Below are 72,089 nucleotides of genomic sequence, written 5' to 3'. Positions count from 1 at the left end.
CACTAGAAGTGTTTTAAATAAAATATATATTCTACCGCAATATATAAAATACATTGTGATAGAATTGAACACTCATCACATCTAGCAATTACAATCACATTTTTACACAAATACACAAAGCAACTTTTATAGCCTCTTATTACCAGTATCATTCAGCCTTTCAAGTGCTTCAGGCTGCAGCTGCTAAATTATAGTGGTACCTAAGGCTATGGTATCACTCAGTTGCTAAATCGCTGTAAAATTATGCTGACTCAGAGAGAAAAAACATAGTTGTTGAACACAGTATTATGTCTATAATCACAAAAGGTTTCGTCTCTTTAGGAGCTGCCAGCTGATTCAGAAACCATTAATAGACATACGATGCCATGCAGCCTAAAATAACAAGAATTAAACAAAGAAAAACGACATTTTGGCCGAGCAAATGGATGCTAAGTAACTGCAGCTTGTTGGATTATTGATCAAGCTACTGATGGCAAGCATCAAGGGTTAGCAATTAGGACACTTTGGAAAATTGTGTAACTCTTACTGTTATCGCAACAAAGAAAGGTTCTAGCCATAAGCCTCCCACAGTTTCTCACTTTGTTAAGAATTTCAGCTATACACCACATGATTGGTTTAATAAAATAGAAAATCAGCATTTGAAACCTGTATATGACGAACTGCTAGTCATTGGTTTTGTGATATAAATTGCTGCTATAATGCAGATAACTTTATACTATAACATAATATGCATAATATTATAGTATAATGTATATAATACATACAATCTTTACTATAATAAGAGCTGTGTCTGCCCATCTGTGTAAAGCCATGCAGAAATCGAATCCAGATATTTGAGTTCCCAGCTGAGCATACCAGCATCTACAACACTCGACCACCTTACCACATCTAAGAATAATTGTGTACATAGTTATTACACCTGACAATCTCTCATAGCTCACGGGACTGCCAGCATACTGATATAATATAACAGGTAATATATACAGTATATACTATATAATATAACATATCATTTATAATATACATGTACATGTATATACTGAAACTAGGTGAAGGCCCAGGGTTGTCCGAGTAATAAAAGTCTTTGCACAGACAATTTCTTTTTATTTAACATATAACAACAGTTACTGTAGCTGCGCTTAGTTAGAAGTAGAACTTGGCACGGTTGTTTGTTTGTTTTACTGATGACTGTGCTGTTGTAGTTCATTGCACTGGGTGGGCGGGCTGCTCTGATCTGGTTTTGTGTTTTGATGAACTGGTGGGTGACCGTCCTATCCGGATGTTCTTTTTGTTGATGTCACAGCACAAATGCTGTCAGCACAAAGAAATGTATGATGTCACGAGTTGCATTAGCCGAAAATTGTTGATTTTCAAGTATTTTAAGTAACAAAAGATGAATCAACTTTCCTGTTGCTTACCAATTGCAAAAGTATTTAGGTGCTACAATTTCTAATTTTATACCTGTTTACAAGATGCCATAGTATATAAGCAGGCAGACTTTCACAAGTGGACAGTAGCGCTTTGAGAATTCTCTCTCACCTACATATTATTTTTCTGAAGTATTACAGTCATATCACATGTATTAGGAATTATTCTGAAGATCAAACTAATCACAGTATTAAACCAGTCAGATCTGTTATGGAGAGAGCACAAGGTATGTTGTGTTTTTTATTGCTACATTTAGTTTTGTATTTACTGCTACAATTGTATTTAATCAAGGCTTTGAATTCCACAAGGTTGGCAACTTATTACTGCTTATTTTTGGCTGTATTAGCAGTCATCTGAAATGTCACATAGGATGAACAATATGCTGACATTGAAGAATTAGTAGTGTTGAACTGCTGCCTGGCTTATTTTATCATGCTTGTATTTTTACTTATATTCACTTGTAGTTTTACTTGCTTATGTTTTAAAGAAATCGACTGATGTGAAACTCAATGCATATATAGTATTGTATAAACTGCATTTTACCATTTTGTAGTTTTTACGGTGTGAACTACGTCAATAAAGTTCATATCAGTCATAAACCACTCTTCCTTATAACGGATCGTGACTACAGTTACCATTCTAACTTTCAAACTTCAAATCATGTAAAAAGTGTTTTGTGGAGTTCAAATAAACTAAGAGAAAAAATAAAACAACTGTGAAGCTTTTCAAACTCAAACTTTGTCAAACAACTGCAACTTCAATCTTCATATCATAAGAAAAATGTTTGGTGCAGGTCAAATAAATTAAGAAACAAAACAAAACAAATATAAAAGTGTTTAAATGTAAATGTGAAATAATTGACGAATATTGTGTTCGTTAAACACGCGTTTCACAAAAGTTCTTATCAGTGCTCTCTTTAAATAATATAATATATATTTAGATTTACACTCTCTTATCACATTCATAAACCTCTTATAACTTTTGAAGTTTATAATACAAGTTTCTAAAGTTTGTTTCATTGTCGTTATTATTTCAACTTGCATTTTTTAAACATAATTTGAGTATCATGTTTGAAGTTTAAACATTATTCATTTTCCTACCACTGTTATTATTACTTAGTTAATTTCCAATTTTTATTATTAATATTAATTTTTCATTCAACCATTTTCGGCAGACATTATTTTAATAGATATTAATACCAATAATAATAATACCATATTCTGTCATATTTTTTCTTAATCTGTTAAATACATGTATTCTCAGAAGTTACACATTGTCTAATGTCTCCAAAGAAAGGAGCCTGTCCTGCACAAAATCATTTTCTCAAGATATGAAGTTTGAAAGGTACAGTTGTTTGACAAAGTTTTAAAACCTTTACAGTTGTTTTTATTTTTTTCTTAATTCATTTCAACTACACAAAACACTTCTCTCATGATATATAGTTTGAAAGTTGGAATGGCAAATGTTGTTATATGTTAAATACAATTAAATTTTTTGTGCAAATACTTTTTTATTATCCGGGCAACGTCGGGTAGCACAGCTGCTAGTATCTATATCTATACGGTATCTATCTGTGTGTATGTATATTTGTTCCTGTCAGAGAGCCTATTCTTAAAGCTTCAAATGATATGCAGCAGGATAGGATTATTTGCCTATGTCTAAGAGTGATTACCAATTGAAAACCTCAAACAAACTCAAACAGTGACAGATAATTTAAAGAACCAATTGAAATTGCTTTATAAATAGAAAAGTATGGCGAGCAGACAAGTCATGACTCTTTCAAAAATAGACAAGAGGAATTTATTTTCCACAACAACTCTCTGGAACTGAGATTAACTATATTCAGGTCTTTCTCTGTGATTCTAAAGAGCATTTCTTTAATTTTGTTTTAACTTTTCACACAATTTTCCTTTTGGAGTTGTCAATATTGCACCATTAGAGTTGTCTACCCTGCGTTTCCACTCAAAAAGGACCTCTAGGCGACTAAGCTATACAAAAATTTTCTACAAGAATCCCTACATATCATTTTATTTATTTATTTATTTTCAAACAATAGTGCGTATTTTTCTATCCTGTGTACGTGCATGTCATAATTATCAATTGATTGATTATTGTTTAAAGTACGTCAGCTGTGATCACTTTGATTAGTCTGAGGGCTGCACTCTGGTCACGGAACCTTCAAAACAGCATTGAAGGAAAATAATCATTTACTCCAGGGAATGTATGATGAGGGCCATATCATTTACAATTAGGCAACCTGTTGTTCAATACAGCTTGTCCTATTCAGTGACCTTGCAAAATATAAAACATGGAGTTGTTCTCCCTTTGTCTGCATAAGTAGTAGAATATTCCGAGTACGGCAACAAAAATTCTTAGGTATCTCCTTGCACATGTCACCTATATAAAACATAGAGTTACCACTTTCTTGTGTACTTTAGTAGAATGATAGCATTCATAGAGTAAATCATAGAGTAAATCCCTTGTGTACGTTAGTAGAATGATAGCATTCACAGAGTAAATCAACTAAAATAACTCTTAGCTATTTTCCTTTACACTTGTATTCATATTTAGTTTTAATATAGTTGGTTGTTGCACAGTATACTAAACGAACTGTCTAATGACTTTTTGCTGTTACTGCGTGTCAAGGTCAAATTATGGCTAAGTATCTGATGCTAGTATAAGCAATTATCATAAGATATTTTAGCATCATGCACCTACTTTTCTAATACAAATTAAGAATTCATTCTTTTCTGCTTTGTGTCTTTCTCCACCCTGCTTATTGCTCATTTACACGCTTCTACGCTTTGAAAATGCTCTTCGTAGAAGTTATCTTTCGTTTGATGATGCGATTGTAGGCCAGTTTTCATACAGCCAGCAAAGATTTCATTAAACAAAATTTCATAAATTTTAGTGGATTTTTGTGCTAAAACCTACCATGTAGGTTCATAATGTAAAATATACAATCAACAGTTTTTATGGCTTTTGTATGAATTGAAAATACAATTAATTTAATTTCTTGTTAGTATAGTTACTAGTACTCTAGTACTCGCGCACTATAGTACTGTAGTACTCTGGTACTACAGTACGGTACCAGAGTACTACAGTACTATAGTACTCTAGCAGTCTAGAGTGCAACGAGAGATCATCAGTTCTGTCAGCAAAAATTTGCACAGCCACTTTGATGTGCTGACATTAGCACAAGTATAAGAATATAATTTGTTTAAATTCCATGATGCAATCTGTTTTCCCAACCTTCTACCTTGTTACTGGACTTCATACAGATGGATGCACACGGCTCTGATTATAAATATTAAAAATTACAACAGGCCATTCTAAACACATTCGAAATCTAGAAAGATTTCATTTTGGTTCATCATAGTGAATTCAGATAGTAAAAAAGCCTTTTTTCGAAGATTAAATCTTCATAATTTTGCTGGTTCATACAAACAGCCCCTTTAGCGGTTCAGAGAGAGAATTCAAAAACATCCGCTAAAGGTTTGGGAGTCACACGGATAGGACGGACTGAGGCCAAAAAGAAGTCATTTGCTGTTTAATTCATGTTCTCTATGCCAGTCTTGTCTTGCCCTTAGTAGCTGTAGCTTCAAGGAACCTCCGACTCTTTACATGTAAGAGGCGTTTAATTGTGGTACACATTCCAATCCTCGTACCCTCATAATTGCAGGAAAAATGCCAGTTTTTGTTTTGATTGAGCGAAGATACACATTGATTTAGGTAAGATTCATTGATAGTGAATAAGCGCATGCGTGTAGATGCAGCATTAAAAGCCTTCGACTGAAACCTTTATAAATAGACTATGTGAATGCCCAGTGTTCAAATTAATTTTCAATCAACATATGTATCTTTTTAACTTTTAAATGAAGTTGTTTTGTTTATTTCTACGTACTGCGGTTATTTCTGTGTAATTCATACGGTAGCGCCTATAATAGTGCCTACTAGAGCTCTATACTGATTGCAATAGTTTGTTGGGCATGTGAGTTTAAGCATTTTTTTCACGTGTGGGCACACAATTTTCTTGTGGTAAGGCTTCATGCATAATGCTAGCTGGAGTGTTGAGCGCGAAGCCATACAAGATTGGCATGTGTAACAAGTATGTGTCTAATTTATTCCATAGTTTAGCCAGTTGGACAGCGTTAAATTAAGGTAGTGTAGTAGATAAATGCCTGTCAGTAGAACTTAAGGTTCTGAGTTCAAATCCAGTGCGCTGCGGATGTTCCATTTCTGAAAATTTATCGCTATGACCATAACTAGACATGCAGACAGACAAACAGAATACAGAGATTGAGATTTATATATATATATAGATTAATTAATTAATGATCACATGCTACAATAACCAAACACTTGCCTTGTAAACAGATGGTGTTAGTTTACAGATACATAAATGTAGATAAATACTAATAATATAAAATATATAAAAAATATAAATATATATAAATTTATATATTATACAGTATCCATCGTTTTTTGACGTCATCAAACCGTTTGCACATGCGCTCGTTCACAAAAAAGCCGACATATTTGTAGAAAACGATCGTTTTTCTTTTATTTAATAGTACTTTTTGATGTTGTTTTGATACTGCAATAAAAAAATTGTAAACAAAAGCATCATTTTCAAAAGTTCATTGCAAAAGCTTCGTGTTTTTAACGATAAAATTGTTTATAAAAATGGCCGACAACAATGAAATGACGTCACGAAAAAATGAAGGGTATATATTATTTGGTATATATATTAAGTAGCATATATATTATACAGTATATGCATTATACAGTATATACATCATACAATATATATATTATACAGTATATATATCATACAATATATGTATTATACAGTACATATATTATATATATATAATATATACACCTGTTTATTGATTTCTCTATCTATCGATCTATCGATCTATCTATTTATCTCTCTATCTATCACTTGTTGTATTGTTATTACACTTGTGCGGTATTTCTTTGTATACCTATAATCTTAAATAATAATAAAATGATGACATCACTTGTCACTTATGAGTTGATTTGCACTTCCTTGGCCACAAGTTGTCAGGGTGAAACTAGTAGTTGACATCAATTAATTATCGACTCCCTTTGTCACGAAGTGCTCCTTGGATTGCTTGCGTCTGATTGATTAGTCATAAGAGTGTAAAGAACACTATTCCCTTTAGCAGTTTAGAACATTACGGAAACTTCTGATGCAGGCTTTGCAAAAGTCCTTTTCATGGCTAATAAAAAATATTATTTAAAGTTGGTTATAACTTAGTTATGACGCATAACTTCTTTGGTCAGTTAGGAGCCTAAGTCAGAGTTGAAGGTTAGCATAAAAGATAGCTTATAACGAGACTCGAACTCATGACATCCAGCTTGGTAGACCACAACACCAACACCTGCTCCAATCAACCATCTTTAGGTATTCCGGAATACTTGTGCAGCTACTTATTATCTGCGCTTTATTGGCACTCTGACAATATCTCAGGGCATGTTAGACTGCCAGGGTACTGGTAGTTGTAAGAGTCACCCTATACATCCTTTTTTCTTTTTCTTTCAAGTGTGACAAGAGAGAAAGCGATAGTTTTAAGGCTAATTATGAGACTCATTCAAATTGATTTTAAGATTTGCCCAACCACGGTTTAAATTATATGGAATTATTTAGATAATGCTAAGCAAAAATGTTACAGAAATTCTTTAGGTTATCTGGAATTTAAGTAAGAAGGGTTTATACTGTAGGAGCGTCTGCTGTACAGCTAGTTGGGAGATTATTTAAAATTTTTGAAAAGCTTTGTGACTAAGACATATGCAGCAAGGTCACAGGTTGCTAAAAATAGTGTGTGCGTACAAGCATTGAGGAAGGCATCACACTACTATAGTGAAGTTTAGTTACTGAAGCCCCTGTGAACTGTCCCTCGCCTTGAAAAATTGACCTGTACTGCAGCTGTTCCTTTGCTAGGGCATAGTGGAAGTGAATGAACTAAAGGTGTGCATTTTCTGGGTTAATGGACTTCACCTATTTTTATCAGTGCAGTGTAGTTATCTTTACTACCACAAATCAAATCCTTTGACCCTAATCATAAATGAAAAATGGTGTGAACAAATCTGTATTACAGTAGAAGCTCCGATAATGTAAGCTTCCTTATATGTAAATTCCACTTAACATAAATGATTTATGTAAAGTTTTTGCTTCGTATAAAGTAAGAAACTCCATAAAACAGAACGTGTCAGTCGGAATAATGAGAGTCCTGTAGCTAATCTTAAAAATATAGTAATCTTTCTTGATGCACTTCGGAGAGAAAACGGCGTATAGTGATATCTCTATGCAATAACATAGTAGGGCAGGATTGTGTACCCTCGTGTACTCAAACATGGTAAAAGCTAAAAATTTCTCTTATTATTGTGAGAGATATGCGATCAAAATTTTAATACCACAACTGAAAACCGCGTGTGGTTTTTAATGACCACAAGTAGACGGATGGGGGAGGAGGGGGGACTCCGAAAACCACCCGACATTTGTCACAACATCGGATCTGCAGCTATATAAACGGAAGCCCAGTGAGATAGATGCCCTGAAGGATTGCGTTCGGGTCAGTAAGTGACCTACTCACAGAATATACTGGAAATGAGCCAATTTTGATGTCTGCTGGTGTGGTAAACTTGAAAATCCGGTGGTACTGGCTGTCCTGAAGTATGCTGGCGTAATGGAGACCAGCTAAATTCCAAGCACCTGCTTTGCTGGCGTTATGGAATGTGCCTTTTTTGTAATGATTTATTTGTTGTTGCAGTAGACTGATGGACTTATATAAGTAAACAAAATCAGACAGTAGATAAAGCGATAAAAACTGATTCTTTTTATTAATCTGGTAGAGAATGATACTAGTACTTTGATGAATAGCCACATATGAATATATATATAAATCACCAAGTTTGTCTGTCATCTAATTAAAGGGATTTCGTTTTAGGAATGAAAATTTGATTTTAACTCGCACTTGAACTTTGTGATGTGAACTCATAAAGTTTGCAACACAGGCGCCAACTCAGAAGATCTTACCATATATTGTATATTTTTTTAATGATTGCACAAGTTAAATGGGCATTTTTTATTAATTAATTAATATTACCTTTTGCGTTTGTTATTTTTTGAAATAATATTTTAAAAAACTAATTTTTCCCCATTACCTATTTTTTATTTGTAACTTTTAAATGTGCCGTTTCAGTGCCAAATGTGCCGTTACTTTCATATTTCTGATATCAGTAAATCTGTAAAAGCTAAATGCTATTCACGTGAACAATTGTATTATCTGGAGTAGGAGTTGCCTCTACATTCTCTCTCCGTTCACGCAGACAAAGTATCAGAAAGTCCGATATCGGGAGGTACCAGTATCCTCCATCAAAACTGAATACTACGAGCTTCTGCTGCAACAGTAATCATTCTTATACACACACTTCCATGTACTCATTCTTTTTAAAAAATTTATGTGAGCTTCAACAAAACCCTATTTTTATACAAAGTTTAAAAGTTAAAATGTTAAATGTTGTATATGTTAAATAAAAATAAGTTTTCTGCTCAAAGACTTTTTTAATACCCGGGCAGTGTCAGGCATTCATCTATATACAGGCAAACACGGATAACTCGCCCATGGATAACTCGCCCACAGATATCTCGCCCACGATAGCTCGAACATATTGTAAACTCGAACGGATTTTTTCAGTCCGTTCCCACGCAATGATAAATTGCTTTAGATAACTTGAACTTGGCATGATTAACTCGAACAGTTTTTTTCCGATACTACCGAGACGGTTGTTATCACTTTTAGAATATCACTTTATTCCAAGCCATAGAGATAAACATCAACTTTTAGTAGCTTTTAGGCGTTGTTATTTCCACCATTGGCAAAATATTTTCGCTACGGTAACGAATTTTCTAAAGGTTTGGAAAGCGGATGTTTTACCAAACATCCGCTTTCCGAAGTCGCTTCGAAATCAAGGGAAAGTGTAGAAACCTTCGGATAAACCTAAAATAAAATAGGCAAAATTGATCTTGGTTAAAAAGCTCAGAAGAAAAAGACGTTTTTTTTCTGAGTGTTTTAACTGCGATCAAGTTTTGCCAAGTTTAATCTGAAAACGTCCTGGCAGTCACATTACCTAAAACAACAAACAAATCTCAAGTGATAGAAACATATCTATACTTTCTGGTTAAATTCTCCAAAACTTTACATGAGAGGCCCTTTAACTTGCAACAAGCAATCTATGCTTTTGATTTATATATAGTTTGTATATGTACATGTATCTCCTGAGAAATACATGCATTTGTGACAGTGCTCTGATAACTTGAACGCTCTGATAACTCGAACACTTTCGCTCAGCCCCGTAAAGTTTGAGTTACTTGTGTTTGACTGTATATAAATCTTAGAGTTTGTCGTCTGTCTGTCTGTCTGTCTGTTTAGTTATAGCGATGAAGCTTCATGAATGAAAAAAGCGCTTCATACTGAACTTGAACTCACAAAGATTACAACCGCATGGTAACACGCACATGGTAATATGTTAATATGCGCATGTCGCGTGGTAACTCAACGTGCACACGATTCCAAATTCGCATCATCCGCACATAGGAAATATAGGGATTATGCTCTAGCGTCTCCTTATTTCTATGTTTGGCGAGTACTAAACATATTTCTATGTTGAGCACTTGCCAAATACCTCTTATCCGTAGAAGTTTTTGGCAGGCAAGTGCTCAACATAGAAATATGATTTAGCATCAGTTCCGAAAACAAGCTTTATTTAATAAACTCACGTGGCATGTGGCTTGGTAAATACCAGCCACATCACTTGTTCTGGAGGCAATAAATATGACCTACAAATTTTGTAATCGCAGTCACAACCACTTCAGTGGTTATGTAACTAAAGTATGGTCCCCATCTACGCCTGCAAGCGCCTCTGGCAAGATCACAGAGCTATTGGCGACGAAATGGGAACCTACACGCCGAGTACCGCAAGAGTTCAACGCTGTTAACCTTTCCCAAGGAGCTGCAGACAAAACCTTTCTAAAATGTACTGTACAGTTGAAGGTCAACACTTTCGAAGCGGCATGGCGAATGGCCATTTTTATGTGGTCATCGACACAGCTTGATGTGAACATTAGCTGCAGAGATTATCACGATGCATGACTTGTTAGTTGATACACTCAGGGTTGTTGGTTGATGCATTGAATTGTTAGTTGATACACTGAGAGTTGTAAGTTGATGCATTGAATTGTTAGTTGATACACTCAGGGTTGTTAGTTGATGCATTGAATCGTTAGTTGATACACTCAGGGTTGTTAGTTGATGCATTGAATTGTTAGTTGATACACTCAGAGTTGTTAGTTGATACATTGAATTGTTAGTTGATACACTCAGGGTTGTTAGTTGATGCATTGAATTTTTATTTTGCTATTTTTAATCGCCGTTATATTGGGTAATTCCCTGCATTGACATTACGTCATTGAGCTATAGTAATGCATAACATAATCAATACCCTATTGTGCAATAACAAAGCACTGATTCACCAGTGCGCTATTGTGCACAACTAATGCTTAGTTGAACACAAGTGTTTATGCTACATATAACCAGTTGATTAGTGATACGTGAAGTTCAGCCGCTCTTTCAAAAAAGTTACTTATTAAAGAGTCCTAAGAAGTATGACTCTTTATAGTTTATGTACTGTAAATAGAATTACTATATATAATTTAAAACGGTACAAATAAACATTAAATTTTGCTAAAAGGTTCAGAAAAACCTGCATAGCAGTAATGTGGTCAAAAGGTGATCAAGGTATAAAGGTAGATATAAAGGTGGTCAAAAAATAATTAATAGAGATGTATAGATTATTAGCCTGTAGCCTAGTTGAACTGAGCCCAGAAAGTATGATTTATGCAGTTACCAAAACAGGTGGTATACTGGACTCTCTCGCATTCACAATAATTAAAACCATAAAAATGCTGTGGTGAGACAACCTAATGTTCAGACACATTCTTCTCGCCAACAGTTACTATCTGGAGATGGGCCAAGCACATTATACATGATTTATATAACGTAGGAATTATTCCGTGCAGTTGCGTATGATACCTTCCAAGAAGGCGGGGCTTATTAGGGTCATGCGTGATGTCACACTGAAACCGAGGATTGTGTGAGAGTAGAAATGTCGTGTGAATCAGAGTATTCCTGGTATCTTTATGTTAGCTAAGCTGAAGCTGACACACACGACCAAAGAGAGATGGGAGAGAAAGGCAAAGAACTACCTATAGACAAGGGCTGGGCCTGGGTAATAGTGGGAGGTGAGTATCTCCCTTGTTCGAATTTACAGCGGTTGAGGCGAAGTTACGTCTCAAAAACATTTTTTTGTGTATTGTGTAAAAATAGAACTATTAAACGAAATAAAAACACTAAAATTGGAATAGTTACAATTATTTGTTGCTCACAACTACTTCTTATTTTACTTTTTTGAAGTGTTCACCAAGAATTTTATTTAATTTTGTTGAACTAACTTCAAGCCTACAAAAAGTTTCCAAGGCAGACAACAACAGGTTCCAACAGGTGCAACAGCAGTTTTGTGTTAGTTCAATGCACTTCACAGAAAATATTCTATTTGATTTTTACTGTTATCTATTATAAAGGCATCTGATTGAGTCAGCCGATTTGAATTGCTCCTAAATTAACACCGCACAAGCTTCGCATAACGCAATGTAGGTCTCACTCTCACTGCTCTGGTAATTGCTCTTGTATAATTCACAGATTAGATTGCGACCTTGTAATGATATAAACAAAGGTATAACAACCATAGTTGGGTTGCTGCTATAAGTTACATAAGGCGTATAAAATATAGAGTGTAACTATCTTACATGCATAAAAGTGAAATTCCATGTTTGTTTGTGTGTGCATGTACCTGTGTGTGCGCACGCTTGTGTGTGTGCGTGTGTGTATATAGATATCCTATAAAAACCAACTTTCTGATAACAGAATGGTTTGAAATTTGGTATGTGGTTTTAGGCCAAAAAATTTGGGAATCGTCATCCATATGATTTGTTAAGGTCAAAAAAGATGGTTTTGTTAATGAAAATGATGCTTAATACAATTTGGTAATAATAGGGGCTGTTGAGAATTGATCGAAAATATAATGATACGTATATTCACGCAGCAAGAATTTGATTTGACAGAAGTTGACACCGAAATACTATCATACAATGCTGGATCATACACCCTTACCACACTTGTTTTAAATACAACAAAAATAAAATAATAAAAATTTTAAATTTAAATTATATTTTTCACCTAATTATGGGTTTGCCTGCTTTTAGTAAACACAATAGGTTACATTGTGTCCTCAGTTGTTCTCAATAACATAGATTATTCAACTCGAGACACACGGAAGTTGGATCGCTTTAAGAATGCCATGAATGTGATAAAGTGCCAAGTTGCCTCTGTCATTTTACTAAGGTTCAAATCTGCAGGTAGGACTGCACCTAATAACACTCGTGCATCAACAAGCGCAGTTGGCAAATAACCAACTCAATTCCACAAACATCATTGTTAGCCTGAGAAGGTAGAAAGCTTTTCCAATAATTATAGTTGTTAGAATTACGTTTGTGCTTTCTGATTGAGCCATCTGACAATGGACAATTACTTTGTAGAAAAGGTTGTTGATATTCAGATAGAACATACACCCCATTTAATGCTTCACAGATATTCTAAGTCGAAGTTGTCATTCCTTTGAGGCAAGTTTTCATCATAGCTAAAATTTGTACATTCTGACTGACGCTTGCCCCAAAACCAGGACAGCTTACCAAACTAATAAACTGTTAATATCATTTTACACAATGAATATCATATTCTGTTTGCTTATCCTTATTATTATGCAGTGTCAGAAACTCTATTTAAAGGTTATTTTATGTCAGAGACTATATTGCAGTACTAACTAGCTGAAAATAGTTTTTGGATTAAAATTAAAATTTTAACTATAGCAAGCTATAGGAGTAACCATGGTAACAATCCAAAACTGAATACGTCTCGTAACGGCCAAAAGCATCCAAAACGTTGTTTTAATTTGTCAAAAAATCTTTTGTAAGAGCCGTTCTGTAAAGAACATCGATTAAAGAAAAGAGGCTTTTTAGGAGTCAAGGTTGTACATCAGTTCACATTTTATGCATAAGAAGTGAGTCTTGAAGCACGAACCTTCAAAGCACAATGCAGTGATAGTAGCAGTGATAGTAGCAGTGATAGTAGCAGTGATAGTAGCAGTGATAGTAGCAGTGATAGTTGCAGTGATAGTAGCAGTGATAGTAGCAGTTATAGTAGCAGTGATAGTAGCAGTGATAGTAGCAGTGATAGTAGTAGTGATAGCAGCAGTAATAGTAGCAGTTATAGTAGCAGTTATAGTAGCAGCTATAGTAGCAGTGATAGTAGCAGTGATAGTAGCAGTGATAGTAGCAGTGATAGTAGCAGTTATAGTAGCAGTGATAGTAGCAGTAATAGTAGCAGTGATAGTAGCAGTGATAGTAACAGTGATAGTTGCAGTGATAGTAGCAGTGATAGTAGCAGTGATAGTAGCAGTTATAGTAGCAGTGATAGTAGCAGTGATAGTAACAGTGATAGTAACAGTGATAGTAGCGGTGATAGTAGCAGTTATAGTAGCAGCGATAGTAACAGTGATAGTAGCAGCTATAGTAGCAGTGATAGTAACAGTGATAGTTACAGTGATAGTAGCAGCGATAGTAGCAGCTATAGTGACAGTGATAGTAGCAGCAATAGTAGCAGCGATAGTAGCTGAGAACCTGTTATCAGTGTGTAAAATCCACGAAAGAATTTCTCAGAAAGGAACAATTTATTTTACAAAGATAATAACTTTTAATAAGCATGCATTTACTGTACTGACTTTATTGAATATTCTAAGGTTTCAGTCTAATTTGTGGGTGTCATAGCAAGACTGTGACTGTAGTCACACACGTGTTGCCACACACGTGTTGCCACACATGTGTAACAACAGACACACTAAACAACTAGTTGTTTCTATTATTGTGGCCCGAGTTTTAACGTTGCTTTAGCATGAGCAAAACTTTTACTTTGAAAGCTGAAGGATTTTTGTGGCAAATGAGCAAATAATTAATGAATATTTTTCCGCTGATTCATCAATTGTAATAGTTATTTGATAAATTTGAATTAAGCAATAATTTGTTGATTAGATGAGGTTTAAAACAATGATTTCTTTTGTTTCAAATAATTTTGTATCACTATTGAGAAGCTCCCAAGATATGAATATAAAAGTATTTGAATGCTTGCTTGCATTTCTATTTAGTTTTTTATATTTAAAACTTGAAGCTTTTGCTAGCATGATAGCGAGGTTATGGAGAGGGAAAAGAAAGTGAGGTGAGATTGATCAAGATAGAATGATTAAAGGTTGACTTGCAACAAAATTCACATTACAGCTATTTGGTGTCAAAAGATTCACCATGTCTTACTCTGTTGTGTTGTAGGCGCCAAATACGTGGGAATGTGATAAAAAGCTCTTAAAAACTAAAAAATGAATAGCCACCGTAGATTGGAATCTCTTTATTTCTCTGACGTAGGCATTACAGTTTGGTTATTGTTTTGTCACGTGATGTTCTCACGTGAATTGAAAGGCCAATAAAAAGCTCAATATAAAACTTATCGCAGCACGATTTTATGACAAACACTTCGGGTTTTACCAAATACCCCGTATCAAATATAGATGCTCGCTACTTTACGGTTTTGTTTCGGCTTGATCTAATCGTCAAGTCATAATCTGATCATGTGACCCAATACTTCGCAAATAATTTTTGCAGCACTTTTCGATTATCACAAGTGACCAACAGGCTCGTCTTGATTATCAGACAATGATATGTACTCCTTCGAGGTAAGGTTAAAAAATTAAATGAATTTTTACGGTAAGTTATAAGATATTCCTGCTAAAAGTAACAGCATTACAATGATGATAAAGCAGACTCGTAAGAACAATAGACATAGCTTTATCGAATGCATGAAGTACATTTGTGAAAATATTTCGACGAATAAGGTTGCATGAATGTGTAAACAGAAACCATCTTATACAACTACGTCACATTTGAGCCGTTTTGGAAAGAGAATCCAAACTACGGCGGTCTCACGTGGCTGCGATTAACTGTTGGTTTTTTAGCTTTTAAGAGCTTGTAATCACATTCCCACATATTTTTCACCTACAACGCAACAGAGTGAGACATGGTGAATCTTTTGATACCAAATAAATGTAATGTGAATTTTGTTGCAAGTCAACCTTTCAGTTTAATTATAAAAATGTAGTTAGAGTGTGTTATTGGCAGAGCAGCCGTGGCCTAGTGGTCTAAAACACCAGACCTGCAAACAACAGGTTGGGGTTCAATTCCTATAAAAAGCAATTATTAGTAACAGTTATGGCTCCCAACCTTAGCTTGCTCCTTGTTGCTTCAATATCATTTGAATGAGTTGACTGAACAATGCAGTGTGCTCAGAATCATAAGAAAAAGTTGTGAGAATTCTTAGATATGAAAGACCCCACAACTTACAGTGGTTATCACAGACATTTATCTTTAATAAATGCCACAGATTAAAAAATGGTTGGAGTCTATTGTAACAGTAAGAAAACAGCATATCATACTGTGAGTAAAATATACTCTATATAAGCAAACATTTTCATTCTGAAGCTAGCTGTTTGGGAGTTGACAAACACTGGCATTTGACAGGATGCATTGGCATATGACAGGATAGCATTGGTCTGTACAACATAGCTGATTATGTATCCAGCTGATTATAATCAGGATATATATGTATAATCAGGATATATATGTGGAATCCGGATATACGTATATGCAAGTAGAAATGAATGCTGGTAAAACCACACGTTCATGTGGCCAGGACTATACTATACACCTCTGTTTTCTCTCAAAGTATTTTACAATGTTGACCTGTTGGTGTTAATTAAAACAAGAGATGTAAATATCATTATAGTTGGCGTACCACCTTCTGGCCTAAACAAACCTGTAACAAAAATTTGATGATTTTAAACATGGTTAAATTAGCTTAAAATGTAACATTTTTATTATTTTTGTTAATATTATAATCTACTCATGAAAACAAAGATTTAATACTTTGCATGCTTGTTTGCATTAAAAAGTTGATATTTTCTAATTAATTATACGGTACTTTATGTGTAAAACAATAAAATTTTGTGCTGTTGGTTGACATAGCAGTTAGTGAAAATACTGAAGATTACCAAAGGATATCATAGAGGATTACCGAAGATTATCATAGAACATAATGTAATTTCAACTAGGCGATATTTTCTTATTATTGGCAGCGTTCAGCATTTAATCAATAGTTGCATTGTATGCAGTGACCTTTGCTTATCTGGTTCAACTGTCAATTGCTTTACCATGACTTTCTGTAATAGTCCCATTCCCTGACCCACATGTCTTCTATCTGACCGCCTGCCAACTATGGTCATAGAAAAATGCTAATTTTGCAATAACCTCTGAGTAAAAGAAAACATCTTGCCTTGGAATGTTCCTAAAAACAACCTTTTAGCCTGCACGCCATTTTCATAGCATAGGATTCTTATACAAGAGAAAACTTCTGATGATAGTTTATAAGAAAAAAAGCTTCAGCGACATGAAATCATGCTTTATAAAAAGCTTATCTAAACAGGCCAGTTGAAAATGAACTCATTCTACAATCTTTGTCATGGGCTTATGAGAGAATTTAGAATCATAAATGTTGAAATAGAGGCCTTTTCATTTAACATTGCTAAGTTTTTAAAAAACTGTTTCATCATTTTGAGGCATTTTGTAACGAGTACACCAGAAAACTATATGCATAGATCACAAGGTTAAATATATGAACATACACACGCACGCACGCATGCACTATGCATGCACACACGATGGCAGAAACATCATGATTATATGCACATTGTGACAGCCAACATATCATGGTAGTACATGCAGTGTTATCTATACATATTGTTATAGTATACATATTGTTATAGTATAGATATTGTTATCTATACATATTGTTATAGTACACATATTGTTATAGTATAATGTACATACCCTAATTGTATATACATGTATGTTCAAACTGCTCACCTAACTTTGTTGTATCATGATTCTATAGATGCCATAGTTTGACACATACCTTAGTTGAATTCCTATCACTACACCACAGTTGTACATACTTATAAATGCATATATATGTTAAATACAATGTTAAATACATATATATATTAAATAAATTGTTAAATACATATATATGTTAAATACAATGTTAAATACAATGTTAAATACATATATATATTATATAAAATGTTAAATACATTTACATGTTAAATACAATGTTAAATACATATATATATTAAATACAATGTTAAATACATATATATGTTAAATACAATGTTAAATACATATATATGTTAAATACAATGTTAAATACATATATATATATTAAATAAAATGTTAAATACATATATATGTTAAATACAATGTTAAATACATATATATGTTAAATACAATGTTAAATACATATATATATTAAATAAAATGTTAAATACATATATATGTTAAATACAATGTTAAATACATATATATGTTAAATACAATGGTAAATACATATATATGTTAAATACAATGTTAAATACATATATATGTTAAATACAATGTTAAATACATATATATATTAAATAAAATGTTAAATACATATATATGTTAAATAAAATGTTAAATACATATATATATTAAATACAATGTTAAATACATATATATGTTAAATACAATGTTAAATACATATATATATTAAATACAATGTTAAATACATATATATGTTAAATACAATGTTAAATACATATATATGTTAAATACAATGGTAAATACATATATATGTTAAATACAATGTTAAATACATATATATATTAAATAAAATGTTAAATACATATATATGTTAAATAAATTGTTAAATACATATATATGTTAAATAAAATGTTAAATACATATATATGTTAAATACAATGTTAAATACATATATATATTAAATACAATGTTAAATACATATATATGTTAAATACAATGTTAAATACATATATATGTTAAATACAATGTTAAATACATATATATGTTAAATACAATGTTAAATACATATATATGTTAAATACAATGTTAAATACATATATATGTTAAATACAATGTTAAATACATATATATGTTAAATACAATGTTAAATACATATATATCGTGAGTCTATATATAAGTAACTTGGCAAATCATTTATCTAATCAACAATCAAGATATTTAGACAAGAGAATGCTTGAGCAAGAAGAGACCTGGTTAATGTTTATACTTTGCAATGGTTGTCTGTTAAAATTAAAATGGCTTGTAGTGATGTCGTAGCAATGAACTGTGATGTGACAGTTTGCTGAGATGCAACCTTGTTTGTGGTACTCAAACCTCCTTTTTCCAAAGCAAAAAACTAGCTCCTCTCGAATTGCTCTTCTTGGCAATTAAATGTCCCTAAAAGTTGTTAGTGTGACACGCGCATCCTACATTTGAACTTCCTGTGCACCCAATACACCTATACATTCATTTACAATAGTTTTTGTCAAAAATATTATTCTTCAGCTGAAACCTGTTGCTATATGTCTAAAAATAGAATGTAATAGGCGGATTTTCCTGTTAAGTCAGTTGCTTTTTCTTATCAACCTGACCTCATTGTCATATCAGCAAGGAGGCAAGCGTTGCACCAACTTTTTTTGTTTGCAGAAACTTTTTTTCACTGGACAGGAAGTATGAAGCTATCAGGTGTATGTAAAAAGGTGACACATGTATGTTCACGTTTTAAAAAAGCAAGTCACATTGGACCAATAGGATACAGAGGGGTTTGCTCTGTAAAAACTACAAAGTTTAAAATAAATTTTTTATAATAATACATGTCAGAACTGTGTCTGTCCATCTGTCTAAAGCCATGCTTAGATATTGGGCAAAATATTGTGTCATATTGGGTTTGAACTCCCAACCATTGGCTTAGTAGAGCACCACACTGACCACTGCACTAATTGTTTATAAATATAATAACTCTTGAATACATTAGTTTTTGAATATGTAAGATACATAACTGTGCACATACTTATTCTCTTTGCTCTATTGGCACTCTTGATGGTCTCTCACAGCAAATCGGACTGTCGGGAGTCTAGTTTTAGAAAATTTAAAATAAATAATTTTTGCTTAAAATTTTCTTATAAAAAAATCAAACTTTGAATAACTAATTGTATCATGAAACTGGACCATCAGTTTCAAAAACTCTAAATATTGTGAGTTTTATTTTTATACATTTAGTAGTATCTAAAATGCTAGATTCTTTTAAAATTTGTTTTTAAAGATAATTTTCAATTCAGCTGCTTTTGCCTTAGGAATGTATAACATAAAAGTAACGCGAGTATGTAAGCTTGTTTTATTGTGAAACACTGATCGTAAAGAACCAGGCTAAAGGTTTTTAAATCACCAGCTTCAGCTGTAACAATGCATATCAATTGATAAAATTATGCGGTGGCACTTTCAAAGCCTTGAGAGAAAATGCTCATAGAATATATGTTCTCTAATAATGCAGTCAAACCCATCTTTCGACACCATTAAATTAACATTTTAAATTAAAAATGCATTAGCTAGTAGCATGCCTAAAAATTTTGTTTAATAAAATGTAGTATGTTTGAAATGGCATGATAGTTGAAGATGTTCTTATGGCAGTGTGCTGTGACAACTTATAAAGGTCATGACCTCTCCAGTTTTGGTTAACTAGCATAGGCTAGACAAACATTAACATATGTGCGAAGTAAAGTACATGTACTTTGTGAGATGGTATAGTATAATATGGGCCACACGGCCCCGCCCTTTTATATGGATTCATTTCTACTCGCATATACACCCTGATTGAGGCTGAGATATATGTTTTAATCCTTTGTCTATATATTTGCACCTTTTCACTCGCAGAAAGGCATTAATGCCGTCGGCATCAGCATTTTAAACAGTGTTTTATTTACAGTGAAGTTTTAGACAGAGTTAAACAAGGGGCTTCTCTAAGTAGAACGTGTTATACTTATATTAGGGCAATGCTATGAAAACTATGAAATTTAATTGATCCCCAAAAAGGTAATGTAACTCTATAGATTGACTTTTATGGCTGTCGTAGAAAAATTTAATTGCATAAACATATTGCTATGTAGTCATGTCTTTGTATGAGCACACCAAAAACCATTTCAGGGATGACAGCTTATTACAGGTGCCTTTTGTCTTTACGCGCTGCAAGCTGGAGGTTTCAAATGCCAAGGAATCATATTATTAGAAGTTATAGAACAGTACGAGGGGGTCTATACAACACCGCAGCTGATTTGGGTCTTCTCTCTCAAGTTCACTCTTGGCTGTATACTTGGTGAGTATCTCTGTTAATGGTAGACTAGGAACCAGGAGGAACAGCAGGTAGAGCGGAGTGTACAATAGAGTAGGATGGGCAGTGATCAATTCATGATGGACTGTTGTTGGTTTACATGTATGATGGGCGGAGGAGAAAGTATAATTCGCTGTGAACATAGCTGTAGGTGAACAACTTGTGATGTAAAGTATGACAGACAGGAAGCTGTTAGCTTTAAAAAGTTCCTGTCGAGCGATTTGGTTATGGATGATGAGTGTGAACATCGGACAGAGCAGTTATCAAAGCTCAACTTGCACAGATTTTTAGTGGATTTTATCAGAACAGTATTGATATTTTTCTATAATTTGTGATTTGTTTTTTTATGTTTGAGGTGATCTGACTGCCAGGATGTTTCACGGTTACAATTGCCAAAACTTGATCGCGGTTAAAATTCTCAGATCAAGTGAAAGTGTGATTATGTTGTCCATAGCTGCAAAGATATCAACAGAATAGAGACGCATAATGCTACAACTTAAGGCAATAATTGCAGCTGCAGCAACGATAGCAACTAGTGATGTCATTCCGGACATATTTTTCGTCTGAGAATTTTAACTGCAATTGAGTTTTGTCCATTTTAATCCTCAAACATCCTAGCAATCAGATCACCTCAATCATCAAAAACAATCGGAAATGATAGAGAGAAAATACTAATATTTTCTGATAAAATCTATTAAAATTTTGTGTAAGTTTTTCTTTTAGGGTTTACAAAATACTCGATTCAATTCAATCCTTTTTAAGAATTAACAACTCAATTTTTAATAATTTCTAATTCTTATGCATCATAGATCGTGTAAGAGTTGATTCAACTTGGTATTCAAGCGGCAAACACCACAATTCAATTCTCAATTCTTCAGCTATCCTAACTTCAATGAATTGCTTCAATTCACCCAAATAGACAAAATCGATCCTTTATCAATTCTTACCAAAAATTGACTTATGGTAATTTTGATAAATTACAATAAACCACAATCAATAACTTAACTACATATATTAGCCCAGCTCTTGACTGTTTGTATAGCAAATATTAACTCTTTCACTACTGAACTTTTTACTCGCTTGGCCGGAATTAGGCTTTGCCAAAAGTCTTTTGCTGACATACAGCCGGTGTTTTTGCTGTAAAAGCTACAGTTTTTATTGAAGAGCTTTAATTCAAAGTTTTTGAAAGCCAACAAAAGTTTTTGTACAGGAGTCAATGTTAGAATATCTCTAAACCTAATTATCATGGAATGAATCGGCTCTAGAGGTTGTTCGATACCGAGATAAGAAGCATGGTAGCGCAACTCCCATGATGAGCAGCTACAAAACCAAAACTATACCCTTCCTCAGTTCACCTCAGAACATCAGAATCTCAAGTGGCCAGTGCTCTTCACCTCCGAACATCTCACAACACAAACAATGAATTGAGGCTGTAGTGTGCCCAAAATGGTAATTACTAGTTTGGTGGCACAAGTTCTCGTGCACCATGAGGACCCGTGCACCAATGCGTAATAAATTCGTAAAGTGGTGTCCGGCTGAGTGGTGTAGTGGTTAGAGAACCAGATTTTAAAGCGCAGTGTTGAAGTTCAATCTGTGTGAGACACAGTTTTTTCCTCGCGTTCTTAGCATGATTTCGGACAGACAAACAGACAGATGGACGGACAGACACAGCTCTTATTATAGTAATGACTAGTATGCTGGCAGTCCCGTATCATATCTCAAGTGGAAAAGATTTCAATTTTTTTTAACTCAAGTAAACTTGGTACTAAATTTTGGACAGATGCCAAATTACATAATCTGGCTGAGAGTTAAAGTTATATCATTAAAATTTATTAAAGTTACTAAAATTTAAATTTTAACCTAAAAATGGAAAATCATCAAAAGAGTATTAAAAATAGTCAAAGTTCTTAATTTTTTTTATATTGAGATTTATTAAGTGATTTGGTCAAAATTATAACTTACTGGTACACTGGCAGTGCCGTGAGAGATCATCATGTGTAATAACTATGCGCATAATTATTCTTGACTGTGGTTTGATGGTCGAGGGGGGCAGACAGGTAGCACTTGGTTGGGCCCTTAGACTGACTTCGGATAGACGGACAGACACAACTCTTATCATAGTAAATATTTAATTTAATGGTATGACAGGTCTTTTCACAGTTTATTTTTAAAGATGCTTTTTTTAAATTTTATACCAGCAGCATGTTTTTATGTCTCCTGGAGTCACTACAAATAAATCGATGCTACTACCTGAGAGGTAGACAGTAGACAATGGTCAACAGTCATAAAATAAATAGTAAACAAATAAAGAACAATCTTTACTATAATAAGGTCGGCGTTCATCTGTCTGAAGCATGAGTATTGGGAAAAGTGATTGCATCATGCAGGATTCGAACTTTCAGAATGGTAGACTAACATTCCTTATTACACCTGACGATCTCTTAGATCTCTCATAGCGCACTCGACTGCCAGAGTACTTGAGATGAATAAAGTAAAAATGGGCATCCTACAGCAAGCATCAAATGTTTTAACCTGCGATGCTAACAACTAACCTTAGAAAAAGCTAAACTCTCTAAGTAGACTCTAATTAATAATCTAGCTTGCCCGTGTACCAGATATACCTCTCTTATCAACTAACTATATGCTGATCAAATAGCACACCACAAACATCCTCAATTATTTTTGATATGACCAAAACAGTTTGGCACGTTTTCAAAATCTGTAGGCAGTCGATTATTAGTTAACTGAGAGAAACAAACGGGTTGTAGAGCTTGTAGAAAACTGGAGAGAGCATGAGTAACATCTGATGAGTATGACAGCAGCTACAAGTCTTTTACAGATAGCTACTTCTCTGTGAACACAGACAAGGCTATTCACACCAATCACTGTTTCCATGGTGCGAGTAATGTGAAATTGGAGTTGTGTGCCCGTTGAGCTACTGTGTGATAAGTGTGTCAATGGACATTCGCGAGTTGTGGATTAACACGGATGTTTTGCTGAGAAAGATAAGGATTTCGATACCAAAGTTATAGTTGCACATTTACAACCGCTCAAACTAAAATAAGAATGACAGAAATTTGGTAAATGTTTAAAATGGAATAGCCTGCATGGCATTTTCATGCGCATTATTCACAAATGCCGTTTCCAACTTTTGCAAACATGAAACATTCAGTAAAAGATTGTAAGTAACAAAACTTGCTTGTCTTGCAGGTGTTTGCAATTTCCATCCTGCGAATGGTGAAAACTTGCGGATTAACTTTGTCATGGAAACATTGTACTTATGAGCACTTGGATGACAAAAAAGTATTAAATCTGTCAGAGAGAACCAACAATTAAACTTTATTATGACCAGATTGATATTGTAAAACTAGACAATTAGGTTAAAGTTTTAATGTGTTATGTTTTATGACTAAACAGCACAAAACACAGGTGGAGAAACCTTATGTACCAGCTTTGAAAAAGCATTACAAACCTAGTTGCTCAATACAAACTACTTGCACAATACAAACCTATTTGCTCGATACAAACCTACTTGCTCGATACAAACCTACTTACTCGATACAAACCTACTTGCACAATACAAACCTACTTGCTCAATACAAACCTACTTGCTCAATACAAACCTACTTGCTCAATACAAACCTACTTACTCAATATAAACCTACTTACTCAATACAAACCTACTTGCTCGATACAAACCTACTTGCTCAATACAAACCTAGTTGCTCAATACAAACCTAGTTGCTCAATACAAACCTACTTACTCAATACAAACCTACTTGCTCAATACGAACCTACTTGCTCAATACAAACCTACTTGCTCAATACAAACCTAGTTGCTCAATACAAACCTACTTGCTCAATACGAACCTACTTGCTCAATACAAACCTACTTGCTCAATACAAACCTAGTTGCTCAATACAAACCTACTTGCTCAATACAAACCTACTTGCTCAATACAAACCTACTTGCTCAATACAAACCTACTTACTCAATACAAACCTATTTGCTCAATACAAACCTACTTACTCAATACAAACCTACTTACTCAATACAAACCTAGTTGCTCAATACAAACCTACTTACTCAATACGAACCTACTTGCTCAATACAAACCTACTTGCTCAATACAAACCTACTTACTCAATACAAACCTACTTACTCAATACAAACCTACTTACTCAATACAAACCTACTTGCTCAATACAAACCTACTTGCTCGATACAAACCTACTTGCTCGATACAAACCTACTTGCTCAATACAAACTTACTTGCTCAATACAAACCTACTTGCTCAATACAAACCTACTTGCTCGATACAAACCTACTTGCTCAATACAAACCTACTTGCTCAATACAAACCTAGTTGCTCAATACAAACCTAGTTGCTCAATACAAACCTAGTTGCTCAATACAAACCTAGTTGCTCAATACAAACCTACTTGCTCAATACAAACCTATTTGCTCAATACAAACCTATTTGCTCAATACAAACCTAGTTGCTCAATACAAACCTAGTTGCTCAATACAAACCTAGTTGCTCAATACAAACCTAGTTGCTCAATACAAACCTACTTGCTCAATACAAACCTACTTGCTCGATACAGACCTACTTACTCAATACAAACCTACTTGCTCAATACAAACCTAATTGCTCAATACAAACCTAATTGCTCAATACAAACCTACAAACTGCCTTTTCTTCATAATAAAGTTTTAATCTAACAACCTTATAGACAGGCAATTAAAAAACAGATTTGCTAAATAAGACTAATTTTTACAATTTTTGCAACATTATGTGTTGCATTTATGATTATATTTTAAAAAAAGGACAAGAGCAGACAACTCTATTTTAATTAGAAGAATTTTGCTTTCGAAACCGTTTGTGCTAATTCTTTTTATTCATGACTGTAATGTAGTCATAAATATAAAAAATAAATTAATGCCAGTTTGATTAAATTAGTATATATTAATGTATATATATATTAATATATATGTATGTATAAATATATATATGTATATATATATAAAAAACTTGAAAAAAAAAAATTGTGTCCTTACCCCGGTTAACCCGTATGGGTGGTAATTTCTGCTCTAACTCGGGTCTCCTACTAGAGACCTGGGAGTTTGAGCACTCGCCTCAAGATCGTAGCTGTTCCCAATAGCGCGCTTTTCTGCAATTCACCTGAGTTGATTGCTGTTGGTATTTGGGCAAGCCACATTTTATGCGCCGGTGTTATTGCGCTCAGTGCTCCAATGACTACTGGAAGTGCCCCAAGATATATATATATATATTAATATATATATATATATATTCGTATTTAATAAATATATTAATATATATTAATATATTTATTAAATTTATTAATGTTATTATTATTTATTAATATATATTAATGTAAATATTAATACATATAAACATGTAATAGAATGGCTAAGATCGTGAGACCAGTGCTCAAACTACTATAGATATATAAACTACTATAGATATATAAACTACTATAGATATATAAACTACTATAGATATATAAACTACTATAGATATATAAACTACTATAGATATATAAACTACTATAGATATATAAACTAATATAGATATATAGACTACTATAGATATATAAACTACTATAAATATATAAACTACTATAGATATATAAACTACTATAGATATATAAACTACTACAGATATATAAACTACTATAGATATATAAAATACTATAGATATATAACCACTATAGATATATAAACTACTATGGATATATAAACTACTATAGATATATAAACTACTATAGATATATAAACTACTATAGATATATAAACTACTATAGATATATAAACTACTATAGATATATAAACTACTATAGATATATAAACTACTATAGATATATAAACTACTATAGATATATAAACTACTATAGATATATAAACTACTATAGATATATAAACTACTATAGATATATAAACTACTATAGATATATAAACTACTATAGATATATAAACTACTATAGATATATAAACTACTATAGATATATAAACTACTATAGATATATAAACTACTATAGATATATAAACTACTATAGATATATAAACAACTATAGATATATAAACTACTATAGATATATAAACTACTATAGATATATAAACTACTATAGATATATAAACTACTATAGATATATAAACTACTATAGATATATAAACTACTATAGATATATAAACTACTATAGATATATAAACTACTATAGATATATAAACTACTATAGATATATAAACTACTATAGATATATAAACTACTATAGATATATAAACTACTATAGATATATAAACTACTATAGATATATAAACTACTATAGATATATAAACTGCTATAGATATATAAACTACTATAGATATATAAACTACTATAGATATATAAACTACTATAGATATATAAACTACTATAGATATATAAACTACTATAGATATATAAACTACTATAGATATATAAACTACTATAGATATATAAACTACTATAGATATATAAACTACTATAGATATATAAACTACTATAGATATATAAACTACTATAGATATATAGACTACTATAGATATATAAACTACTATAAATATATAAACTACTATAGATATATAAACTACTATAGATATATAAACTACTACAGATATATAAACTACTATAGATATATAAAATACTATAGATATATAAACTACTATAGATATATAAACTACTATGGATATATAAACTACTATAGATATATAAACTACTATAGATATATAAACTACTATAGATATATAAACTACTATAGATATATAAACTACTATAGATATATAAACTACTATAGATATATAAACTACTATAGATATATAAACTACTATAGATATATAAACTACTATAGATATATAAACTACTATAGATATATAAACTACTATAGATATATAAACTACTATAGATATATAAACTACTATAGATATATAAACAACTATAGATATATAAACTACTATAGATATATAAACTACTATAGATATATAAACTACTATAGATATATAAACTACTATAGATATATAAACTACTATAGATATATAAACTGCTATAGATATATAAACTACTATAGATATATAAACTACTATAGATATATAAACTACTATAGATATATAAACTACTATAGATATATAAACTACTATAGATATATAAACTACTATAGATATATAAACTACTATAGATATATAAACTACTATAGATATATAAACTACTATAGATATATAAACTACTATAGATATATAAACTACTATAGATATATAGACTACTATAGATATATAAACTACTATAAATATATAAACTACTATAGATATATAAACTACTATAGATATATAAACTACTACAGATATATAAACTACTATAGATATATAAAATACTATAGATATATAAACTACTATAGATATATAAACTACTATGGATATATAAACTACTATAGATATATAAACTACTATAGATATATAAACTACTATAGATATATAAACTACTATAGATATATAAACTACTATAGATATATAAACTACTATAGATATATAAACTACTATAGATATATAAACTACTATAGATATATAAACTACTATAGATATATAAACTACTATAGATATATAAACTACTATAGATATATAAACTACTATAGATATATAAACTACTATAGATATATAAACTACTATAGATATATAAACTACTATAGATATATAAACTGCTATAGATATATAAACTACTATAGATATATAAACTACTATAGATATATATCTCTGGAGAACCTGGAACTTCAGCAAACATTACTACCCACTCGGGTGAAAAAACAATTTTTTAATTAAAAGGTATCAATATATTAAAAAAGCTATAATATAATACCAACTTATTGTTTTTGCATGTTTAACATAACTTAGAAGTTCTAATGTTACCTTATGAATATTAATTTAATTATCTGTACAATAATATAATTAAATTAATATTAATTAAATAAAATTAAAGCTTATACCCTATGTGAAAGATGGAAACATAGTAAGTTTGTATCATATTATGGTTTTTTTATAGAGCTTTAAGATCTACCATGAATTTGTTGTACAATGTTGTGCTAACATTGTATATGAGCATGTAATGGTGTTTTTATGTCCATGAGAGTTTACTATAGTGAGTGTAAGATGGACGGTGTTCAGTTATCGATAGTTATTGATAGTTATTGATAGTTATTGACAGTTATTGACAGTTATTGACAGTTATTGACAGTTATTGACAGTTATTCATAGTTATTGATAGTTATTAATAGTTATTGACAGTCATTGACAGTTATTGACAGTTATTGATAGTTATTGATAGTTATTGACAGTTATTGATAGGCATGATAGACAGTGCTAGATGAACAGGACCAGGATGATATTTGCTAACCAGTTTATGAGAGAATCAAAGTCATGTGTTCTGTTATAGCTCCCTGTATTGGCATGCTTGTGGTGAAGACCTCTCATAGAACAGTTGCGGCACTTGGACTCTTGCTAGACATGATTGGGTACTTGGGGCTGGCGTATTCTACCACCTTACCCGCCATGCTTCTCTCCTATGGCGTTATCGCTGGTCAGTGAATTTTGTATCTACACGTAGTTGTAAGCTGTAATTTTCAGAACAATTATGCATTTTAAGAGAGCCTAGTTTTTGCATATCACCTTATTTTAGTAGCTACTATTCAGCCCTGTCAGGCAGCTTAGTTGGCCTCAGAAGTTTGTCATATAGCGAAAATTTGACATACAAAATTAATCCATGTTAATATTCGCCCTTTACGTCAAATACGTTGTATGCTAGAGCAAATTTTCTGACTAAAATAGTAATATTTTGTTTAATTCATTCCGAAATGATGAAAAAAGCCAAGATAAATTCGGCAAGTAATGACATACATGGGCCACCCTTTGAAGATTAATTATTATGCCTGCTTAAGCCTGGTTCCCATATACGTCGCAAAGCACCGGCGACACCACCACAGGCTATTAGCGATGAAATGGGAACCTACTCGCCGGGTACAGCCGGTAGTTGCCGGCGGCAACGCAACAGTTTAGCACTGTTCAAATTTCGCAAAAGGCCGCAAAAAACCTTCCCGAAATGCACTGTACGGGTGAAGGTCACCATTATAGAAACGGCATGGCGAGCGAACATTTTATGTGATTACACAATTATGTTTAGCGATGCAGCTTTTATGTGACTATATGCCACCGAGCCAAGCGTCGCAAACATTTTGCTGCGCAAGTTACTGCCGAAGTCTCGCATCGATATGGGAACCAGGCTTTAGCTTACTACAAGTAGAGGCTGTGTGTTTAAGAGCCGTTGTTGTACAAACAACAGTTCAGTGACCTTGACCGGACATATCTGAGTCCAGTGGTAAGGAAGTCTTTACATCTGTACTCATGCCCAGTTTCAGGGAGCAATTGAGGTTGCATGTCATTTCTGTCACCTTCAGTGGCCTAGAATTGGACCCCAACCTGTTGGCAGTTGAAGCACTCTAGACCACGAGGCTAGAGTGGTCCATACCTTCAAAACGTTAAAACATAGTCACTGCATATTACTATGTAAAAACCTACAAGTAAAAACCTGAATTATATCTAAAAAATTAAATAATAAAAACAATAATCAGGAAAAGAGGTTTTTATTGCTTTACCTTGAAGACTTGCTAAGACTTGCAGGCTCAGCAATGTGTAGGTTAGGTGGTAGAGTAAGTGGTAAAAATAAGCTGCATAAGTTACTTTGACTTGCGGTAGATACAGTCTAAATTAATTACATTTATAGTCTTTGCTATTTTTACATTTAGTTTCTACCACTAAAATTTGAAAATTTAAATAAATTCAATTTAGGCCTATATGTTTTTTTTAGTTTTAATATTTGGTTTTTAGTTACTATGAGCCTTGTTTACTTTTACTTACAATATTGAAAAATGGTTTTAATGATTCTATGCTGGACAATACTTCATTTTTCAAACAAAAAGTTTTTGCCAATTTTATGTCGTGTATCGAAAAGTTGATTTTTAAAAAAAAAGAAAAAACTTTTTTTTCCGTTTTTAATTTAAATAAAAATACTTTTGCAGGTGTAGGAGAGCAGATGATCTATATGGTGCCTTTGCTTGTAAGCGGGCCATACTTTCAAAAGAGAAAAGCCTTAGCTCTAGGAATAATAGCGAGTGGGGCAGGTGTTGGCTTCATGATAATCCCCTATGTCCTCCGACTTCTCTTTGACAACTTCTCATTCAGAGGTGCCTGCATGCTGTATGGTAAGGTATGCTAAGAATTTGTCAAATAAATTAGATGCTGGAACCTGGCCACCAGAACCTGGCCATCCTAGTTAATTTGCGTCAGTATCTCTGGGCAATTTGCCAAAAATTGGGATGTTTTGAAACATTTACTAAATATATCCAATGATATACAGGCCCCACAAGGATAGGCGTCAGGCATCATGTGGGCGGGGCTTAATGATCGAGCTCTGTTGGGATGAACCTAACCTAGCCTGGGCATGGCTCTCGTGGGGGATTGGGAGAGAGAGCCTGGGACACATTGCAACACGCGAGGAAGACAACTCTAAAAGTCGACTTCTGCAGTCGCTAATATCACAATCGTTATTTCCGAAGGAGTATCGAGTGACGGTCTTTTTTATAATCTTCGCGAGTATTATGTATTACATGTACATGTATTTTTAATCTGAATTGGCAGCAAACAAACGCTGGGTGGTAAGTATGAAATGTTGGTTGCATAATAAATCAATCACGGGAGTTATATTATTTCATATGTTTAATTAATTTGGTTTTGATTTAATTGTAATCAAAAATTAAATCAATTGAATAAAAGATTTTCACAATAACAATACAAACGAATAGCAATAGATTAACAAAAAGAATCGTACGCTGCTAATTAAGAAAAGTTTATCTAGGAAAAAGTAATCTCAGTTCTATTTTACTCCGGAGTATTGTGATTACTCGCGACAGTTATTATGAACAACTCGGACCTACCACTGCAAAACGGTGTCATCTGGAAGCAAATACTCTTTCCGAAGCCAGTAGGAAGAACTATAAATTAGTCAAAACCTGCGATAATATGTTGTAAAGCTTGAGACTGTTTTGGTCTCAACGTGACTATGCCTAGCTTTGATAGATGAACTTTGAATCGCTCCATTTTTCATCAGTATATGAAATGAAACTGCAAACGTGAAAACGCAAGAGAATAGTAACCTATGGTTCTTATCATTTTGTTATCAAACGGGGTATTACATAACTACCCAGCCTATCAAAAACATAGGCTTTTCACTAGATCAAGTCACGTTACCGTGACGATAGGCTTTTAAACGCGCCACATCTAATACATCGTGAGATCTGAATCTATCGACACGCTTTCATTAGTATCAGTCTTAGCGTCATATGTAACATATGTCACTCGTTTTGCAGAAGTTACCTTACCTTTTTTTTGCTATGTGTCCCAGGCTCTCTCTCCCAATCCCCCACGAGAGCCATGCCCAGGCTAAACCTAACCTGTCTTGACAAACTGTTGTTTTTGCGGAGTTGTCCCCCCGTCGAGCGGGCGAGCAACACAACAGCTTGGCACAAGACGTACTGCACCTGATGCATCAGCTGCACTGAAAGGTAGTTGTTCTCTTCTGTCTATGCGGCTTGACTGCGATGTTATGGCGGTCGCTCCATTGGTAATCATGACGAAATTCGCGCAAAAATTTATGTAGAAAAAAATAAGATTACAACGTTTAACCAAAAACCAGCTAGCACAATCCTAACAGAAAACGATCATTAAACCCCGCCCATATGATAGCCGTCGCCTATCCTTGGGAGGGGGGTATATATTGTTGATATATCTAAAGCTGTTAATAATCAAATTATATTTGATGACATGCTGGAAAACAAGTCCAAAAGCACACAAAAAATGTCACCAAATAAATGAAAATGAAATTTTTTTTGCTAAAACTGTCAAAATTCATACAATTTTAAAAATCTTTGGAAATTTTTGCAATATCATCACGTTAATCAAGGGCACCGCTCCTCATCGTTTTTTAGTTAAAAATCATACTCGGTACCACATAATTCTTCATCTGCATCTCTGTCATCTATCGCATCCAACACCTGAGTCCTATCAAATTCTTTTGCCATATCGTCCCACTAAAATTGTTATAACACCAAAGGAAGTTAATAAAGATATTTGAAAATGATAAACAATGGAAGTGAAATTTCCGGTCTAATGCTCTATGAACAAACTTGATTGACTTGCGCTGCTACTTGGAAACAGCATGTGTAAACAGAGTCCCGTGAATGCCGGAATGTGAGCAGCCAGGGTCAAAGGGCTAAAGAGTCGCAGGCTACCAGCAGTTTTTCAGCCTTGCAAAACGCTGAAGCATGAAATTCCACAGACTGGAGGGCAGACAAAAATATATCAAATACTATATAAGCTGGTGATATAAAAACAGGTTATTGACGAAATAACAAATAAAAGTTTAAACTGTAACTGTCAAAACTGCGCCTGCATCTTATTTGTATGTTCTATGATGCACCTGAACTCTAATTTTAGTTTTATGGCATTTTAGTGAATGTGTAATAATATCAAGCTAACTTATATAATCTTTTCATATCTTTAAATAAAAAATGGTTAATTAATTATAAACTTCTACCAACAAACTTTAGTTACTAGGGGAGGTTGTGAATCTTTTCATCGAATGCCACTGGCTATAAGAAAGTAACACCCATTTTATCTTGTCATTTGATAGGATAGTTTTACGGCACAAAATAAAAAAAATAATTGCACTCCAAGTGTCAACACTGGTAGAAGTTCTGGAGCTCTCTATAGTGCAGATATAAATATGAGTTATTGCAGAGCAATGAAAACTTGAAAATACATTTGACTGCACGAGCAGCAGTAGTAAACATGAACTCTGGTTTCAGTGCTGACTCAGTAGATTAGGCATCAACTCTGGTTTCAGTGCTGACTCTGTAGATTAGGCAGCAACTCTGGTTTCAGTGCTGACTCAGTAGATTAGGCAGCAACTCTGGTTTCAGTGCTGACTCAGTAGATTAGGTAGCTACTCTGGTTTCAGTGCTGACTCTGTAGATTAGGCATCAACTCTGGTTTCAGTGCTGACTCAGTAGATTAGGCATCAACTCTCGTTTCAGTGATGGCTCAGTAGATTAGGCAGCAACTCTGGTTTCAGTGCTGACTCAGTAGATTAGGCAGCAACTCTGGTTTCAGTGCTGACTCTGTAGATTAGGCAGCAACTCTGGTTTCAGTGCTGACTCTGTAGATTAGGCAGCAACTCTCGTTTCAGTGCTGACTCAGTAGATTAGGCAGCAACTCTGGTTTCAGTCTAAAAATCGGTTTAAGAAATTTCTTTAATGGGTTTTTTTGTTCTAATATTTTATGACACGCCGCGATAACCAATATTAAGTTAATACATACTTTTTTGTCTATTGAAGTAGCTTTATTGATCTTAAATACAGTTGTTTACAAGCTGCAAATTACTGACAATTTTGCTTCATGAATTATTTTTCATAGATAGATAGCAGTAGGTTTTATAGATACCTAGTAGTCAAGGTTGACTTTTAAGGAAAAATGACAAGACATAGAAATAGTTAGTAAAAGATTCATAAGTGCTGTCATTATAGATGCTATCGTTATAGATGCTGTCTTTATAGACGCTGTCGTTATAGAGGCTGTCCTTATAGACGCTGTCCTTATAGACGCTGTCTTTATAGACGCTATCCTTATAGATGTTGTCCTTATAGATGCTGTCCTTATAGACGCTGTCCTTATAGACGCTGTCCTTATAGACGCTGTCCTTATAGATGCTGTCCTTATAGAGGCTGTCCTTATAGACGCTGTCCTTATATATAGACGCTGTCCTTATAGACGCTGTCTTTATAGACGCTGTCGAGTAAGTAAAGACTTTAAATAGTCATCACGTTAAAAACTACGAACTTCATTTTTCTTATAAAAATTAGTGGCACAACTGATAATATTGCCAAGTAAAAATATTATTTACATATATTTTTTATTGTATGCCAAATATGTTGTATTTCATACATAAACATACTATACAAGTGTTTGAGTGTACAATTGTAAAAGCGTTCAAGTTTCCAAGCATACAAACATATACGCATACAGGCACATAAGTATACAAGCGAACAAGCATGCAGGCCCATACGCATACAAGGTATACAGGCGTATAAACATACTGACAGGCATGCAAGTATATAAATGTATAAGTGTACATGAATATAAGCAAACAGGTGTATAAGCATGCAGTTGTATAAATGGACAGGTATAGAATTATACAGGCGCATAAGTGTACAGGTGTATTAATATGAATGTGTACAGGTGTATAAATATGAATGCGTATGTACAGGTGTATATATATGAATGCGTACAGGTTTATAAACATATCAGTGTTAATATTGATTAATAACATGTAGGCTTAATTTTTTCATGCTCTGAATAGACCACATTCCTCCAGCAGATCACCGTTATGTACACAGAGATGTCTTGTACTTTTTATTTGACGCCTTACGTCTTTATTCTCATCTGCCCAACTGATTCTATAGATGTACCTCATCATATACTGTAGATTTGTGTGACCCGTACTTGCTTCCCTATCTCTGATTTATGGACAGTTCCATTGCATCAATGTCCTTCTGCCTTATGATTCTAGTGACACAGCTAGACAAGGAGAGTCTGTCTATTTGCTCACTGAGATGCTTGTTGCTTGCAGGTGGGTTCGTGCTGCAGTTTTTAATACCCGTCTCTCTGTTCCGCCCCATGTCCTACTATGTTGAGAGGCAAGGAAGTCACAACAAAGCTGATGGCAGCTCTACCTCCTCGGCAGCATCACCGATAGAAGAGATTCCTTTAAAAGTAAGAAGTTTTTTAGTTTAGGGTTGTCTGCCACCAAAACAGTAGCGTAGTTTTTGCAGGGTTTCTGCGAGTTTTATTGTGCAGGGGAGATAATGCCAAGCTGGTAATTTTTACTATAATAAGTTGGTGGAAGTGCGTTTGAACTCATGACTTTTTATTTATCAGACCAACACTCTCCCACCTGCACCAATCAACTACCTAAGTGCCTTCAAGAATAATTCTGCACAGAGTTATTACACCTAATTATCTCCCACAATGCACAGGACTGCTAGGGTACTAGCAGTCCTGTGCATTGCATATAATAACTAGACTAAAGCTGACCTGAGAAAAATTGTTCATGCTCCCTATAAATACTATTTAGTAATTTTAGACAAAAAGGTTAATTAATTTGCTTTGTCCAAGTAAGTTGTTAGCCTTAGGGCTAGTTTAAGTTAGCCTTAGGGCTAGCATAACTTTTTGTGTTCAGCAATTTTTTCAGTTGAATTCAAGAGTGCAGCCAAGTTAAAATTTTTAGCTATTTCAAAGCTAATCGTAGTTAAGGTAGGTGATGGAAGTACTCACATAGGTAAGTCAGTACCAGCCTTGTATAGCTGTGGACAAACAAATTTTTACTAAGATCATCGGAGAATTCTAGTATCACCGTTTAATATAGGTCATACTGTCTACTTTTAGTTTAATATAGGTCATAATGGCTATTTGTAGTTTAATATAGGTCATAATGGCTACTTGTAGTTTAATATAGGCCATAATGGCTACTTGTAGTTTAATATAGGTCATAATGGCTACTTGTAGTATAATATAGGTCATATTGGCCACTTGTTGTTTAATATAGGTCATATTGGCTACTTGTAGTTTAATATAGGTCTTATTGGCTACTTGTAGTTTAATATAGGTCTTATTGGATAGTTGTAGTTTAATATTAGTCATATTGTCAGACTAATTTCATATTTCATTCCACAACCAAACACGAGCGAAGCGATTGGTTTGGGAGATTTATGATAAATGCACATGTGCACACAACTCTCGAAAAATTAGCCGTTAACGGCCATCACCAAACCCTTGCAACGAAATCCTATCAACAAATTTAACTATTTTTCAGTAAAGTCGTTTAAGTATCATAATGATACAAAACGCATATAAACCTATTTAAATATGTTACCAAGCCTTTGAAAGGTTGACGCAAATTCCTAAAACTAACCCATCTGATCGGATTATACATAAATAGACAGATTTATTTGGCCGAAAATCATTATTAAAACTTGCTAAGCCTCACTTTTATCAAAGTTAGGACCGGAAATTAAAACGCCGAGCGACAGAGAATAGAACGATTAAGTCGTGCGCATTTCACGAAAAAAATAACGTGCATGTTTTACTAGTCTATAGCATTGTCGAATTGCCGAAGGTTTCTGTAATTAAGTTAGGAGTACTGAAATCGTTTCATTTTTGCCGATTTCAAAGTAACTGACATTTTAGACAATTTTGAGTACTTTGGTATTCTAACTGATGTCCAACGCAGTGTAAGTAAAGAAAATGACGATGATATTTTTTCTAACGGTTCTTATGAGATTATTACAATAATTAATTATAAGTTTGGATGGCTACAGAACAATGACTACGTAGTACAGAATTTTTAAAAATTTATATAAATATCACAACTTCGTGATATTGTTAGCTATGACGTTTTAAAATGTAAACAAAATTGTGCATTGGTTTTATATTATTACTATATTAATAATATTGGTTATTCTAATAATATCAGTGCATTTTACTTCTAATATTGACCAATATTGCATTTCTCCTATTGCAGGGAAGAGATATAAACATATAATCTTTTCCTTTCATTATTGCTACTTGTTGTATATAATAACACCCACATATAGTACATTACAGCTACCGTTGCAGTTATCCTATTGTGCTGCAGTGCCATTTGACTGCTAATATTGCATTTCTCAACCATCAGTACCCTTTCTTTTTTTCCAATATCACTTTGGTCGTGGGCTGTATGACAGTGGAATTTCTAGTGTATAATATAGTCAGATTTTTAGTTCAATATAGGTCATAATGTCTACTTAAAGTTCAATATAGGTCATTATAGTCTTATATAGGCTGTAAGAGTTCATTGTAGTTTGATATACATGTAGGTCATTACAGCTTATAATAGCTTTACACAGGTCAGGCTGGCTAATCATAGATTGGTCACATGATGGCTAGTTGGTCAATGCATGAAATACCTCGCTATAATTCTGGACTTGCGTGAATGCCACTCGTCATACAAATAGATGCGGGTCGGTGTTAGGGTAATGGCTCAGCCTTGGCCATAAAAAAGCTTTTATTCTGTTGATTTCTAATTATTATATTTAAGTCTTAGAACCATCTTTGTTCTATATCACCTTTAAACCAGCCTTATTTTTGGTTCCCAATCCTAACGGCAAAATTTGAGCAACACAGAGTTTAACACTTTTGATGCTAGAGATTTAGTTAATCAAATTTAGGAGTTGTCCATCCCTCGCTGGTCATTTCTAAGTGAGTCCACTTAGAAAAGTTAACTACTATAAAGTTAACTACTCTACTTTTAAGCTTCATATTAGTTAGACAAAAATGAAGAGACTCAAATTTTTAAACCCTTTAAATATTTTCAAAAAACCTTATTTAAATTTGACCATTCTCATACAAATTCTATCAACTAGTTCATTTTTGATAAGTTTTATTGCGCTTGGTTGAAATTAAATGACATGTAAACTTCAAGACGCAGACTGGAATTCTCTAGTTAGCATGCCTAAATAGTTCCTTGTTACAAGATTTTATGAGCTTCTATATGCATATGTGCAGGCCTGTTCGCACACACATTTGCCTATGTGTGTAATGCTTGTGGATGAGTGTGTGCATGCGCATGCGCATGCCTACGCGTGAGATGACAACCTCACACGTAGGCATGCGCATGCCTACGTGTGAGGTAACACCCTCCCATTCATAAATTTCATGGCATCAAGTGATACAATGACTTAGTACAAACATTGGTGTTGTAGGAAGCAGAGGAAGGTTATGAAAAGAAGAATAATAATTCGTATAAGAATAATGATGAAGATGAAAGTGCAGTGTTCATCTCATCTGAGTTTGCTGTAACACCTGAGAGTAAAAAAGCCCATTATACTTCCATTGGTGACATCGCCGGTGCTGCCACATTTCTGGAAGAAGAAGAGGTGGCAGAAACCACTGCTGACACTCCCAAAAGACCGCAGAAGGATAGATTTATGTGGAGAGTGATATTTATCCCAAAGTTCCTCTTAGTGCTAGTCTCGGCGACTTTCTTTGTCTTTGGCGCTTTTATCGTTCTTCAATTTGTGCCAACACTCGGTAAAGAGGCAGGTGAGTCGTGTGGTGTGCCTTCATGTGTAGTGTGCCTTCAATCTACCCCCTTCTTAACCCTTTGAACCCTGACGCCAGTATTTCTGGCATCCACGTGGCTCTGTTTACACATTCTGATTCCAAGTAGCAGTGCAAACCAATCAAATTAATTCTTACATAGAACATTAGACAAAAAATTTATCTTAATTTTTTTAACATTTTCGAATACCGACATCAACTTCCTTCGTTGTTATAACAATTTTAGTGAGACAATATGATGAAAAAACTTGATAGAACTCAGGTGTTGGATGCGATAAGTAGTAGTAATACAAATGAAGAATTATGTGATACTAACTGTAATTTTGCTGAAAACTGTTGTCGGAAAATGATGATGAATGCGCGCTTGATGGGTACGAATGGTATATATGGTGATATGGTCGTATGAATTTTGATGGTTTTAGACACAAAAATTAAAAATTGTTTTGTATTTGTCACACTTATTGCGGGTTGTTTGATTTGCTTTTTCAGTGTTTTATCAAATATCATTTGATTATGAGCAGGTTTAGATATATTTAATAAACGTTTCAAAAACATCCTAATTTTTGGCAAATTGTCCAGAGATACTGACACACATTGCCTATAGTTGGCATTGAGGCATTGACTGCCGAGGGGAAACCCTGAAAAAAATTTCCACAAAAGGGTTAGATCTCTTTTAACCTTTGTTAGTAGAGCTGGCTGAAAATGTATAGGAATTTATCCATGCACAGGAATCTCCAAGGAAACTGTGGCGGTGGCGATGATGATATCAGGAGCTGCTGAGATACCCTGCCGCATTCTCACAGGATATGTTGCTGACACTAAAATCCTAACCAACACCTCCCTCTTTGCAATTGGCATCTTTGCGCCCGGAGTAATGTGTTTGATATGCGGTTTCATCTCTGGCCTTGCAGGTAAACCTGGCTCTTTTCTCAGACTATTCTAGCAAGCAGTTGGAAGTTGCTGTAGATACCTGGTGAAATATAACATACCGTAAATCTCCTCGTGTATAAGCCTCACCTATGAAACTAAAGTTTTGTTTAAAAGTTTTGGGGTGTAGCTTATGTTTGCAGTCCAAATATTATATCTGTAAAATTCTCACTACATTCGGGTAGAGTGCTCTTTAAAAAGAGCAAATGCTAAAAATAATATATTCAACAATAAGACGCTAGTAAATATCTTGTACTGACGTAATGAGGTCATTAGTCGTGGTCAATGTCATGTGATATCTCCAGCACTTGATTCCATTCGTTGGGCTGCCCTCCGCTGATGCCAAAAACTGCAGCATTTCAGTTGACAGTTTCCAAAGCTACGTCCACAACTTCCAATCTAAAAGCTACATTGTATTTTGCCCTTTTTTCATTACACGCGTTATAAATGTGCTCGCTGATTTGTTACTTGTTTACCGTGGTTTGGTGAAGGCGTAACACTTTATCCGCAACGATGAGAACACCCATTGGTCGATTGCCACCTCATCAGCCAGACGAGGTGCGCTGACAGACAGTAGAATTGTTAAATGACTCACATGGCTTAACTAAATGAGTTGAATGAATGGAGAACAGCGGGTGCTGTTTATGCACTGTAATACCTGAAACTCAAAAACAGCCTTCAAAATTTGGGTTGCCCCCTAAACATGCTGGCGGCTTATACACAAGACATTACAGTATTTGATTATAAACTTTATACCTTACCTTATTGTCTTATACACCCCATGTAAATGTTTAAATACCATTAAAACACAGTTCAACAAAAGTTTAAAATTACTTTTTGTTTGTAGTTCTATATCTACATTTCTCAAAGTCTGTTGTATGTCTGTCGGCATTCGGGCTATAGATATAGCTATAGCTATATCTATAGCTATAGCTATAGCTATAGCTATATCTATAGCTATAGATATAGCTATAGCCAGCGTTGATTATTTTACATACGCAGCTACTCGTTACGATGCCTCTGTTAAGAAATATTTTTCCCAAGGTTCAATTACTATATCTGAGGTCAAGGCCAATTCTTCTCGCGCGGACAATTACATTGTCTATTTGGGAAGAGTCTTCGTAGAGGAAGAGTGTCTCCGTATTCAAAGTTTTGATGGATAGTTTGATGGATGCAAGAGTTGTTATTAGGTATTACTTCTACATATTCAGGATTTTTATTTTGTTTTTTTAGTTCGTATTGATTGTATCATTGCCAAATTACTGAATCATATTTTATTGTAATCGCAGCAAAACAGACTTAATTTAGCTATTACTTGCTAATCATTTCACATTTACATCTAAACCTTTTTATAGTCGTTTCATTTTATTAATTTATTTAATTTATTCTACTTGCACAAAACTATTTCCTCATGTGAAGTTTGAAAGTTAGGCTTACAGTTGTTTGACAAAGTTTGACAAAGTTTGACAACCTTTACAGTTGTGTTTATTTTCTCGCTTAGTTTATTTCAACTACACAAAACACTTCTCATGATATGTAGTTTGAAAGTTAGGCTTACGGTTGTTTGACAAAGTTTGACAAAGTTTGACAACCTTTACAGTTGTTTTTATTTTCTCGCTTAGTTTATTTCAACTACACAAAACACTTCTCATGATATGTAGGTTGAAAGTTAGAACGGAAAATGTTGTTATATGTTAAATACAAATCAACTTTCTGTCTAAAGACTTTTTTATTACTCGGGCAACGCCGGGTAGCACAGCTAGTGTTCTAATATATCTACAAGTACAGTATGTCGCTGCAAATGTTTCAGAGTTTTCTTGGTTGTTATTCAGTATGGGAAAGGTTTTCTGCGCTACCTTTACTGCTCCACAAGTACAATACTTAGTGCAAAAGTTCATACATATATTTGTCTGTTTCGTTCATAAGAGGTTACAATAGGAAACATGCAACATGTAATGAACAGGCGCAGAACAGCTCTGCTCTCTCCTGTGAACGTTCGTGCTTATGTAGCGGAAATGATGAAATAGTTGTCCAGCACCAACTCTCATGGAAGAAGATATAGATCAAGCATTCTATGACCGCCAATCTTAATCGCTGAAGTGGTGCACATTGCGTTGGCTGTTGTGGGTCTGCAACATTTCCCTACATATCCTCACATATGCTCCTCACTGCTTTGGGGATGCTATCAGCGTACAGTACATATAGTCGACGAATAATCGCTGAGATGATAACTCCAACATACGGTGATACAGTATGAACCTGCCTTTATAGTGCTCATAGCCTAGAAACAAACAATTATAGCAGAGTTTTGAGGTGACAAATGATGTACTGGCCCCTTTTCCCTATTCAATACTTGATACAGTTCATACAATCTTAATTTATTCCCTGTCATCAAAAATTGTTTTTTATATCTTGGGGGAGAGAGAGGCAGAAAGGTAGAGGGAAAAGAAGAAAGGGAGAAAAAGAAAGAAAGAAAGGAAGGGGAAGGAGGAGGGGAATGAGGAATGGGGAATGGGGAGGGAAAGTGGGAAGGGGGAAGGGAAGGGGGAGGTAGAGAGAGAGAGAAATAATAGAAGAGTTACAAATGAGTGCAAGCCACTTTTACGTTGTAGGAATTGCACTGGTGCTGATAGGAATGGCAGCGTTCGGCACATCGGTGTTTATCCTGCTGCCAGTTGTTATAGAGGAGCTGGTGGGACGACAGTACATCACAAGTGGCATGTCTATCGAACTATTCTTCTCCAGTATAGGATTTGTTAGCACATCTTATATAGCAGGTGGGTCAAGGCTTTTGTCTCATACAGCAAATAAATCGAGAGGTTGTTTACAAAGGGAGATAATTAGCATAAATATCACTTAGGTTGGTGAAAGTACTGCAGCTTTGTTAAGGACAAGGATCGTATTATTGTCAACACGTTAATCAAATATTTGTTACATATGGCACAGATCTGCACTGTTAGAATTTTTCTTATGACTAGCTTTCTATCTGAGATGAAGCCAGGTCTATTGAGTCGTAAAGTTTGTCCTTTGTACATTTATAAATAGCTGTGATCTCACCAACATATGCATATCTATTTAGCATATACATATGTATATATACATATACATATATATATATATATACATATATATACATATATATATATATACATATACATATATATACATATATATACATATATATATATACATACATACATATATATATATATATATAATTATATATATATAATTATATATATATATACATACATATATATATATATATAATTATATATACATATGTATGTATATATATATAATTATATATATATAATTACATATATATATGTATGTATATATGTATATATATATGTATATATATGTATATATATATATGTATATATATGTATATACATATGTATATATACATATACATATATATATACATATATATATACATATATATACAAATATATACATATATATATACATATATACATATATATATATATAATTATATATATATATATATATAATTATATATATATACATATATATAATTATATATATAATTATATATATATACATATATATATATATATATATATATATATATATATATGTATATATATATATATATAATATGTATAAGTGGAACTTCACTCTATAAGTTAAACATTTTATTACTAATAGTTTCATGTGGTACAATAAGTATCACACTCTTCAGAAGTGTGATACTTCAGAAGTGTGATATATATACTCTTCAGAAGTGTGATATATATATATATATATATATATATATATATATATATATATATATATATATATATATATATATATATATATACATATATATATACATATATATATATACATATACATATATATACAATTATGATTGGCTTGTAATCATCCTTAATAATATAGGTGGTTATTAAAGTTCATGGTAAAAGATTGCTGCGTGCAGGACTCGAACTTGTGGCATTCAAGCAACTCTGGGCACTATTGGCATTCATAAAACTTTCATTTCCCGTATCGCTGCATCACCATTTAACAAATTCGAGATGTTAACACCAATATTCAAGAATGCATTTCCTACTCATTAAGGTCAATTGCCCTCAATGAACGCAATCCTAGATTTGTTGTCCCGAAAGTAGTGCAGCAATTTACTTTGAATTGAAAGAAACCCCGAGCCATACCAGACTTACTGCTAGAATATATTAAAAGGATATATAAAGTCTGCAGCAAATGGAATATATTAAAAGGATATATAAAGTCTGCAGCAAATGGTTTGAAGCTTTTTAGACTGCAACAGTCTTATTAAATGTGTCAATGTTCATTTGCATATAAAAGCCTCTACTTGTTAAAACCAACTATTTTGCTAAATTCTCAAATTTTTTAAATAAAACATATTTTTGATATTATCAGATATTATCAGCTATCAGCTAAGAACCACTGTTCAATTGAGCTAAATTTATTTTTAATTTTCTTTTTAATTTCTTTGTATTAGCATCAGAATATGATCAAAATTAGTAGCAGCTATTCAAATTATGTAACTGACATTTGGCAACTTATTGCAGGTGCTATATATGAACGATATGACAATTTGATACAAGTGCTTATATGTGAACAATTTGACAATTTATTACAGGTGCTATATATGAACGATTTGGCAGTTGGCGGATGGTATATTTCTACATAGCAGGGGCTTTATTGTTATCATCTTCAATAGTGTGGCCCTACTGCATGATACGATGGCTCAGAGAAAGGTATGCTGCTAAAAGAGCCTCAAATGAAAGCTATGTTAGCAATGAACAGAGGGAAGCCAACTCTTGAATGTGCCATCTGTGTGCCATAATAATGCAATATCAAAATTGCAAGCAGAAACGTCCATGGTTTCAGGCTATTTAATATTTTATTTGATGTAATATTCTTTTACGCTTTAATCTAGCTGCAGTCTGTTTGTAATACAGGTAATAAAGCAGACAACTCCCATATATAGTCATATGATAAGTACATATTTTGACATCTGTTAAAAATGCATATTTATACCAGTACTTTCTTATAGTGGAAGCATTACAATAGTTACATTACATAGTTAATGAGCTGTTGTAAGTTTTTACAAAATATTACGGGTGCTGAAGCGCTCTGTGCATATTACATTTTATATTTTGACACTGTAATTATACCAACACAAGCCTATGTGTGATATCAGTTGATTGAACTCAGTCAAGTATTTTAGTAGTCATGTCCCATTATCAACAGTTGTAACAACTTACTTGAACACGCGAGTCACTCGACTGTTCTATGTGATGTCATTATGAGCCAATAAAATTGTGAAAACATGTCATGCTTGAGTCACTTGAAATTTAGAGTTCAGTATTTTGATACAGTTTCAGAACTTAACAGAAAGTTAAATTCCAATTTACTCCAATAATTGAAATGTTTTGAAAATCTTGATTGTTCAAAGTGTATTCAGTGTGTTGAAACATCAAGTGCACCATATAATTATTTCGTTCAGCACATACTAAGCTAAAAGAAAACCTTAAATTCTTCAGTGACTGTTAAAAATTACAGAGTGCACAACTTAAAAATTAAAGAAAAAATATTGTTGATGCGCAAAGAGTAGATGAATTCTGACACATTAAAAGAAAGGAAAGCAGAATCTAATGAAATTCCAAGACAAAAACTACATGAAGCTTAATAACTCGATTCGTAGACAACTATAGATGCTTTTTATATTTTGAGAGCAAGCAGCTTCTGATGCACTGACAGCAAATTCTCAACATTTGGACTGCTCAGTCTAACATAGTAATTAAAGATTTGTTAGAGCGACTGTCACTACAGCAGTACATCAATGGTGCAACAATGGTACTACAATAGTACTACATTCCTACTACAGCAACACTACAATAATACTACAGTGTTACCACAATTGTAATACAGTGGTACTACAATCCTACTACAGTATTACTACAGAAGTATAACAGTCTTACTACAGTACTGCTCCATTGGTGCTATGTTAATACTACAGTGGTAGTCAGAGGTGGTAAAGTCCTACTGCAGAGGTATTACAGTAATACTACAGTGGCTCTACAATGGACTACAATTGTACTACAGTGACACTACATTCCTTCTACAGTAATACTACGGAGGTATCACCATCATCCTACTACAGTACTGTTATAATACTACAGTGGTACTACAGTGGTACTACAGTACTGCTAATGCCTTAATAGGGAATCACTGACGTAACAGAATTAAAAGATCCGGCTACTAGAATACTGGAAAGCTAATGGAAAGTTGTAGTTGCACTTCACCGCTAAAGCGTTATCACATTAGATTTATAATTGCTGTTGTATGGTTGAAAGACATTTTGTAGCACACGCAAATAGAATACTACTAACAACAACCTGTTATAACGAGTCATTACACAGCCTCAACAACTTTACAGTGCTGCCTCTAATACACAGTAGTATTTAATCAGCTGTCAGCTTGGTGACAGTTTGGTTTGTGTTTTCAGTTGAACTTCTAGAACATTTCTGGCTGCACCATCTCCATAAACAATATGGCCACACAACAGTTGATGCTAGCAACATCATAGCCGCGATGTAGAAGTAAATTATCTTCCAGCTGCCAAACGCATCAAATATAGCACCTGCAGAGACATGTCAAATATAGCACCTGCAGAGACATGTTAAATATATTACATATAGAGTGATAGTGTTCAAACTTGTAAAGGAGTACAAGTTAGTATAATAATTTCATGCTGCTTTAAAAGGATGTTGTACTTGGTGTTTAATTTTTGTGCCATTTATTCAAAATATCATCTTGAAGTATGGCCGTGAAAATATGACCTTGAAAAGCATGACCTTGAAAATGCAATAAAATAATTAGCGAGCGAATTTAACGTTATTCAATGACCTTGTTGACGGAGTGATTGAAAAGATTTTATATACACATCGTATGAAAATACTAAAAAATGTACATGTATATACTATATATACTGTATATAATTATGCGGTACAATCTCACTGCATTCAAAATTAATCAATAAAAGGTTTTTACAGCCTTAAAGGTTGACTTGCAACAAAATTCCCATTACAGTTATTTGATATCAAATGGTTCATCATGTCTTACTCTGCTGTGTTGTAGGTGCAAAATATGTGGAATTGTTATTACAAGCTCCTAAAAGCTCAAAAACGAACAGTTAATCACCGCCATCTTGAAACCGCCGTAGATCGGAATCAGTTCATTTCTCTGACGTAGTCATTACATTTGGTTATTGTTTTGTCCCGTGATGGGGTCACGTGAATTGCAAGGCCATAAAAGGCTCAATATAAAACTTCTCGTAGCACTAGTTTATGACAAACACTTCGAGTTTTACCGAAGAGCCTTACCAATTATAGGTGCTCGCTAGTTTACAGTTTTGTTTTGGCTTGGTCTAATCGTCTACTCGTAATCTGATCATGTGACCCATACTTCCTGCCAAACAGCGAAAATCATTTTTGCAGTATTTTTCGACTATCACAGATGACCAACAGGCTCGGCATGTTTATCACAGGATGATATGCACTCCTTCGAGCTAAGGTTAAAAAATTGAACAAATTATTACGGTAGGTTTTGAGATATCAGTGCTCAAAGTGACAGCATTACAATGTTGATGAAATATACACGTAAAGACAATAGACATGGTTTTATTGAATTCCTAAAGTTTATTTGTGAAAATATTTCGACGAATGAGGTTGCATGAATGTGTAAACAGAAGCCATCTTGTTCAACCATGTCCCATTTGAGCCGTTTTAGAAAGGGATTGCAAACTACGGCGTTTTCGTGATGGCTGCAATTTACTGTTCATTTTTGAGCTTTTAAAAGCTTGTAATCACATTTCAACATATTTTGCACCTACAACACAGCAGAGTAAGACATGGTGAATCTTTTGATACCAAATAACTGTAATGTGAAATTTGTTGCAAGTCAACCTTTAAGGTGATAGTGCATTGGTCCTGATGAGTGTTGCATAGAAATGCTATTGCTAGTGTACACAATTCTTTATAAATAAAATATAAAGAGTTTTCAGCTGTTGGATACAGGTGTTTAAAAGGTTGAAATGAATAATTAGTACGAGACTCGGCTTGGTTGCCTTTGCCCAGTTTCGCTCTATCAATTTCTAAGGCTAAGTTCTTATATTTATATATAATATATTATATATAAATATCATAAATAAGTTATATATTTATCATAAATAAAAAGAGCTGACAAAAATTATCAGAGGAATAGGAGTGAAACTTTTTAAGTTTGCCAAAGTTTAAAAATTATGTCTTCCAATACAACACGACTGCACAATTGCTACGTAAGTGCTGTGGGACTCACCTGAAATGTATGTTGTACACCCAAAAGAGATGCAAGCAAAAAACAATTGTATAGACATGCCACTGGTGACGTAGTCCTGCCCAACCATCTCTCCGATGACTACAGGCAGGATACTGAACACAGATGTTCCAATCAGAGACATGCCTGCCAATGCCAATGAGATACCTGTAGATAGGCATAAGCGTGTGAATTGGTTAGCTTTTCATTCAGCCTCAAATAAAGTTTTTACGTTATAAATTGGGTTTCATGAAGTGGTATTTATTCTAATTATTTTATGTTGTAACAAACAGTTTTTTAATGTATTGCAATAAGCAATTGCCAAACATTTTCTCCATTTGTGTTTTTCAGTTTACTTGGTTATTGTTCATGACCTCTGCTGAATAAACTTTGGAGGCCTCATTACAGTTAATTATAATAGCATATGAGTTAGTACAGTTCATGTTAGCCTTGAAACAAATAAATAGTCTCTCCCTCTCTCCCTCTCCCTCTCTCTCTGCCCCTCTCTCTCTCTCTCTCTGCCCCTCTCCCTCTCTCATCTTCTCTCTCCGGTTCTCTCTCCCTCTCCCATCCTCTCTCTCCATCTCTCTCCTTCTCTTTCCCTTTCTCTTCCTCTTTCTCCCTCTCCCTCTCTCTCTCTGTCTCTCTCCCTCTCCCTCCATTTTCTTCACTCTCTCTCCCTCTTTCTCTCTCGCTCTCCCCCCTTTCCCTCCCTCTCCCTCCTTCTCCCTTTCTCTCTCTCTCACTCTCACTCTCTCTCTCTCTCTCTCTCTCTCTCTCTCTCTCTCTCTCTCTTCTTTCTCTCTCCCTCTTTCTCAATCTCTCTCCCTCTTTCTCCCTCCCTCTCTTCATCAAACATGGATGGGAAATGACCATACTTCAAACTATTGTTCACTCCATAAGATGTTCTTCACTACTTTCATCTTAAATTAATTAAGGGATTTCTTACTATGCAAAGGTAACGATGGCCAAGTGAGTACACATATGACTCCACAGACTTTTATGTATATACTATATACCATATACAAATAAAATTTCAATCATATATATCTTTTTACTCATAAAAACCATTGCATGAAACCTCTGAACAAACTTACAATATGTTTTCCAAGTTCACTATTTTCAGGCCTGTAATTAGGTGTTGTACAAAACATGCATAATCATGTCTCACAAGCATAACCTCGCAAATACACGCAACACAACGCAACACAACGTTATTGGTGCAGACTGAATAATGCCCTTGGCTAAATAATGACCAGAAAAATAACATCAGTGATGTGATTTGCTAATCATGGACCTTGGAATTGACAAAAGTACGCAATGAGGAGTTAAGATAATGAGTGCTGACCTTATCACCTGTACCTATCTACCAGTATTTGGTCAGACGGGTCAGCTGTCATGTAATAGAATGTTATTAAACAAATACTGGCAGCAGTTTGCTGTTTGCATGCATGCCTGAAGTATGTCAGCCTCCATTAAGATTGGATAAGTAACAATATTTTGGCTAAATGGTTCAGATTCTGCCTTTCAGGACAAATTAGTTGTAATTAAAGATAGCATCCAAGAAACAAATAAACAATTACTGACAGATCTATGTTCTATTGGCAGATCTGTGGTTGTTTAGACAGGCGCACTAGTTCATATAAGTTCAAATGATTCAACTCAGCACGTCATGTCAGGGTACCTGCAAGACCAGATATCGAGGCACATATGAGGCAAAAGAAGCCAGGCACTAGCATGGAAAGAGCGTATTGAGTCGTAATAGTAACTAGTTTCAGGTCAGCAAGATGTCCATTCAGAATTCTACATGGAACCTCGACGACGCCGCCTATCATCATCGCAATTGTCACTGTTTCTTTTGAAAGTCCTGTTAAAAAAAGATAACGAGCTGTTATACATTTTGTACTGCTAATAGTGCTGTAGAACATAAGCCCTCATCTATTTGGAGAATGGTCTAGAGTCTAACAAGTGTTTTGGTTGGAGTAAAACTGGTTTAATCATGGAAGCACTCAAAAACAATGAATTATCCTTTTCATATGTCAAAACAGCCTTAACTCCACTTGTGTATAATTTAAACCTTATAGGGAGAGTGTTAATGTAAATCTAAGTGACAACGTAAGCGACAGTGTCATGTGTCACTGACATGCATAAATGTCAGATTTCAGTGACGTGTGCCATTGCCAGTGGGTAGTGACATACGTCAGTGTCATTGCCAATGCCATATAGGTGTCAGTCAGTCAGGCAAGAGTCAGTCAAGCGGGTGTCAATCAGTCAAGCAGGTGTCAGTCAGTCTCAGTGTCAATGTCAGTGTTATGTGTTCGTGTAAAATTTTAGTGATGGTTTGATGTGTGATTTGAATATAACATGGTTTAAATTTTACAATTCCAGTATTGTCACAAATTGTAATAAGACATGACATAGAAATTGAAATTGTTTAAAGCTTTTACTGCTGTTTATACATTAATTTCTGCTCATTCACTAAGTACTGCAGAACATTTTCAAAATTACGCAATAGATTCACTATTGTGGAATTCAACTTGAATAAAATTGAGTACAAACCTTTTATTGACAGTATCGTCATTAAAGCCTGGTTTCCATATGACAGCGCAAGGAGCGCAACAAGGCGCACGACGTCGTGCGTAGGCCAGTTGTGATATGGAAACGTCAACGCACGACGGTCGCGCGACGTGCGTACGCTGATCGCAAGTATCCAACAGAATGGATCCTTGCGATGGGTGCGTGCGATTATGTATCCCACAATACACCGCTAAACCTTTTCAACCTATCCCACAATTCCAGCGAAGGGCTTTGTTCCGAAGAAATCGGTCTCCAGTACGAAAGAGTAAGCCTGATTTTTATATGACAGCGTAATTTCGCAACGGAGGTCTGTTTTTCCGAAGAAATATGTCTCTCCTACGAAAAAGTAAGGAAAATATCCACCCTGTCCAATGCAAGCATGGAGCTTACGCGCGATATAGAAACACTGCCTCGCGGCCCAAGAAATGCATTGCGCACGATCACTGGGCCGCGCGCGATCATTGCGCTGTCATATGGAAACCAGGCTTAAAAGTTCAAACATCAGAACAAGGGGCCTGTGTTATGAGTCAGTGACATCTATTAATAACAGATGTCAGTGTCATTGTCAATGGCGGTGTAAATGACAGTGACAAAGGGTCAATTTCAAGTGTCCCTTCTATGTGTGAGTGGCAGTGTCAAAGATGGTGTCATGGTGTCATTTGAGTATACTGAAGTGAAAGTTTTCAAACATTAGTAGCGTCACAAATTACAATAGAAGTCACTAGGCGAACAATTGAAGTTATTTGATGCTTTCACAACTTTGCTGCGTGTATATTTATTTTTGCTCCTTCACTTACTACTATGAAGCGCTACAAAACTTACACAATAGGTTTACTTACCTGATTCTTTGCCAAGAGCTGGTAAGAATTGAAAAACAATGAACCCTCCAAATATAAAGAAAGTTGATGAAATGAGCACTAGGATAAACCTTGGAAGAATAATAACTCTCCATAGAAACTTTTCTTGCCGAGTCTCTACGGCTGGGCTAGATGAGCTTTTTTTAAAGCGGAGCAAAGTTTCAGACCGAGATATGTTTTTAATTGATTTGCTGATGGCGCTTTCTTGGACAGCGGAGGTAGGAAAATTTGAAGCTGAGAGAAAGGCGCTACTCTCAACTTGGTATTTGCTTTCCACATGACTAAAAGAAGCACTTCTCTGCCTTTCATAATCTTCACATTCTACCTAAAATAAATGCTTACTGAAGTTTCCGCTTTAGCAAACTACTCAGCATCTTAAACCGACCGAACATATACAATTTTAAAACATAAATTAGACATAAACATTTATCAAACATATAAAAAAAGTAAACTAAGCAAGTTTCTAGTTTTCATGGCATAAAAATCATGTGTCTTGCATTCAAAGCACTCAAAGCATTCAAAGCTACCAAAAGAAATAGTGCCTCTATTAAACAAGACACAGGTTTAAAATCAAAATTTCACGTCTTTAAAAAGTTATTTTTATGAGAACAAATTCAAACAATTAAGGTAGAAAAAGGTGAAATGGCAACTTTTAACCGTATAATTAGTTTTAATTTGTGTATTTTAGTATTTTATAGCATATTAACCTGTAAATGAATAGTAAAACTATAACACACTGTTAACCCAGATTTGTACAAGTCTATACAGTCATACTTCGACTTACGAGCTTAATGCGTTCCGAGACTGAGCTCGTATGTCAATTTACTCGCATGTTGATGCAATTTATTCATATATAGAACAATAAAATATATATTGATTCGTTTCCATACTCTAAAAAGAAGCAAATAAAACACTCAAAACAAGATATTGTAACAGAAAGAACATGTTGGTTATTGTCCTAACTTACCAAATGCTTTCAAAAAGCAACAAATAAAAAATAATGCAAGGAAATGTGATTAATTAAAACGTAAAATTAAATACAGTGAAACATGGATAACTCGCTCTCGGATATATCGAACACATGGTTAACTCGAAAGGATTTGCTTGGTCCGTTCCCATGCAATGATAAATGGCTTTATATAACTCGACCTCGGCACCGTTAACTCGAACAGTTTTTTGCCGAATTCACAAACGTAGTTTTCGTTCAATTTATTTCGAAGGAGTTTCCACTAGTCGCGGAGCTGAGATTACTCTGCTTTCTTAATGAAAACACTTTTTATACGCGTATAGTGTACATATAATTTCCCCCGTACCGTATAATGGAACCGAAAAAGAAATCGTATAAAAATGATTATTAGGGTCGCCAAGACGTTCGGTTAGTTACGGCCAAGCTATAAACGTTAGAAGGTATTAGCGATAAAAAATTAATAAAGATAGACACAGCATGCAAAATACATATTGTAACAGTGATTATATGCGAATACATAAAGATAAAGTGTCCCAAATAGGCTCGTGGCTTGGCGTCCGCTACAACAGACATCCGCTTTACGATGGCATCACGCAAGCAAAAAAAGCGTGGAAACCTTCTGACAAACTTAAAGTACTCGAGGAAATCAAAGCAGCACAAAAGCTATCAGCATTATCAAAAAGAGAAAATCTTCCAAAAAGTACAGTGTCAACATGGATTAAACAAAAAGAAAGAATAAGATCGTTATGTGACCAAAATTCATCAAGGCTAAGAGATCGTTCAACGTCGCTCGAAGATTTGGATGGTGTATTATTGACTTGGTTTAGACAAGTGCGTAGTGAAGGCGTACCTATCGTTGGGCCAATTTTGTTAGAAAAGGCTAACAAGTTTTTAAGGACTATAATAACTGTTTAAAATCTATTTCTACAATAAGTCACAGTGTTGATCTTTGTCAAAAGATACATTGTCACAGACTACACTCGATAAGTTTTTTAAATGAAACAACTGATCAGATGTAAAGCATGCTTTTTTGCATTGGTCATAAGTGTTTACTTATGTCCAGTTTTAAAAATTATCAGAAAAAAAAGATATTTTTCTATTGGGCTGAGATTTGTTTGCAGTTTTAGGTGATTTGACTGACAAGACGTTTTAAGATTAAAATTGGCAAAATTGATCTCGAGTAAAACACTAAGAAGAAAAAATGTCTTCTGAGCATTTTAACCGCGATTAGGTTTTGCCAATTTTAATCTGAAAAAGTTCTGGCAGTCACATCACCTAAAACAACACACAAATCTCAAGTGTATAAAAATATCTATACTTTCTGATAAATACTTTAAAACTCCACATCAGATGCCCTTTAACTTACAACAAACAACCTATACTTTAGTTTTATATATATATGTAGTTTGTATATGTATCTACTGATAAATACATTCACTTGTGACTGTGCTCTGATAACTTGAACGCTCTGATAACTGAAATACTTTCGCTCGGTCCCGTGAAGTTTGAGTTATCCATGTTTCACTGTACATACAATAGCAGCTAACGCTAGCATTTGCCAGGGAGGGAGAAATAAGTTATCCTTCACTACAACAGTTGACTTTGATAAGTTTGAATTTTATCAAAGTCTTAAAAGACAAAATTAGAAACAAACCTAAAAGCAAACTTTCATTTTTAACTTAACGTAATTAAAATTTTCTTCGGCGTTCATAGTTTGAAGTTTCTCGCTGGTTAGCTAATTTTTCATCTGTTTCGCTTTCACGACCGGTCGGCCATTTTAAGATAAACCTATCTATGGACATTTGCCTTTGTTGTCATTCAATTAGGAAATTGAATTTTGCGATTATTGGGGATTATTGCGATTATTATAGGAAACTGCCCTTTGCGATTAGGACAAATACAGGTGTCGTCACAAAGGGTTAATGCACGACCGCTAGCCAACTTGTCCGAATGTCTATTTTTATAGTTTTGATAGATAGCACCGGCCTTTTCACATAGCATCGTTTCAGTTACGCTGTCACCGGCCAATTGTTTGTCTTTTATCTAATGCCTGAGCAGTCTCTCCATCAGCGGCCGTGAAGATCGCTGCGCCGTTTAGAAACTATGGTTAGTCCTTTTGCAAACTAAATGCCCTGAATATAATCCTTCGTTTAATAATTGTGAATGTATTTCTGTCATATTGCTGAGCTAGCTCAATCACACATACACAGTTCGCATATTTTTCAATAATTTTTCGTTTAATATCAATTGTTATCATTTGCTTTATTTTGCATTATCTCTCATTTTACTGTCAAACTTTCGGTCTACGCACAGTACTTTTAATTCACATATTTCTGCACTGAAAATCGCAAACAAAAACACGGTACAAAAGTATAACCTGAGCAGTTAAAAAAATACAGAGTGATGCTGTTCTCATAAAACACCTCCGACATACTTGGCAACTAACTCACGTGCTCATATCTCAAACAAGGCTCGTATATTAGTGCTAAAACTTGCTTGAGAGCTGGCTCGTATCTCAAGTTTCTCGTACGTTGGGGCACTCGTAAGTTGAATTATTACTGTATAGGCTGTTTTACCTTTAAAACCTGGTCACCTGACTTTACAGAGCTATCCGATTCCTTGATCTTCTTCAAGGAGTTAGCTCCTCTCTCAGAGTAGAAAGAAATGGGCCGGAATAAACAGACAGGTATTAGAAAATTCAGCGTAAAGCCTCCTAAATCAAAAAACCTCATTAATTTAAAAAGCTCACTTACACTTATTATGAGTTTAAAGCAGAAGATGAGCATAGTTTTTAAGAAAGTTTTTGAAAGTATGTTGAATTAACCTTACAAAGATTAGACAGGTGCATGTATGTGAAAATTAAATAATAAACAATAATGTAATACGCATATTTGCTCCATAGGTCATTGCTATTTAGTGCTCTTCACCAGATGCCAACAGCATTTAAAATATGAAAATGGAATAAATAAATATATTCCATTAAATAAAAAAAACGTGAGAAAAATTGTCATAAATCCAACAAAGAAAAATTTATAAAGATTATAAGTAGGAGTTGCATGCTTTTGATTATAAGGAGTTGCATGCTCCTGACTTTGAAAATTAGTACAGTTCAGCCTCGGTTCTCGAACACGATCCGTTCCAAAAAGATTGTTCGCAAACGAGATCTAAAACAATTATTGCCATTAGAATTAATGTATTTAAATTTTAATCCGTTCCAAGCTGAGAAAACCACTTCGGTAAAGTATTTTTTTAAACATTTTACACCATAAACTGTACTGTATACTACATACTATAAATTAAAATGGGTAGATATAGATCGTGTTTATTTTTAATAAAAAAATTTCCAACTATGATGATGAAACAGAAAACAAAAAGCAAACATTTCGTACGCTTTGCTCTTAAAACATCGAAAACATTAGAGGTTAAGATACAATACCAAAAATCGCAGAAATTGATAATAAAACAGCAAAAATTGCAACAGATCAGTTACATCAAAAATCGTGTGAAAATGAAAATAGAGACATCAATGGCACGTTTACTTCACATCTTTGAAAAAGAATCCTCCTCCTCCAAAACATTTTAGGGTATCTCGACTGGAGGAGTTGTGTCCCTAAAAAATCTCTTCGGTAGAGGCGACGTCCTCCCAGATGGCTCCTTCTTTAAGTAAAGAATTTATGAGGCAAAACTTCTCCCTTTGTTTGAGAACCTTCTGAAAGTGGCTCAGAACAATGTCGTTAAACGTTTTCCGAATGTTTAATTTCAATGTGCATGCTGGGGTTTGGTAAAGAAACCGTATTTATGGTCGAGATCCGAGACGAACTAATCTCAAATTCTTTTGGTCGAGAACCGAGTTGGTCGGGAACCGAAGCGTTCGAGAACCTAGGTTCCACTGTACATGTATATTTACTATCATGCTGTACAGCAGTTGCAGTCTTACCCATGTCTCTCTGCACTTATGTAAAAATATTTTTGCAATAACAATATATATGTTTGAAACGGTATGGTCATTGAAAGACTAATGACACTAGAAATATATTACAATGTTTCTAGAAATAATGTCCATGAATTACTCACCATAGAGCATGCAGGCACCACCAAAGGAGTAATTGTCAAATAGAAAGCGCAACAAGTAAGAAATTATAGCGTATCCAAAGCCTGAACCACTGGCTATTATTCCTAGTGCTAAGGCTTTCCTTTTTCTAAAGTATGATCCACTAACAAGCAATGGGGTCAAGTACATCATCTCCTCTCCGATACCTAAAAACGACAACATGCTAACAACCTTTTTTTAACGCTTTGACTTTCTTACTAACTAGATTTATGACTGTACAAATTTCTCTTTGTCATGTCGCTCTGGTTTTTCTTCCCACTGCTAAGACTTTATCATAACCTGTTTTGTGTTGCCTTCTATTTCAAAAACAACTCCAGACTGCCTAGTAATGCTTTGTTAATACCGGTATAATAGAGCGGAAGCTATAAATATCTTGTGCCATATGCAATTTTATTTATATAAAAACTCAGGCTATCAGTGTTACGAACCAGCGATGACGCTGTAAGAGAGAAGCATTGCAGGTAGAGTTGTACAATAGGCCAGACCAAGGTAGCCAACCATGTCAAGGATGAGACCGGCAGCAGCCACAACTCTGTGTGATGATTTGATGATGAGGAATCCAACAAGGGGAGCTGTAAAGTAAATAAGGGGGTCAAATAATTTTATTAGAAAAATATGAAAATAATAACAAAAACGTATTAATAATAATTAATTTTATCGTATTCTAAAGTCAAAACAAAATGTGCAAATAACTTGAAAATAATCCTACATAATCCTAGATAATCCTGCATAATCCTAGATAATTCTACAATGGCTGCAAAACAAACAATTTAATTTTAATCAGAAATAATTTCTCCGCGAAATAACTATTTTTTATACACAAGGAGCAGCTCGGGTCAGCAACAATTACTAAATATGAAAAATTTGAATTCTTGTGCTATATAGTCTGCTTACATGTAGCAGACTATCTACTGGGCTTACAGAAACATGTAATACTTTAGGCAATGTACTACTACCCCATAATCTTTTTTTATTGAAAGACTTTATGGAGTCTTGTTTGAAATAGCCAAAGATTCATCTTAAACACCACAATACCAACATATTAATGGGTGCGGTGTTATGGAACCTCGATTTTCCAGTACCTGTCGCTAAGGAATTTAGGACAATAATGCACTATCTTCAATTATTATGGGGAATAATATAAAAAGTTATAACATTAATTTGAAAGTCTGAAAACTATCATCTCATTCTTTTGATTTTGTTTTCATTCAAATTTGTTCAAATATTAAAAAAATTACACGCCATCATTATCAATTTTAACTGTGTGAGAAATATTCGCCCTGCTTAGGTGTTCAAATTTCCCTCTTATATGGCAGATTGTGGAAAGTATCAGTAAAGATGTTTAGCCGGCAGCATCTGAATGCACCATCCTGCCAAACAAAGATAAAAGAGGACCAATCTCAACTTTTTGTTCACATAAATCAAAATTTGCAAAAGTTATTGCTGTATAAAATTTGTACAATTTTTTCCTATAGCAGAAAAGTCTGTTATTAAAAGCTTTCACAACTCACAACTCAACTCTGAACACGGAAAAGATGAATAAGCAACAGAATACACTAACCTAGTATGGAGCCGAGTGCAAACTTTAAAGAGAACACCCATAACAGTTGGGAGGGTGAGTAGACTCCCTCGTACTTTTCTATTAGCTCTAGCAATATGATTCCTTGGCTTTTAAATCCTCCTGATTGAAGAGCAAATAGGCAAAAGGCACCTGAAATTATACATAGGATGTACATCATACTTGTACACATATAGTTTACTTGTTTGTATGTTTGTATACATCTTACTTGTACACATGTACACATATAGTTTACTTGTTTGTATATGTATATACTTCATACTTGTACACATGTATACATATAGTTTACTTGTTTGTATATGTATATACTTCATACTTGTACACATGTATACATATAGTCTACTTGTTTGTATATGTATATACTTCATACTTGTACATATGTACACATATAGTTTACTTGTTTGTATATATGTATATACTTCATACTTGTACACATGTACACATATAGTCTACTTGTTTGTATATGTATATACTTCATACTTGTACACATGTATACATATAGTTTACTTGTGTGTATGTGTATATACATCAGATTTATACACATGTACATATATACCGTACATATATCTATTTATATGTGTATATACAATGTACTTATTAATTTTATTGTATGTGTTAGCAGATGTTGATATAATTTTTTACCCAAACAGTTATAGTCGATAGGCAACCACCATTATGTATGCGCTCTTGCTTTATGACTTGTATATTGTTTAGGCAAACTTATTTCTTATAGTTTTGGCATATTTTTGCACAGTTTACAGTATTATGGTTCGTGATATCAAACAAGATCGTATGAGTAAACAGCTTCTAAAATCTATGAATCAAGCATTATTAATAAATGCTGTATAATGTCCTACCTTCAGATGTTAACTGTGTCACACCTGACCTAATTAGTATGAACCACTTTATACCTTCATGCTGGTATTAAAAATGTCATATAAAATGGCTGTCATTATAGATTACTAGTACCCTGGTCATCTAGATATATACACTTGCTGTCCTTATAGATTACTAGTACCCTGGTCATCTAGATATACACCTGCTGTCATTATAGATTACTAGTACCCTGGTCGTCTAGATATATACACTTGCTGTCATTATAGATTACTGGTAACCTGGTCATCTAGATATACACCTGCTGTCATTATAGATTACTAGTACCCTGGTCGTCTAGATATACACTTGCTGTCATTATAGATTACTGGTACCCTGGTCATCTAGATATACACTTGCTGTCATTATAGATTACTAGTACCTTGGTCATCTAGATATACACTTGCTGTCATTATAGATTACTGGTACCCCGGTCATCTAGATATACACTTGCTGTCATTATAGATTACTAGTACCCTGGTCATCTAGATATATACACTTGCTGTCCTTATAGATTACTAGTACCCTGGTCATCTAGATATACACCTGCTGTCATTATAGATTACTAGTACCCTGGTCGTCTAGATATATACACTTGCTGTCATTATAGATTACTGGTAACCTGGTCATCTAGATATACACCTGCTGTCATTATAGATTACTAGTACCCTGGTCGTCTAGATATACACTTGCTGTCATTATAGATTACTGGTACCCTGGTCATCTAGATATACACTTGCTGTCATTATAGATTACTAGTACCTTGGTCATCTAGATATACACTTGCTGTCATTATAGATTACCAGTACCCTGGTCGTTTAGATATACACTTGCTGTCATTATAGATTACTAGTACCCTGGTCATCTATATATACACTTGCTGTCATTATAGATTACTGGTACCCTGGTCATCTAGATATACACTTGCTGTCATTATAGATTACCAGGACCCTGGTCGTCTAGATATACACTTGCTGTCATAATAGATTACTAGTACCCTGGTTGTCTAGATATACACTTGCTGTCATAATAGATTACCAGTACCCTGGTTGTCTAGATATACACTTTCTGTCATTATAGATTACCAGTACCCTGGTTGTCTAGATATACACTTTCTGTCATTATAGATTACTAGGACCCTGGTCGCCTAATGTGCTATGAGAGATTGTCATGTGTGCCAGTATAGTACAGAGAATAACTATATGCGCAACTATTCTGAAGTAGTAGAAGGTAAATGATTGGCCAAGTTTGTAGTATGTGGTGCAATGGTGTTGAATGTTGTGGGTTCATATCCTGTGTAAAGCAATTTTTCCTAGGACAAACAGACCCAGGTTTTACTATAGTAAATATGTTTTGCCCTCAAGTGTTGTCCTGAAAGCCAGCTGTGGCAAAATCTAGTCTTGGTAAAATGTAAGCAAGCACACTTTTCGTTGGCTCTTATCTTTAGTTCTGCTGCCGGTGTCCAGATTACTCTGACATACTCTTATTGTTTAGGCTTTATTGTAGATGTTGCAGTAATAAACCAGAAAACAGATCAAATATTCAGATTTTTTCCATGTTCTTTACACGCGCCATGAATGGGTATGCGTAATAAAATATTGAAATTTTCAATTTTAAAATGTAGCATGACATAACCATTCATTCAGTATCTATCAGTATATTCACTATTCCAAATTATCTCCCGCATGACATTTCTAGCGACTTCTGACCAGCGCATTAGTGATTTAATCAATCAAACACTAATGAATCCAATAAAACACTTTCTATCATCTACCTAACGAGTTTGCTACATTCTCTTATCTTATTCTAAAAACAAGAAAAGGTATTTGTAAATATCTTTGACCACGAATTTTATTGGGCATAACCGCACATTCGCTTGTTCCTTGTTAATAAACTTTATTCAATTCCATCCATACCATTGTGCGCTTTCATCATGGCCAAAATTGCCATGATGAAAGAACACAATTTCAATTCTCCTGAAATAATAAGAGATGCGAGACTGAAATCTGAACACCCAAGTGTACCTAATCAAGAGATACCCTATTTCTAGGGTACCTGCAAGCACCCTATACATTGTTTTTAAAGTTTAAAAACCTCCAAGCATCCTCAACATTCTTTGTTTTTAGGGTTAAAAAGGTGTTTTAATTGAGTGTGTATTTCCCCTTACACATTTATCAAAACATCACAATGCTGATCTGGTTATTCAGTTAACAGATCTTTTATTTTGCACCTGAATGACAGCGCTTAGGCCATGCTGATTAATTTGAGAAGATAATTTTAGTCAACCTTGGTCAGCCTTGTAATTATATTCATGAATACATTTATATTTATATATAACAATGGGGTTGCATAAAGTTAGTAAAATGCAGCCCTTACTGTAAGGATATTTAACTGGACCTATTTATTCTCATTCAGAGCAGGTAACTCTGCCAACCTGGCATAAGCTTTTAAGTTTTCCGTCAAAACAGAATATAAAAAGTGCAAACCAGTTATATAACAAGCTTGAAAAATGTAAGAAATCGTAAGCGATGCGTGAATATCATTAATTATCTTACAAACCTTCCTCAGTCTTGCAACAAAACAGAAACAGAGCTGAGAAAAACAGTGAGCTTCAAATATATATTAATTTTCAAGTTGTTTAACAGGGCTGAAATCATTAGCATCTCAAATCTATTGCTGCTTCTATGTAGTTTTATGGCCTATTTTAAAAATTTCTTAATTGTAAAACAGGTCTTTTTCTTAACCTTTTGCATACTGCAAGTGGCTTGTGTTATGCAAGAGCCACATCAAGCTGCCCGTGGCCAAATGGCCAAGGGCAGCTTGGTGGGCCTTTAGTAGGCTCCGTATAACAGGTTTCTGTTTAGTGGGAAGTTAAATAATTGGCCCATTATATCTGTACTTCAACAAAAGGAAACAATTCTCTGCATGCGTTGAACCAATAGAAATCATGTTAACAGCCTGTGACGCTAGTTTCGCTTTGCCAAAACTTTATTTTTTATCGCAATGTCTGCTTCGCATTGACCAGTCGTGTTAGAAGCAGTACAGCTATGGAAGTGTACTAATCGTAGATCAATAGACTTCTGATGGTTATCTATAGAGCAATAGTACCTATGATGATTTTTTTTACCGGTAATAATAATGCCATTAGCGATAATAATATTAATAAGTCGTCCAACTTGGAACATGCTCGCTGTTACAGCAACAATGGCCAATAAGGTGTACGAGTTCCTTCTACAACACATTTCTAGTCTTGTTTATGGTATCAGCTACTGTAAAGTTTTATGCTAACTAACTTGGTATCGAAATATTTTTTATGGACTGTGTGGTTGAAACTTATAACAATTTACATGCAAACTTGCCAAATATCAGGGTTTATTGAACATTTAATTTTGTCCGGGTAAAAAAAATTAATTTTGTAGCGAAAGAGTTAAACTTCTCAGCCTAAATTATCCTGTTTCTTAGAACAAATATTTGTTAAATTGTTTGGTAAACAAGCAATAGTTGTCACTATAATAAGAGCAATGTCTTTCCGTTCGTCCATCCAACGCCAAGCTAAAAGTATTAAGAAAAAAGATTGCCTTCTACAGAAATCCAACTAGAACTAAGCCACTCAGCGCTTACTCTTTGTGGGAAGCTCTCCGTATACTGGTTACTCATGATGATCTCTCGCTGTGTACACGACCAGCAAGTCTACTATTGATTAATATTATCTACGGTAGTGTTTTAAATGAATTCTGATTCGTTGTGACTTACAGTTTGAAAGAAGATATAACTTACCTGCTACGATTACCCAAGCCCATCCTTTGTCTATAGGTATATCTCTGTCTTTCTCTGTCAGTTCCATTACATTGATCATCTATCCACAATGATGAGATAAGAGACTTCCAGACAGGAGCAGTCCTTTTACAATCCGCTGCACACTTTCTCGGCAGCATTCGGGACCCTCACATTAAATAGGCTCCACCTATAAATTTAACCATTTGCACTGCGGTAATGCTGGTAATTGATAACACATTAGGTGAACGGACCATCCGACATCAACTATCATAATACTTATAGCAGCTGCAATAATTGCTCTCCGTAGCATCCAAGTTAGTTCAAGTACGTTTTAATACTTTAATGAAATTTTGAAGTCTACTGGCTTCATGCCGCTGATCACCTGATATAACTAGGAACTTTTTACAGCTTGGAAGTTCCCTACTAGTGTGTATACAGTAGTGTACCAGTGTACCATGTGTATACAGTAGTGTACCAGTGTACCATGTGTATACAGTAGTGTACCAGTGTACCATGTGTATACAGTAGTGTACCAGTGTACCAGTGTGTACAGTAGTGTACCAGTGTACCATGTGTATACAGTAGTGTACCAGTGTACCATTTGTATACAGTAGTGTACCAGTGTACCATGTGTATACAGTAGTGTACCAGTGTACCATGTGTATACAGTAGTGTACCAGTGTACCATGTGTATACAGTAGTGTACCAGTATACCATGTGTATACAGTAGTGTACCAGTGTACCATGTGTATACAGTAGTGTACCAGTGTACCATGTGTATACAGTAGTGTACCAGTGTACCAGTGTGTACAGTAGTGTACCAGTGTACCATTTGTATACAGTAGTGTACCAGTGTACCATGTGTATACAGTAGTGTACCAGTGTACCATGTGTATACAGTAGTGTACCAGTATACCATGTGTATACAGTAGTGTACAAGTGTACCATGTGTATACAGTAGTGTACCATTGTACCATGTGTATACAGTAGTGTACCGGTGTACCATGTGTATACAGTAGTGTACCAGTGTACCATGTGTATACAGTAGTGTACCGGTGTACCATGTGTATACAGTAGTGTACCGGTGTACCATGTGTATACAGTAGTGTACCAGTGTACCATGTGTATACAGTAGTGTACCAGTGTACCATGTGTATACAGTAGTGTACCGGTGTACCATGTGTATACAGTAGTGTACCAGTGTACCATGTGTATACAGTAGTGTACCAGTGTACCATGTGTATACAGTAAGACAGTTTTGCTAGGATCGGTATCATTAAAAAAAAACATAACTGCGCATTGATAAGTACTCACTGATGCCCAGGCGTACACGCATTGCAGTTGCAGCTAAGATTTGCCTGAATATCTATGTAGTTGCATTACTAGCATTAGCTGCAGTAGTAAGCATGCGACAGCCATGCAGTATGCAGTATAATTGCACTGTGTGTTTTTTATTCTACACCGTATACAGTATACAAGCTGTATAACTAATTTATGATGCGTAGGAAGTGATTGGTGCAATGGTGGTATTACCTACAGCGCAGTGTTTAGAGATCGGATACAGCGGGAGTCTTTGCATTACACCATGCAATACAGTTGACTTTGACGCAGACACAACACAAACGCAAGAATGCCGCTCAAACTTGAGTATGATTGTGCAAACAAATTGATCCTGATAAGCTTATCGAATATGGTTGAAATGAAAATATATTATGGTTTTTATGTATATAATTTATGATATTTATAATTAAAAATATTATATAATATAATATTACAACAATAATTGTAATATTATGTTTATAATTTATAATATCTATATATAATGGTAATGATAATACAATACAATAATCTCAACTTCAGTGAAATGATGACTCCCCATTCTAAAATGATACGGTAGTTACAGCGCAAGTTCATGAACTTACTAAACAGCATTTGTCAAGAAGTGGTCCGCTTTCAACTTTCAAACACCAATGATTGGGGTGAGATCTTCAGGCAATGTGTAGCAACAGTGAACTTGCATTGCAGACATTTGGAGAGTCAGTTGATACGCAGTATCAACTTCATACTAATGCCCAGTTGCAGTGCACACGCGCTTTCAAGTTTTGAAGAATGCAGTTCTCAGTGTGCAGGAATTGCTGAGTTTCAGGTAGTGGGTCATGGAAGTGAATACGCAGCAGATCAGAGTGGACAGTTTGCAGTAGAAGAGCAGTTGTAGTAGCATTATACGCCTACTACATATTAGAAAGTTGTAATACGCTACAAAAATTACTACATATTGCACTGAAATGAGGGCGCAATGGAATGTGCCACAACCCTGGTTTTAGTAAATGAATATTTGAAGAGACCTCAGCAGATATAACAACGAGGTATCTGTTGTTATATTGGTAGAGGAGACAACCTACAGTTATACACCCATCATGTCAAAATAAGTGGCTTTCAACTTGTTGTTCCATACCACTAGTTCATGGCAGCTTTGACCATATAAAAAGCAGCTCATGTTATTTATGTAAGTAATATAGTACTGTATATCTATCTGTTTGATAAATATTGGAAAAATATCAATTTGCTCATTTTTAGAAAAATGGTAAACTGTTTTTCAACTTAAAAGCTGAGTTCACTAGAGACAAAGAGTATGTGAAGAATTCGTTCTACCAGCAAATCTGCTCCTCCATTCTTGAAGTGATGCCAGCTTATTTTGGAAATATGCCAAAGGTACAGCTTTTATTGGCTCCAAAAACTACAATTGAATTGAGACAACCGCTAGGTCTGATTACATTACTCACTCAAATACCAGTTTTTTCAAGATTAGCTATAGTTTTTGACCTGGTGGATGACCGGTCTATACAGCAGTCACTGCACTGATGGGACTACCTAGTAGGTTTTCTGCATTCTTTGTCATTTTGAGTATAAATTCACTTTCTTTATCTTACACGATACATACCACACATGCTTGAAAAGTAAGTTTTGTAGACAATCTGTCAGACACCAAAAGCATTCTCAAGTAATACACTCTATTTATTGGCAGCCATTGTATGTTTTCCTGTGATTGAAGATAAGGTCTGACCAACTACATTGTATAAAGACGCTAGTAATACTCCGATGGCCATCCATTTAATTTCAGACTGTTACACACATGCATGTTAAATTAATCATGTTAAATTTGACCAATTTTGTCAACAAATATAAACATTGTTTTTGTTGGATTTGTTGTCAGAATATGCGGATATGGCTATGCTACACTAAAACAAGGCTAAAAAGGGAAATACCAGTTGATATTTAATAGTATTAACAAGCTATGAATTAATAACAAATAACCTATTTATTTTAAGCACTCCCATAATTACAATGCAATAGGAGCATTTTTGATAATGACATGGTGGCTCCTGACCGTGTCATCATCATGCATAACTAGGAGATTTCCAGATAAGAAACAACAAATATAAAAACACAGAAGGTTTGTGGGTTAATAACAACCATATGTGTTTGATTGTACAACAAATATCCACCAAATACATGGACTTCATAGAATTGTGCTAAACAAGTAGGCCTATCGTACGAAGTGTCGCTACGAAGTGTCGCTACGAAGTGTCGCTACGAAGTGTCGCTACGAAGTGTCGCTACGAAGTGTCGCTACGAAGTGTCGCTACGAAGTGTCGCTACGAAGTGTCGCTACGAAGTGTCGCTACGAAGTGTCGCTACGAAGTGTCGCTACGAAGTGTCGCTTGCAAATACAAACTTGCTCACACTAATCAGCTGCGACACAGTTGATATTGTAAGGTAACACATTATATAGTGTAGTTATTAATAATGCTTGCTCTATAGATTTTGGAAGTTGTTTACTCATGTGCACTTGTTTGATGGCATGCATGGATATTAATGCTGTAAACAGTGCAACCAGCCAATGCTATCACATATATTTATGAAAGATGAAAACAATATAATGTAAATACAAATAATTTTGCAAAAACAATATAAAACATACAATGTAAGAGTGCAGCATAATTCATAGTCGCTGCCTAACAAAACCGTGGACAACCATGCAGTGCAAGGAGAGTTATCATCTAAGGAGAGTAACTAAATTGGATCCTTTTAATCGTAGAAACTTTACTGTGAAAGGTAAGAAACTTGAACAAATTTATTTTTTAAGTTTACAATTTTTTGCGTTTAAAGTTTTTACTCTTTACTAATTCCACTAAAAACCTTTGAAACTGGAAAACACTGAGACAGTAAACCAACAACATGGTACACCTTGCATTTATATAATTTATATATTACAAGCAGTATATCTATATATATATATATATATATATATATATATATATATATATATATATATATATATATATATATATATATATTTCTCAAAGTACATGTATGCATGTGTGTTCCTCCAGGTATAGCTATTATTAAAATAGCCTAGCTGGAAAATGCTGTCGGAAGGTCATGGAGTACCATCATTAGAAGCCTAGAGCGTAGTAACTACCATACTTTTCCGACTATTAACCGCATCCCTATATAAGCCGCATCTGCTTTATTTCCAAAAACCGATAATAAAACAATACATAGGCTGCACCCTTAAATAGGCTGCAGAACTCAGAACGGTGCTTTTTAACACGGCAGCAACTTTGCTGGTTAAAACGGAACAGTACCGTTAGGCACTGTTCCCTATTAACTGACGCTTTCTAACCCAGTGCCTAACGGAACAGAACCGGAGAACACTAACCAGAGATTCCGGTTAATGCGCCCTAGCGGTGAATGAAAAAACCACAGAATAGCCGCACCCTTATATAAGCCCCATGGCTCGAAACATCAGACAAAAGTAGCGGCTAATAGTCTGCAAAGTATGGTCGCTTAGTGGAATTTTCCATTGGCAATGTGCCAGGCTGATAGCTTGAAACTTATAGTTGTATGACAAAGTTTTAAAACCTTCATGGTTGTTTTTATTTTTCTCTTAATTTATTTCAACCACACAAAACACTTCTCTCATGATATGTAGTTTGAAAGTTAGAATGGGAAATGTTGTTATATGTTAAATACAAATCAATCTTCTGTCCAAATACTTTTTTATTACTCGGGCAACGCCGGGTAGCACAGCTAGTACATTATATATCTAATTTATATATTACAAGCATAATATGTATTATATATACAATATATTACGTGCATTATATACAATATAGGTTACAAGAACTATATATCTGTTATATATAAATTACGAGCAGTAATGTCAGCGATGCCCGGGATTTATTTCATTTCAATGTATAAATATTTATATAATATTGTTTTATAGCAAAACTCTATGACCGAGTTCTTCGAGGACAATCATCCTTTATGCACACGGAGGCAGAGTTTCTAATCAGGTAGATTGTGGAAAATTTATACTAAAGACAAAAGTTGGAAGATTGCATATTGAGACTGGCATCGCTTGAAGTATTTTTTAACCTGTTTTTTTTCACATTAAATAAGGAGTACTGGGTCTGTTCTTTATCTCTTCCCTCACATGAGAATTTGCTAACATCATGGAACTCCGCTCGTAGTAAACATTATACTTAAACTTTGGGAGGTGAATGTGTGGTGCAATGGTATAGTGTCTTGGTCCGACACCTGTGAATGTCACGAGCTGGAGACCAGCGTCAACCTACCGTTCACAGAGCACTTTAATTCAGTGTGATGGTTTGAAGCAAGCTAACAACACCAGAGTTTCGTAATATAGTGGATCTTGGACTTATTCTAGTTTGTTTATCACACATAATCTCAGTTAATCCCAGTTAATCCCAGTTAATCCACGTTCATATTTGTTAATCTCAGTTAATCTCAGTTGACCTCAGGTAATATTGGTACATATCCAATATTAGTTAACTAATATCTAGCTACTTTCTGCTACTTGTTATGTTGCAGCACATTCTATCTTTTAGCTTCACTCAGAATTTCTGCAGCCTTTTTATGTGAGAACCGCTCTGGATTTTCACAAAACTAGACAATAGAATTGACCTGAATGTGTAACCAAAGTTTGTGCAATTAGTAGAGACATTGGCTTAATAAAATAACAGAAGTTAAAAAAAACAGTTTTTGTAATTGAAAAAAAACTTCCATGATGACTTCAAAGTTTTAAAATTGATAAGCGACTGATAATCCTTAACAACTGATCTTCATGGATTATGAGAATCCATGAGATTTTTCTATAAGTCTATAATCCTATGAGAGCCTTCATATGGTTATAGAACTATTTGAAATGTCAATAAATTTCTACTCAGCAGGGGTATTATATTCAATTTTCTACTTCTAACATATTGTATGTGTATCGTAACAGGAAACAGATGGTTACAGTTTGTAATTTATGACTTCTATAAACTTATTATGTGAGTTCATGAGGTCAGAGTTCATGAGACCGCTCAGAGGTCAAGTAGCGACCAACAACTAATAAAAAAATTTGTTTAGTATGAATGTCTGTTGATAGCGTAATGGAAGGTGATTAGAGAGATGTTGACTATCTACCTATAATATTGTTTATCAAATTGATATTTTAATAGGCAGCATTGTTGTACCTAGTCATGTGATGACAAGATGCTACATTTAAACACTATTGAAAACTGAATTCGAGAGCTTATATGTGTATATAAGATGAATGAAAATTTAATAAGACAGTGTGACTTCGCATTTAAAAACTTGCTTGTGAACTCACTCAGCGTGTAGGGATGGACTCTTTCTGGCTGAAAAGAAACTTTTCAGCTATCACATATGTCATTAGTAAACAAAGCTACCAAGATTTGACAACTTATTGCAGGTGCTATACATTAAAGATTTGACAGTTGAGAACTTGAATATTTCTACATAGTCACTGCTGTATTTTTATCATCTTTAATAGTTTGGGCCATTTGTATTTTATTATGCTCTCAAAAAGATATGCCATGAAAAGAGCTCAAAATGAAAACATTAACAATGAACAGAGAGAAGACAATTCCTGAATGCACTATCCATATGCCACAATAACATGTGACACTAAATCTGCAAGCAAATCATTCACAGTTGCTAGTTATTTAGCATTTTTGTCATAGTATGTAATATTCATTTATGTTTTAGCCATAACTCGAGTCCGTTTCTAATAATAGAGCAGTATGTTAGGAAAACAGGTATCTACTTACATCACATAACTATATAGTGATGTCCCAGGTGCAGACAACTCCAAATGGCGATCAAGCAATTCATAGGTATATTTGCAGAGGTTAGTTTAAACTACATTTCTACAAGTGCTTTCTTGCAGTAAAAGCATTAAGTTACGTGAACTTTTGTAAGTTCCTGACAAAGTTTTACAGGTGGACATGTGGGACATTTGTGACATGTGGACATGTGGACAGGTAGACATGTGGGACATTTGTCATTGCTGGACATCAATTCAGTTCTTTACACTCGTAAAACTTCACAGCTAAAGTACTATCACGATTATTATAATTACTGCTATACGGTTTAATCATTTTTGTAGCACACTAAAATGTATTACCACTAGCAATAACCTGCTACAACGTGTCATTACACATAATCAATTGCTCAACAACTGCTGCCTTCAATATACAGTAGTGTTTAATCAGCTGCTGGTTTGGGGACAGTTTGGTTTATGTCTTCAGTTGAATTTCTAGAACATTTTTGGCTGTACCATCTCCATAGACAATATGGCCATACGACAGTTGATGCTAGCAACATCATAGCTGCTATGTAGAAGTAAATTATCTTCCAGCTGCCAAACGCATCAAATATAGCACCTACAGAAGCATGTCAAATATAGCCCCTGCAGAGACATGTCAAAAATAGCACTTACAGAGACATGTCAAATATAGCACCTGCAGAGACGTCAAAAATAGCACCTACAGAGACATGTCAAATATAGTACAGATAGAACGATACTGCACAAACTTGTAAAAAAATATGTATTAGTTTAATAGTATCATTTTTCCATTTAAATAGTGTTGCGCATAGTTTTTAATTTTTACGTCATTCAAAATGTAAACTAAAAATATCGTCTTGAAAGCATAACTGTGAAAGCATGAGCTTGAAAAGTGTTGCCTTGAAAATGCAGTTAAACCAGTTAACATTCTGTTAACTGGTTAACATAGAATTGAGTGAATTCTTGTTATTCAATGAACTTTTTGGCCAAGTGAATGTATGCATGACTTTATAGGATTTTATATATACATTGATATATCTGATTATCTGTAAAGGTTTTCAAACTTTGTCATACAACTTTTACATTTTATATTATGAGGAAATGTTTTTTGTACAGGTCAAATAAATTTATAAAAAAAAAAACTACTACAAAAAGCTTTAGATGTAAATGTAAAATAGTTAGCAAGTAATAGCTAAATTAAGTCGGTTTTGCTACAATTACAATAATAGATGATTTGGTAATGATACAATTAATACGAACTGAGCAGACCACATAAAAATCCTGAATATGCAGAATTACTAATAACAATTCTTGCATAGAAGTGTGTGTGTGTATAAAAATGGTTACTGTTCTACCAGAAGCTATCCATCATAACTTTGAGTACGACGATACTGATACCTCTCGATACCGGTATAAATGTAAAAAAGAAATATCGTCTTGTCTTTGTCTGACTGAACGGAGAGATAATTTCGAGGCTCTTCTCACGAAGAAAATATAATTGTCCGTGTGAGAAGGATTGGCCTTGACCCCAGATATAGTAATTGAACCTCACAAAAAATGTTTTTTAACAGGGATTTTGTAACGCGTGGCCGCATTGGTAAAAGAATCAGCGTCCGCTATAGCTACAGCCGGCATGGTATACAAATCTACATACTTTGAGAAATATATATATAGGTATAAACATCGT

At 34.2% G+C, this 72,089-nt stretch overlaps 2 protein-coding genes across 2 annotated transcripts; one reads left to right on the top strand and one right to left on the bottom strand.

The window, feature by feature from the left end:
• Positions 1-11,639: 11,639 nt before the first annotated feature.
• LOC137408472 (monocarboxylate transporter 12-B-like) lies at positions 11,640-45,482 on the top strand. The gene is made up of 9 exons (XM_068095010.1): positions 11,640-11,758; positions 20,769-20,918; positions 29,394-29,537; positions 31,033-31,215; positions 35,697-35,839; positions 38,866-39,205; positions 39,952-40,134; positions 42,763-42,927; positions 44,784-45,482. The coding sequence occupies exons 1-9, from the start codon at positions 11,698-11,700 to the stop codon at positions 44,966-44,968; spliced, it is 1,554 nt and encodes a 517-aa protein (XP_067951111.1). The 5' UTR covers positions 11,640-11,697; the 3' UTR covers positions 44,969-45,482.
• Positions 45,483-45,621: 139 nt separating this feature from the next.
• On the bottom strand, positions 45,622-63,380 carry LOC137408551 (monocarboxylate transporter 14-like). The gene is made up of 9 exons (XM_068095119.1): positions 63,244-63,380; positions 58,576-58,725; positions 57,443-57,586; positions 56,978-57,160; positions 55,480-55,616; positions 51,919-52,261; positions 50,187-50,369; positions 48,506-48,670; positions 45,622-46,790 (listed from the first exon to the last, which is right to left on the bottom strand). The coding sequence occupies exons 1-9, from the start codon at positions 63,320-63,322 to the stop codon at positions 46,612-46,614; spliced, it is 1,563 nt and encodes a 520-aa protein (XP_067951220.1). The 5' UTR covers positions 63,323-63,380; the 3' UTR covers positions 45,622-46,611.
• Positions 63,381-72,089: the final 8,709 nt, after the last annotated feature.

This window comes from Watersipora subatra, chromosome 11 (assembly GCF_963576615.1).
Source record: "Watersipora subatra chromosome 11, tzWatSuba1.1, whole genome shotgun sequence".
In the NCBI taxonomy this organism is placed as follows: domain Eukaryota; kingdom Metazoa; phylum Bryozoa; class Gymnolaemata; order Cheilostomatida; family Watersiporidae; genus Watersipora; species Watersipora subatra.
The sequence above is the reverse complement of the archived record's forward strand: the minus strand, read 5'-3'. Positions and strand labels throughout refer to the sequence as shown.

Coding starts and splice junctions, on each gene's coding strand:
- LOC137408472 (XM_068095010.1), top strand. CDS start 11,698: ATGGGAGAGAAAGGCAAAGAACTACCTATAGACAAGGGCTGGGCCTGG. Junction 20,919..29,393: donor CACTCTTGGCTGTATACTTG/GTGAGTATCTCT, acceptor GTTCTGTTATAG/CTCCCTGTATTGGCATGCTT. Junction 42,928..44,783: donor TAGCACATCTTATATAGCAG/GTGGGTCAAGGC, acceptor AATTTATTACAG/GTGCTATATATGAACGATTT.
- LOC137408551 (XM_068095119.1), bottom strand. CDS start 63,322: ATGATCAATGTAATGGAACTGACAGAGAAAGACAGAGATATACCTATA. Junction 58,726..63,243: donor GGCTTGGGTAATCGTAGCAG/GTAAGTTATATC, acceptor GTATAATTTCAG/GTGCCTTTTGCCTATTTGCT. Junction 57,161..57,442: donor CTCTTACAGCGTCATCGCTG/GTTCGTAACACT, acceptor TGTCGTTTTTAG/GTATCGGAGAGGAGATGATG.